Genomic DNA, 63567 nt, shown 5'->3' with positions numbered 1-63567 from the left:
ATGTAAAGTCGCCGTGAAAATCCAACGAAAGAAACGTTTGTTCCGTGACAGACTCAGAAGTTGTCCCCTTAATTTTCAAGGGAGATCGACTGACCATTTTAGCAGACTTTCAGCGTGAGTGGTTACGTGGAAGTCTTCAGTGAGGAGGCGCGTTTAATACCCGAAATGGTACATAGATTTCTATGAGCGCGGGCCGCTCATCGTACAAAATGCTGACAGTATTTAAGTGCCGGAATAAATCGACTTAAACACGTCTTGCGGTTCAGATTTTAAAGGCCCTTTCGCTGTGAACTTAAAATATTTGAATGTCAGCCTTAGCTCTTGGCGAACGGACGACCGTTCCCCATAATTAGACGGACGGCGATCTATGCGTACTATAGGCCTAGCTGGCATAGGCCTACTCCGTTACAGTGAAACACTGAAGAAACGAAAAGTCATCTGCTTTATTATTTCAGAGAACTGTGTCTTAATTTCTCACATGCGAAGTGAATTTGCGAACTTCGGTAAAGCAGTAATTTATCTGAAAGGCACACGTATGAACTGATACTTTACTGAGCTGATGTATGTACAGCATATATTTGTGCTGTAATGAACATTCACTGAACGTTCAGAGCATGCATTGAGATACACATTTAAGGCTCAGTGCAGTATCAGGATATTGTAATAAATTACCCCAATATGAACTTTTAGACAGTAATATCGATTTCTGAGCTGGACATTGAGGTTATGAATTCTGACTGACCACTGGCGAAATCGACTGATTAACAGAGGCAATTACTGTGTATCGGTTACGATTCCTGTTCTCTATTGCACACAACGGGATAGTGTACGGCAGTTCCTCCTCCACTAGTGTGCGACGGTTCCTGTTCCATTGTGCTATGGTCCCTGGTTCTTGTTCCAGCGTTACATGATTTGAATAGAAACTTCGTGCTGGATCTTTGTGTTTACTGGTTCCTGTTACATATTGCTTAGATCAAAGCCCGTGAAGGACACAAATACTGAACTCACGATAAGATTATAATATCTACAAGTACCATTTATATGAATTGGTAACTATCAGCATATTAACGTCGTCTAGTTTAACATTTAGAAATATCTGTGTACCGTAATTAACTACACTTTCATTGTATTTACAGAGACGATCTATCTGACACCCAGACTGACACCCAGACTGACACCCATAGTATGTAAAATATGTTTGACCCTGAGAGAGACGCTTTGAGTGGCCAGTTATTTTTAGGTGACAACGACGGGGTCGATCTTCGGGAGGTAAGTCACACCCGTGACCACTAGCTGACCACAAAATATACTGAATACCAACGGAGCGTTTATGAGCAAGATTTCAAGCGTGCTGTATTTGCGTGGAGAAATACTGCAACTATGCTGGAGAAGATTATTTCTGATAGCAAGGACCTTCTCAGCTTGCGTAATGAACGCGATAAGCTTGCCATCTCCGAAACGTTTGGGAAACTCGTCACAACGAACCCCTCTTTGGCCACAGACAGTTCTTTTGCTGTCAGATATTAGAAGATTGAAGAAGATAATCTCCAAATAACCAAACAAATAGGGGACAATATTAGCACAATCGAGTCTGAGAAAAATGAGATTACGTCACAAAGTAGTCGTAGAAGCAAGCAATCTGTCAGATCAACAGAGCGAGTAAGTGCAGCGGCCGAAGCAGCGGCCTTGAAGGTTTAGCTACAGTTTATTAAACATGAGAACATTGCGAGAATCGAATTGGAACAAAGAAAAATGGACTTTTGAAAAAACACAGACTATGAAGGAATTTGGGATGGCACAAGCAAAGGTCGACGCTATTGTTGAACTGGATACAGAGGAACAAAATGACGTTGACAGTGATTTACCGACAGCGTGCAAAACAGAAATTGTTCAAAGATACATTGAAACACAGAGAAAGGAAAAATCAGACACCACACTCTAACCTAAGGTTACGGCCGCCAAGTGCAAAACCGAAATGCGAAACAAATATTAAAACAGCTATGCCTAACACAGAAACACCTCCTAGGGATTCATTTCAGCTGACTTACTACGCAAACGAGTTCGTCCGCACGGGTTTACAACAGCCAGATCAGCACATACTTTCAAGGTATGAACAGCCGTACACTCAGCAGTCAACAGATCAAAATACCCAGCATGCCCCACACGTCATGGATAAGCCTTCGAGATCAGAACTGAACACAGCAACAAACGACTTACAGGGATTGAGTAACGTAGTGCGACTGCTTAGAGAACCTGTGAGCTCAAACAGATTGCCACCACCGGAGCCTGGAATCTTGTATCCTTCGTGGAAGGGAGGGTTCACTACTCTTGTCGGTCGTCGGGAAATACCAGAATGCGAACGAATTTATTACCTGAAGAAATATCTTGGAGGACAAGCAAAGGGAGCCGTTGAAGGTTATTCAATGCTTTTGTCGTACTCCGCATATACAGATGCACTCGAACTTTAAGTGCAGCGTTACGAAGATCCATTCGTCATCGCCAATGCTTTCCCAGACTTGACTCGTGGCCAAAGATTCCGCCCAGAGATCGCCCGGCACTACGAAAGCTATCGAACTTTTTGCGACAGTGCCAGATGGCAATAGCAACGATTTCCGGCGGTTACGTTCTGAATGACGAACGGGAAAGCAAAAAAATCCTGATGAAACTACCAGACATGCTTACTTTGCGATGGGCATGGACAGTTTGTGTCGCGAGAGGCGGCGTCAGTTCCCGCCTTTCGAAGAATTTGCGACCTTCGTAGCGAAGGGGGCTACGATTGCCTGTGACCCAGTGACATCTTTACAGATGTCTTTACAAGCAGGACTACTGAGCGGAAACGATCCACTGGACATAGGTCCTATGCGACAGAAACCACTTCAGCCTCTACAGCAAGTCCAAAGAAAACAGAGAAGACCTGCAAAATGTGTAAGAAATCAGATGACTTAGATGTTTGCGAGCAGTATCCTTTTCTGACCCTCAAAGATAGAAAAGACTTTGCGATGAAAAACGGACTGTGTTTTGCGCGCCTTCTGTATGTGCATAGATCCAAGGATTGTAAACACAGAAAAACCTGCGAAACATTGGGAAAACTTCATGCAACTTCCTGACATCTGGCGACTACCGAAAACCTAATAAAGAGTCTCAGAAAAAAACAGCAAAGACAGAAATCATTCACAATGCGTTGAGCCATCTGAGTGACGCTGGGAACAGCTATAAATGTTCAGTGATCCTTCCAGTCTGGCTCTCACATAGAGATAACCTGAGCCAGGATGTTCTTGTCTACGCCCTGCTAGATGCACAGTCACAAAAAATCCCGATGAAACTACCAAGCCTTTCTTCTGGACAACACTTGCGAAAATCAAAGTCAGGGGCCCTTGCAATTGTCTATGACAAGTAGTCTACCAAGTAGTCTCCTGCCGACCGATTGAAGGATTCCTCGTTGGAGGACACAATACTCCAACGAAAATCAGCCTACTAACCACGTACACCAGGGAACTGATGTCCTCAAATACATCACATATCAGAATCACACCAGAATCAGCTTGGATATGGCCCCACCTGGAGCAGATTGCGGACAAGCTCATGCCACTATGCGACGCTGAAGCTGGTCTTTTAATAGGTTACAATTGCTCACAGGCCCTGGGAGGTTTCCACCGAATAATAGAGCGCTTTCTCTGCGACGCTTGAATCATCTCAAACCACGCTTTTTCTGTCTCAAACTGATGGGTTTTTTTTAAATTTCGTATTAACGAAGAACACCAGACCTGCTTCGTTTCCTGTGGTGGGGTGAGCAGAGTATGGACAACGATCCTGTAGAATTTCGAATGAACGTTCACTTGTTTGGCGTAGCATCGTCCCCCGCATGTGCGAACTACGGGCTGACAATTAAGAAGCCTTTGGATCTGAGGCAGCTGAATTCATTAGGCAAGACTTCTACGTCGATGATGGGCTTAAATCTGTAAGGACAGTTGAAGAGGCTGTAAATCTGATTGAAAACAGTCAGCAAATATGCAAGAAAGTTGGTTTGAGACTGCACAAGTTTGTCTTAAACAACTGAGAAGTTATTGCAGCTATTCCGAGTGCGGATCGTGCTGAGGGAGTCCAAGATCTCGATCTGCTACAAGACAACCTGCCAACGGAGAGAGCACTGGGCATCGATTTGTGCATCGAATCAGACTCTTAATTTTCGAATAACCCTTCAAGATCATCCTTAGAAAAGAAGAGGTGTACTCTCGACGATAAGCTCAGCGTATGATCCCCTTGGATTCCTTGCTCCCGTCATACTTGTTAGAAAACGGATTGTGCAGCGTTTATGCAAGGACAACACCGGGTGAGACTCGCCAATGCCAGAGCTACTAAGAATAAAATGAGTGAAATGGAGTACCGAACTCATTGAACTGGAAAAACTGAACGTTCAACGATGCTACCAACCAGAAGCATTTGGAGAAGCCACAAAGGTAGACATCCACCACTTCTCGGACGCCACCACATCTGGTTATGGTCAATGCTCTTATCTACGCCTGGTCAACGACAACAACAAAGTTCATTTTTCTCTGCTGATGGGTAAGACACGTGTCACACCTCTGAAACCCGTCATAATACCCAGGCTAGAGCTCACTGCAGCGCTTATTTCGGTCAAATTCAGCACTCTCCTGAAACGAGAACTTGAATACCAGACGTTCACAGAGATATTCTGGACAGACAGCAAGATTGTACTCGGATACCTGTCAAACGACACCCGTAGATTCCTTGTCTTTGTTGTAAATAGAGTTCAACAAATCCGGAATCACACGACACGGACACAGTGGCAATATGTCAGCACTGAAACAAACCCAGCCGATGAGGCCTCAAGAGAAATCTTCGTACATGACTTTGTCACAAAGTCAAGGTGGGCGAAAGGCTGCATTCCTGTGGGAAGCAGAAATTCCGAAAGCCGAAGTAAACCAAGATGACCTGAAACTGAAAATTGATGACCCAGAAGTCAAGGAAGTTCAGGTTCACGCAGCAATCTCCAGCGATTGGATCAAGCCATGTTTACTGGAGAGATTATAAGACTCTGATTGGAAGAAGGCCAAGCGAGCTGTAGCTGGTTGTTTGCGCCTGAATTCGAATCTTTGAGCCAAAAAATTGAAATGCGACTACCCAAGAAGGAATACTTACCAACCAAGTTCAGTGAAGGACTTGTCAGAAGCCGAGACGTTGATCATCACGCTGGTTTAAGAATCAACCTTTGGAGAAGAGATTATCAGGCCATTAGGAAAAACAGACCCTGTTTCTAGATCCCTTCATCGATGATAGAGGTGTGTTGAGAGTTGGTGGGCGACTGCACAGAGGACAGTATCCAGATGAGTTGAAGCATCCTGCAATACTCCCGAAGAAACATCACCTCACAAGTCTCATCATTCGATACTTCCACAATCGAGTCCAGCACAAGGTTGAGACATGACAGCTAACACCATCAGATCAGGTGGGTTCTAGATCATTGCTTGTCACTCCGAAGTTTCTGATCTCTTCTTCCACTGCGTCAGACGCCGAAAACTACGTTCCCACTTGCAAGAACAAAGCATATCAGACTTACCTACCGAGGGAATCGAACCTGATCCTCCTTTTACAAATTGAGAGGGACGGAAAACAATGAAGCCATACGGCGTACTCTTTGCCTGCTTATCCGCTCGTGTCATCCGCACTGAGACAGCGCTCGCCTTGACAACGGTCTTGTTCATTAACGCTTTGCGATGGTACCTTGCCATTAAAGGACCGATACGACTCCTCCGTTCTGACCAAGGCACCCATTTTATTTCAGCATCCAAAGAATTGAAAAGGGCCTTGATGAGATAAATCATGACAGCATCAAACAGTTCCTCCTCTCCGAGAACTGCAACTACTTTGAGTTCAAAACGAATGTCCCCTCTGCGGGTCACATGGGTGGTGTCTGGGAGAGACAAATTCGAACCATGGCATGTCTTGGCGTCTCTTCTTGACCAAGCCGGTGAACAGTTAGACGACGAATGTTTAAGAACCTTCATGTGTGAAGTGACAGCTATAGTGAAAAATCGACCACTTACCACAGATAACCTGAACGACCCCGATCATCCCCAGCCTTTGACTCCCAACCATCGCCTCACGATGAAGACAAGGATCATCCTTCCTCTTCTTAGAAACTTCGTCCGAGAAGACCTGTACCGAAGGAAGCAGGAATATCTCCAAAGCATGCAAAGTATCACGCCGTAACATCCAAGTTGGATGTTACGACGTAACAACTTGACAAAGTCAAGGACATCAACCATCCTCGAAACCGGTGGCAGCTTGCTCCAGTTATAGAGGCATACTTCCTCGTCTTTTCCTGTTATATGGAAAGCATACGGCTTATAAAGCTTCAAACAGTGTTAAATAGTGTTAAATGGTTGTGTACCGTAATTATTGATTTTATTTATTTATTTATTTATTTGATTGGTGTTTTACGCCGTACTCAAGAATATTTCACTTCTACGACGGCGGCCAGCGTTATGGTGGGCGGAAACCCACGACCACCAGCAGGTTGCTGCCAGACCTTCCCACGTACGGCCGGAGAGGAAGCCAACATGAGCTGGACTTGAACTCACTGCGACGGCATTGGTGAGAGACTTCTGGGTCATTAGGGGCCTACGCTTCGCTAGCCATCCGCACGTTGCTTACAGACCGGAGAGGTAGCCAGCATGAGCTCACGGCGACCGCACTGAATTATTGATTTTGATATATCATTCCTGGTACAAATCCCAGGTTATATATATATATATATATATATATATATATATATATATATATATATCCTGGGATTTGTACCAGGAATGATATATACAATGTTGCCGAGGACTTTTCAAAAGACGTATTATCCCTCTCCTGCTTTTGAAGGTAAAAAAGGCACGGCTGGCGGTCTCATTCCAAAGGTTGCTAATACACTGTTTTTAGTCTGGTGTTACTGTTATAACTTACAAATATGACCAGTCTTTTGAGAAATACAGGACTTGCGCTTCTGTGTGCATTTGCAGTTATTGTTACTGTTGTTATTGTGAGAACAATCACTGTTTCTGTGCGGAATGACGATGTGATGGAATGCAAACCATACGACTCCGACTTCATCCAGGCTGACAGTGGGTTATTGGACAGGTTTCGAACGGCGTTACAGTTCCGTACAATAACCCAAGAAACTGGACACAGCAGTCACGAAGAGCTAACGAAGTTCAGGAAATTTGTAGAAGACGGTAATTTGCAATGATTAAAGTAATAGCAACTATAGCCGTAGTAGATTAATTAAATTAAATGTTGAAGTCTTATTTTCAACAATTTCTAATATTTACTGGTAGGCCTAAACATCAGACTAGTACTATACTATAGGCTAGCCTCGAACTTCTGAGTATTTAAAAGGCCTAATATTCAACTCGAAACGTCTGCCGAAGTTATGGTGGTGGATTTGATAGTCCAATCACTGACGTTATGTTTGGAAAAAATTTGCTCCATTTAAAAACCTGATGGAGTTGCTTTGGCAGTTTGTCATGGTGTTGAGACAAAACCTACCCAACCTATGCCTTCATGGCCTTCACTTGTTAGACGCTTAAATATTCCTCATACCTATTCGCCTGTTGATTTATCCCCACCACAATGTCGATTGGTTATTTCCTAGGTCATGTGGGCCCGATATTCCTTGATGATGCTAAAAGCGTACAGCATTACTGACAGCCTCGACGTATTTGACAAGTGGCTGAGCAGTTAACTGCATTAGGTTTTTAAATACCATCCTTGGTTGAACAAAATTTGTTCCAAACCTAATGTCAGAGCAATACTTGGACTATGAATTTCTGAGTCTAACATGATAAGCCTAATAAAGACTGTTGTATACGTCTGATTTATTAGCCTAGACCATGCCTTACTCATCATGTGGACTGTTTGTATATGAGGCAGTGAGTGTAAGTACTGGGTTTATATAGGCCTACATTACAGTCAGACCCCATTAGACCACTCCTATAGCATTCAGGTGCAAGGCTAAATAATGCTTGCTTACAAGGTGACTGCAAGGTATTAAGTCCAATCCTCATGTCCTTGCATCCTTCTGAATGCACAACTGTAGAGTGGAATATTTCTACATTTTAATACTATTCTTATTTGTTGTAATAACTGCATCATATAATGCCACATACTGGGGTGACAGCAGTTATTGAGTTTAAAGCCAAAGTTAGCGATAAAGCATTTTATGTCAAAGAGTTACATACCAGTAATAGAATATTACAAATAGTACAGAGACCTATATGCCTCATATACATTGAAGTTCCTGTTTCTGTTGCAGCATATCCACGGGTTCACTCCTCCCCACTGGTGAAGTATGAAGTGGTTGGTGGATACAGTCTCCTGTATACTATAGAAGGCAGTGATGAAACACTGCACCCATACATGCTTACAAATCATATAGATGTTGTTCCAGCTGACCCTGCCCAGTGGGAAGAGCCTCCGTTCTCTGGGAAACTGACAAATGGCTACATTTATGGCAGAGGAGCAATTGATGACAAGCATGGTGTTATGGTACTGTGTATAAGTCTTACAATTGTCTTGCTGAAATTGGTGTGGTGATGAAAACCAGACACTATGTTACTGCAAGCTGCCTTTAAAAAAGAGCTTAAATCAAACTTCTGATTAATATGTCTCGGGTTAAACATTTTTCATAAAGTTTTAAACAGGCCGGTTGAAATTGTATGGGTGAATAAATAAAGTAAGTAAATCAATTAAGTTATATATTTATTATATTTATTTCAGTCCCTAGTATCCAGATCAATAAATATCAGTATATTATGTTTCAGGGAATTTATGAGGCTGTAGAGTATTTGTTGTCAACTGGCTTCAGGCCCAGTAGAACTCTCTACATTGGATTTGGTCATGATGAAGAGGTAACATGTTAATACAAACATTATTTGACAGGTCAAAGACAGAAAGAATTGCCATTTAAAAGCTGAAATGATTCATATATAACAAAACACTATTAACAAATGTTAATGTGTTGTAATTCCTTGTAACTACAAATGTGTATGCACTGGTATATGCATATATACATATATGCACTGGTATATGGTATATAAGTCTAGCAGATGAAGTACAAAAAGTAACAAACAGTTTCTTATGGATTTGAACAAATGTGGTGTAATAATTGTCACAGAAATAAAATGTTGTGTTACTATTTCTCTGTGTCAAGCTGTAATCATCAGTGGCCTGATTAGCCTAGAGATAGTATGTTAAATTTGTAAAAACATTGTACTTACAAATGAAACACAGCATATGGCATGACCAATGTGTTGTAATGATATTACAAATTTATGACCATGTAACAATTGTACAGGGGCAAGGTAATCAAGGAGCCAAGGCTATTGGGGAGCTGTTAAAATCTCGAGGTGTTTCTGACCTAGTATTCCTGCTGGATGAAGGATTGACTGTGATAGACGGAGTCATACCGGGCATTGATGTCCCCTTGGGTTTGTAAGTGACAAGTTTATAAGTATTACCCCACATCAGACAAAATACTCCGCTTTTCCATAACGGTCACGTAGGGTAGAGATATGTACAGATAATGTGTCTGCTGAGTAGGTTATCTCCCTTTGTTGGGGTCCAACAATAGTCACATTGCTGAAGTCATTCACCTATACATCGGTCTTCTCCAATGAATGGATAGATCTTTGCAGGATAAATTCATAATATGGTGACTCAGTGATAGGATACACAAATATATGGTGTTAATAATTCCTATATTGGGCTCAGCTGACATCTTACCCAATATGAGGATTATTGACACCATATGTTTGCATATGCTATCACTGAGTAACCATGTAACTGATATAACGATGTGTCCTGACATTGTTATGCTACTAGCATGCCCCAACATTTACTTATTTGTTTATTGACTACATTTATAAGGCTATTACGAAGCAGAAATACCCCAAATAAAATGTTGATTTGAATTCGTAGATGACAATAATTATCACGGTGGGCTTGTAATTTTTTCTTTTATTTTTTTATTTTGACAATCTAACTTGAAAACAACATGTATGACGTAAGTTGAATTAAGGTAAAATTGTTATCACAACAGATGCTAATAATGTTATTTCTAACATCACTGTTTTTACTGTACAATGTACAATAATTTTTCATGTATATAGTGGCAGACAGTTTATGAGAGAGTAAATTTGATCTTGCTGATGCAAGTATTGATTACAAATTCAATACTTTATGACACAAGAATGACATGAAAGAGATGTAAATATTAAGCAATAAACAAAAACAAAACTTTACAATGTTTGCTCTCTGCATCTTTGTCTATGTAGAATTGGTTCCTCAGAAAAGGGACAGGTTATCCTGGAGCTGTCTACAGAGTCCCCAGGAGGTCATTCATCAATGCCTACCAAGGAAACCTGCATTGGCATTTTAGCCAGAGCTGTATCTAGGTGAGTTCAGGTGAGAAAAATGGAGGTCAGTCACCAATAATAACTTTAATCAGCAATCTTTATTTCAAGCTGAGGTTAATTCCACAAGCACTGTCATAAATGTAAATGGCACATGTGTGTAATGAATTTCAGACAGTGCTTTGAAGGCATCGGCCTTACTTGATGTAAACATATACAGCACATAATTATTTCCATCAAACATGCTTCTTTGCCAATGAACTGCTAGCTACATGTACTACTCTCAAGTTCTGCCAGCAACCTGCGGGTGTTTGTGGATTTCCCCCAGACTCTGCCGGGTTTCCTCCCAACATAATGCTGGCCCCGTCGTACAAGTGAAATATTCTTGAGCATGGTGAGAAAAAAAACAAACAAATAAATAAATGTACAACTCTTTTTTATATTATTATAACTTGTCAGCACCTTATAACTCGCATGCAGAAAAGATGATCGAGCATACAGGTTAACATCACAATGCTCAGTGGTCAATCACTAATTAATTCTAGATGACCAGGTGTATATGGTCTTTGTCCCTTGTAGTTTAAAGTGAATAAGGCTTATTGTATAATTGTGATTCTTAGCCTCTGGTGTCGTTGAAACAGACTTGAAGAAAATCCACATCCAAGTATGTTTGGTCGAGGTCCAGAAAAGGCAACCTTTGAGCACATTGCAAACAAGGTGAGAATATTGTCCCAATTTAACTTCCAACATCACATTTGGGTACTTTACTATGAGTTTAATAATTTCCTCATAGCACCTGAGGACAATATATACATGTAGGTTTACACCTCACCTGTCAGCCCATCTTGAATCAGTTTAAAAGCTATTGTCAAAGCGGTTTATCATATTGAATATAAATATGGTGTATGGCTTAACTATGACAAAATTACTGATCGTGTGAGAGTGTCGGCTGTTTTATCTATTATCAAACAATTTATGACCATTTTTGTTCTTTTACAGACTTTGACATACATGGAAGTATCATTCTGAAGGTCCAAACTGCTAGAACTTGTCTCCAATTAAATTGAAATAGCACTTGTGTTTTAAGGGTTATATGAATATTAAAAAAAAAATTAAATACAGATATACCAAGCATTAAACATGCTATGATGAAGAGAGGTTAATTGCATTGCCTGCCTTTGTAAAAGAAACAAGTGACTTCTGTTTTACATTTCAGATGAGCCTGCCTCATCAGGTGCTGATGACAAATTTGTGGCTTTTTGGCCCATTGGTGTCGTGGTAAGTTTTGCAAAGCTCTTCTTTCTTGAATTTCTTGAAGTTCTGATCTAAAGTTATTAGTTATGATTTCTGTAAGGAAGTGTAATTTGCAAAGAAATACTTTGGTAGGATTTTTATGAAAAGCTTATATAATGGCGAGCTTGCCACATATGCATCTTTACCATTGTCATTGCACTAGCCTTAGATCAGGGGTGAGCCACTAAAGTCACCCGAGAAGCATGCTACTTACATGGGTGCTTCTACAGACACGAGAGGTATGCCACAGGGGTGCTTTTAGAGGCTCAAGAAGTATACTACCAGGGTACTTCTCTAGGCACATGAGATGTAGGCCACAGCCCCTTTTTCTGCAGGTACATGAACAATATGCTACAGTGGTTCTTCTACAGGCATGCTGGAAGTATGCCCCACAGGAGTGTTCCTACAGGCATGTTAGAAGGGAGGCACAGGGGGGATCACCTTGTACAGGGGTACTCCCACTGTGCACTACCAGCTATATGGACCTTTCTGTTTAATACTGTGAGAGAACAGTTTAGTGAAAGTTTTGCTGTGTAGCCTTAACAGGAAAAGTGGGACAGTGTGGCCTGAGTAATTATCATCAGATCTGGTCATGAGCTCGATACAATAGTATGCAGTGATGTGGACGGTTGGTCACTTGTTCTGCAATTGTTTTAGGTTTTTATCACTCAAGCCCTCTACAAATGCAGTAGTGAGAACAGTGTCCTCCATTACAAAATTCAATGCTGGTGTCAAGGTAAGTGAAATTTCAGAAGAATTTCAGAAAATACATGTAGCAATCAATAAAATATGATCTTGAAATTCTGGTTTAATTTAGAATCCAGCTGAGAGTAAACTTGTAAGGTCCTAATTTGTGAATCTGAGACTAATTTGTTTCCCAAGTTTTCACCTAGCATTAATCCTCCAAAAAGCATTGTGAATCTAAAATGAAAGTGTTCTGTTGTTCATAGGGTGGTTACATGTAATATCGATATTTGCTTATATGATATTCAGGATAATGTTTTGGCGACAAAGGCCACTGCTGTGGTGAATCATCGTATCCATCCAGCTCAAACAGTACAGGAGGTAAGTGATCTCCAGGGAGTTCTTTAATATTACAGGCAGATCTGTCTGATGGTGATTCCACTGAGCAGAATGTCTGGGTTCAATTCATATGTTAGTCTTTAAAATTTGCATAATTTTCTTTTAATCAATAACAACTGCGAATTCAAAATAGCTTTGACATCATGCCGTCTTGTACTCTAGCCCATTGATAAAGGAATGGCCCACGTGAAAAGGTATATAGGATTTTAAACATTTGACCAACCAAATGGCATAGCTGACTTTTTAGAACTGCTTAGGAACATCTGGAAGTTCCATTTATCCATGATTGATTGCTGTGAGCTTTGCTATAATCTCATATGCATAGAAGCATTTAAATTAGCCACATTTCACTTCATTTACTAGCATAAATTCAGTGCTTTGACTCAAAATTACTACCGCAGAGTTTTTGTATTTTAACACAGGTGATTGACTATGATAGAAAAATAATCAATGACGACCGTGTTAAGATTCGAGTGAAGTACAGCTTGGAGCCTTTACCTATATCGCCTGTTGGTAATGAAGATTTTGGTTACCAAACGATCAAGAACAGTATTCGTCAGGTGTTTCCAGTGGCAGCTGTGGCCCCCTGTAAGTACCAAGTGCTAGGTTGTATACTTGTCACAGTGCCTTGACAACAGGTGGTTGTCTGGAATCTCACAGATTGTTTCTTCCACTGTTACAATGGTGACTACCTTCATGTGTGAGTTAGATGAGGGTTATACAGTTGTGCTAGAGCGTTACCTATTTCTGAATCAAGGTTTCAAGGTGATTAACCTCAATCCTGGCCTTGAAGTGTGCACAAGCCCGTTTTAGAAGATAAAAGGTTTATTTACATGGCTATTTAATTTGTATTAGTGCAGTAAGTTGTTAGGATATAGTTAGTTATTTCGAAGATGCAATGGTATGCATAGTTGATTAAGTACATTACAAAAAAAAAAAAACAGTATAATCTTGCAAATATGAAGGTAGGAACTGTGGGTATTTTGAAAGAGACAATAGCATGTGCAAAATTGACAAATATTGATGTGTATGTTGCCATTCACCTTGTGCTTTAAATTTAGTACTGTCCTACAAATATATTTTGATTTTCATATATATTTTGATTTTGACAAACTGTAACAAAATTCAAGTGTGCTAAGTACATCTGCCAGACATAGTCAAGAGTCTGAAAGAATGACATGATAGTTGTGCAAATCACACGCCTAGTATTCCCCAAAGGGGTTTGACAATCACACATCTGCTCAGAAGCAAAGGAGGCTTGACCCACACATCATTTTTGGAAAAGTTAAAGAAATGTGAAGTTTATGGAATATGAATCCTTGGTATTGTGAAATATGCATGTATATTTATACTGACATAATATTACAACCTAATCCTGAAATGTTTTGATGTCGCATTATTTTCAGCTGTGATGATAGGAAACACCGATACTCGTCACTACACTGATCTGACACCCAACATATACCGCTTCAGCCCCACCTACAACTATCCCGAGGATCTGCCACGTTTCCATGGAAATAACGAGCGTATTTCTATCAAAAACTATGAACAAGCTGTGAATTTTTACTACCATTTAATAAGAAATGCAGACAAAGCATCATTAAGTCCACAACATAAACATTCAGAAGAATTATAATGCATGTTTATATATATATATATATATATATATATATATGTGTGTGTAATATTAAAACACTTATATGTATGTGTATCTACATGGACAGTATTGTACATTTTACTTTTGTGTAAAATAAAATTAGCTGATAACATACATGAATATCATTCCAGGGATTGTTTACGTTTAATATTTTACTGATGTCATATACATATTATTGCAATCACGTAAAGTTCTGATTGTTTACATGTTCTGTTAAAGCAGCATATTAATTATTCAGTGTTAGGAATACAGTAAATATGGGTTAGTTACACTTGGCCTATAAATTGTAAAGGTCTGTGATTGTTTTACTGCTTCTCTGTACACATGACTAATACACACAATTCCCTTGACCCTTTTCACTTATAAAATACATTTTAAGCTCACTAGTACAAAGTATAGCCGTAACTTACTGTACATTCACATGTATGTCATACCCGAAACATCGGTTCCCAATAACGACGAAAGCAATGTTAAACAAAATGTTAGTAGTGGTATCTCAAAAAGGCATGTATTGACCTGAAGGTTTACATATATATAAGGCCAGAGGGATGTTTCATCCCTGATGCTCAGTGTGCATGTTGATTGCCTAATTCATGACTACAGTACTTTATGTGTTGAGCTGAAGTTTTACATTCATGTCTCTGCTACAGGTAGTTCTTTGGTAGCCTCCAAGTTTAATGCCAGCTTGCTCAGTTGAAGGGATCAAAACTCTGCGGAAGATGAGTGAATGATTGAATGGTTGAATGAATGAATGCTTGGGGTTTTATGTCATACTTAATTTTTCTGTCATATGACTACGCAGAGTCATATGATGTGTAGATATACTGTGTCTTCTTGTGGTAGGGTCCATGCCGCCAAAGTGCTGCTGTCACTGAGGTATCATGCCAGTGACACCAGACATGACACCCCGCCCAGTCACATTATATTGACACCAGGCCAACCAGTCCTGTGTCCTTGCTCTAACCTCACAGTGCTGAGTGCCAATCAAGGCAGCAAGTAGTATCATTTTCCTTATAAATATCATATAAATAGATATCATTTCATGTCCGAGCTATAACTCCAACTGTTTTTTACGTAGTTTTCATTTTTTGGGGATACTTACATACATACACAGATGACAATCTGTCAAGACTCGCATTTTGCCATTTCTGCGGTTGTCATGGTTACCCCTGTGTATACTATATATATACATGATTTTGTGTCTGTGCTATAACTCCAACAGTTTTCCAAACGGTTCTAATTTTTGGTGGATACATAAATACACAGATGATAGCCATTTTCCTTATATATATATTATATAAATAGATATGATTTTGTGTCTACACTGTAACTGTTTTCTGTGTAGAGGTTTAATTTTTGTTACCTACATACACAGATTATGATGTGTTGCGACTCACATTTGTTCATTTCTGCAGTTGTTATGGTTACCATATTGCCATTTTCCTAATATATACTATATAAATAGATATGATTTCGTGTAAGGCTATAACTCAAACAGTTTTCCCTGTAGAGTTTTAATTTTTGGTGGATACATACACAGATTACGATGTCACGACTCACATGTCCATTTTTGTTGTTGTCATGGTAACCAGATAGCCATTTTCCTTATATGTATACTATATAAATAGAAATGATTTCGTGTCCAGACTACAGCTCAAACAAACGCATGTGTTGGGGCGTATGTTGTGTTCACCTGAACTCTTGTTAGTCTTTTTTGTGATCTGACCCGGTTTGATCCTGGATCTCCCAACACTGAGGTGGAGCAATGTGTGTTGTATGAAAATAAATATTTTTTCTACTCAGAAGTTATTAATAACATGTATGTATTCTATTATAATTCTGAGGTGAATGAATTAAGATGCATATGTACAATGCAGGCTCATTGACATTTTGAATCAATTCATACAAATAATTCTTTTTTGTACATTTGCACCACATTTGGAATGTGGTTTAGTGCTGTTAATTTTAATTTGTGACATGATGAAATGTATAGGGATAAAGAAAATGATTTGAAACTTTTGTTTTTCAATTGTGTTCATTCCTTCATGTAAAATAATGAAAATTGTTTAAACATGAACAGTTTTAAATTGTGTGTGTCTTTCAAAGTTTATAAAGCTGTCACTCATCCATATCAATTACTATTAAATGTGGTCAAATGTTTTGGACGTTATTTCAGCCTAACATGTTATCTTCCTTATTTCTACATGTACCTAATGGAGTGGGCTATGGCCTAATAGTAAATGGTGCTTAATTTTTTTATCTGTAGGACACAGCTCAAAACCCAGTCTTGGGCAGAGAATTTGGTGGTACTCTCAGTATGGGGGGGGGGGGGGGGGGGTGCTTGGTGACTATAAATACCTAGACTGAATAAGAAAAGTCAAGGTTTATAGAAAATATGTTTATTCTTGTACACATTAACATAATATCCACTCATTTTCACATCAATTGACTGACATCATCAAACATTTATCTACATGTACAATGTATGTATGTTCATTGAATACTCTCAGTATATACATAAAGCTGTAGATTCTCTCTTGGAGAGAAATTGAAACGTAAATGGCAATTTGATAAGCACATCTCAAAAATATAACAGCAGGATGCATATACGGAAGACATTTCAGCACACATTTTGGGAAAAACACTGAATACAAGCGAGGCTAAACAAGTTAATGAAGACTTTGCATTATTTTCCAGAGGGAATGTAATATATTCTATAGCATTTCAAAATGAGCTTGCCTCACAGAGTTCAGTCACAACAAGCTTGCCTCGAAGAATTTACTCACAACAAGCTTGCCTCACAGAGTTCAGTCACAACAAGCTTGCCTCACAGAGTTCAGTCACCAGAAGCTTGCCTCACAGAGTTCAGTCACCAGAAGCTTGCCTCACAGAGTTCAGTCACCAGAAGCTTGCCTAACTGAGCTCAGTCATCATCCAGGTTGTCATACCCATCCTTCACATTATACAGGGGATTGTTAAACTTCTTCACCTCAGGGGACTCCAGAGCGACCAGATCTTCATCTTTATCAGAATGAATCCGGGCCAATGACAGACTGTTGTCTGAGCCCTGAAAAATTCACAAGAAATTGTAACATTACACACTGTCATTGTCGTTCGTCACAATTGTTCAGCCATATGACGAGGAGGAATCACAAGGTGTGGGTACATATACTGTGTCTTCTTGTGGCAGGCCGAATCCATGGTGCCAAAGTGCTGCCGCCACTGAGGTATCATGCCAAAGACACCAGATATTACACCCCAACCGGTCACTATACTGACACCAGGTCTACCAGTCTTGTTTTCTTGCTCTAACCTCTCTCTGCTGCGACCAACGCCAGCCAGCAACAAGTAGCATTTTAAAAATCTTGTGTTTGACCCGAGCTGGGTTTAATCCCAGGTCTCTCGACTTCGAGGCAGACACTGTAACCATTTTAGAACCTTAATTTATGAAATTCTTGTTATACAAGTGATTGGTTTTGAATTGAAGTGTAGAAAATATTTCTACTTGGAACAGTTATTATTTAAAATAAATCTTGGCCTTTGATGGTTGCAAGATTCAAGTGTAGCCTGGGATAAAAATATTATCTACCTTTCTAAACCTCTTCCTAAACTGCATGAAGCCAGTAGCTTTTCCCTTCCACAACCAGACTGCAAGTACAGCAATTGCCACAAGAGCCAGAACTCCGAACACTGCTCCAACCACAGGAGCCACAATGCTTGATTCCTTCTGCATGTGAAATGGCAAGAACATGTACATATAAGACAAGTCATTTCTTGCTAAAGTAACCCAAAATAACATACCAGTACATAAACTAATACTTGTCTTTTAATTCTGTAAATTTAACACCAGATTCTTAAACAGTGCTTGTTTGGCTTGCTCTGACCATCTACTCATCCAATGCTGGATGATGGACAATGTTTTATGAATGCAGAACACACATGTAGTTTCAGTAGGTATTTTAGAGAAATGCTCAATATACGCCAAAAATTGCATTAAATGTATAAAATGTTGATAAGCTGCTGTTGGCTATGTTATCAATGAATAACAGCTGAAGAAATATTTGTGATATCTTTGAAGGGAGATAACTGCACCGTTTATTTGATCAGATTAGACGAGACACTCATGAGGTTGGGAGAGATCTTTGCTAAATTTAACCTTTTATCAACTCCATATCCTCTTGCACTCCTTAGATGTACTACATCTTTATACTTACTAACTGACATTTAATAACAAGTACAGTTACCTGTTCCCTAGTCACCATGACAGTAACAAGTGGATTATCTGGGGATGTACCTGTTGTTTGTGTTGGCTGAAATATCACAACAATTATATTTAATGAAATTTAAATCACCTTGGAGTTTATGGTTTAATGGAAACTAAATGCGCTTTGAACCAGGTAATATGTATGTACATGTTTGCTCTCTAAACTTTCATACATGTGTACACCCATGGATGAAAAAAATATCAACACAGAATTTATAATAATAAAATACACAGAAAAAAAAAACATCAAAAATCCTGACAATGTAATAATAATGTCACATACCTCTGGGGTAGATGGTGCAGCAGGTGGGCCATTCATCCACAGGGGCTGGGCTATGATATGAACCAAGCCATTCGCTGTTTGTAGATTACGCTTCAAAATGGTTATCCCATTAACTGTGAACTGTGAAATATTAAATGGACTATTTTATACATAAACCTAAGCTGTGGCTTTCTCAACTTGGTTATTAATCTTTTTCAATAGGATATTTTTTCTAAATTCTTCTAAAATTTTTAGCTATTGTTAATCTGCATTAAAAGTGATCCCTCTCCTGCAAATAAGAACAGGAGATATGATGATAAAACTGACATTTGCATCATTTCAACCAACTCATTCGAGATCACTCGTCTTTCTACGTGATCCTACAGTGCCGAGACAAGGCTCGTGTATACATGGGCGCTATCAGTGCAGTGATTTCCCCCCAAATTTGGGGATAATTGTTGACAGAGGCATATCAATTATTTAATAAGTATTTTCAGATGCCTAGAGTCTAAATCTGTACCAATGGTATAAAAAATCAAGCAACTACCTGTCTTTGAACTAATCAAAAACATAAATAATAAAAATGAACTATTTGTTTACGTATTAGTTAATAAATATTAAGTTATTCAACATGGCGGCATCCTCGAAAGACGGCATGAAAAGTGAGTTTGAATAAGTAATCACATATGCCCAGGCAAGCGGTGGCTTTTCTGTAGAGTTAAGGGCAAAGCAGGTCACTGCTCTTCGTATGGCATATAAGCAAAAGATGTCATTGCTGTCTAACTGACTAGGTGTGGTAAAAGCCTTGTATATCAGCTTATGCCTTGGGTCATCCAGCGTCAAGAACACCGTGAAGACCGCACCATAACTATTCTTGTATCCCCTCTGAATTCTGTTATGCAAAATCAAGTGGTGAGTGTGTAAATATATTTAACTGCTATGGTTCAGCTTGAGTACGGATGGAGATCATAATAATACCCATGTACGCCTGTAAACAGCGCACTACTCAACGCTCCAGTACGTTCACGATCACATGCAGTTGTTTACATGAAGCGAAAGTAGTCATATCAGACCAGGTGACACAATGCCCGATCCTCACATTTGACATCGCTGTTGTAAAAGGGGTTACCTTTTTTGAAAGACCAAATTGGGTTTAATAGCTATGCATTTGCAGAACTTAGTAATCATAGCTTGCTAATTTCAGTTTGCTGCCTTAGAAATCTAAAAAAATAAGCCCCAGATTAAATCGGAGAGTAGATCATCCTCATATGAACCTGCACTATGATACTGATTATGAAATCCATGATAGTGTATGGAACTTTATTCTGCATTAGGATATGCTTTTCACTGCTTTTCACTGGACATCAACGGTCATCTAGCGGACGTGTATATTCTTGTATCTTGCACCAGATGTTATATTTCTCTGCTGACTAGGTCACTAGGTTGTGAAAACAATGGTCATATCACCAAACCTATTCGCCTTTACATCGATCATCTGGATTTTTTAATACAACGTTGTAAATAGATGATATTCTTCTAATACTTATCTACCTTTCCAACTGACAATGATATATTTATATTAAACTATGCAAAGACGTCCCGCATTAACCTTGTTTCCAAAATATACTGCTCAGAATTACAGAAGAAACAATGAAATTTGTGTCTCTACCTCAGAGTGTCGGCGAATGACAATCGTTTTACCGGCTAATGTTTCAAACATATTCCCATTGTCGTACCACCATTCCGGCTCAACCATAACACTTCTGTTCACAATGTGGTTTTCAAGATCGTTTGTTGTCAGCTGAAAAGATTCCAAGAAAGCAAAAGCCTATATAATTCTGTATCACTTGGAAAAGAAGACTATTTCCAAATACACAGGTATATGAAATAAATGGTTTTTTATAGGTACAAACATTTACCAAAATTAAGAAAAACATTTATCTTTTCTCTTGAAACATTACATGTCCCAAAGTCAAATGTATCTAAATCTAAAACTTGCAGGTTTTTGCATCTTGATGAAAGGAAGTAGTGATGGAATGAGAGACAAGGAGTACATGAAGTTTATCCTAAGTGCAGTTACTCCAACTTTCTCTACTATGCAACAGAAATATGCATATAAACAATCTACAGAATGGTACAGGGAAATTTCACAAATGTATTATATACAATCTGCAGAAGATACATATATATATTAATTATTATGCAGCTCCCTGAAGAGGCACGTTGATCCACCAATAAGCTTAGCATAATGCAAAAGCATAGATACTCCAAAAAAATGAGAAGCTGCATATCTGACATTCCAATATTTCCACAAAATTTTATTTGTCATCTTCAGGATATGTGTATATCTAAAATGAAGATATATTAGACTTAACTACTAATACTCATTTGAACAAATGGACCATGGAGTAGTAAACTACCACTAACAGGTGTCATTGTACATATTTAATAACTTATTGCTTACATTGTAGCCTTGTAGGCTGGAATCTGTTGGCAGGAAGACTGTTTTGTTCCCATCCATACCCTGTAACAGGCTGATGATATCTTGTCTCTGCGAGTACCAAGTCTTATCAACGAGTTCCTTGAACATGGTAAAGAGTAGAAGCCAGTAAGGTTGGCAGTACTTTTGTATAGCAGCAAAAAGGGATCTGTTGCTAAAAAGCTTACTAAGCATGTGTACACATGGTGAATGTTACCTACAGTTGACGCGTGGAATGATGTGCTATTTAAATGGTCTGTGAGACTTTCTCCGTGACATGTTCATACTAATTCTAAAAGCTGGCTGAATCAAGAAGCAATGTTAGAATTGTCAAAATTTCCAATTATTTTAAAATTGTGATAGCGTGCCAAAGGCTATATTCTGTATCTCAACAAATGACCATCAAAAATAAAGCAGGATGTAACATCAGTGCTCCACAGCTAGAAAATTTGAGAACTTTATAAAACAAAATATTACTCTTTCACAGAAAATACCTAAATAGGAAACAATGAAAAGTGACTGATCCACAATTCAACAGAGCTAATGGGTTAGAACAGTACCTTGTAGAATTCTCTTGTGATGGTCATTGATTTCACAGCTTCAAATAAACTTCTGTTTATGCAGAATGTTCCCGTTTGATTTCCTTGGTAATTATCTTCACATGAACACATCACTGTGTTGTTCAACATTCCTGTGGGAGGAAAATTAATTTGGTCATACTGTGTTATGACTGTGTCTCCATACAGCGGGCTGATCAAAATTCTTTATACAGGTAAATCACTGAAATGTTACATCAAAGACTCCAGACTTGATGCATGTCAGAGTATTATGACACCAAGTTGACTGTGCTGATTGCCAAAATGAGAAGCTATAAGTACTAAGACTAACAATCAGAAGTCTTATATGCATGACCCAACATTGGATAGAAATCATTTCAATTGCTCTGTAATAGCCGTGCTTTTCAAGGATACACTACCAGAGAAAAACACCTGAAGGAAGACCGCTTTATAATATAGAGGTTTCAACTTCTTTGGCATAAACAAGAAACTTTACTTAAATCTTAAGTCAGTACATCACAATCTACACTTTAAAAGTAACAATCTTGGTAATTTCTTGATAAGTAAGATGCATAAGAGGAGAGGTCAAGTACTAGTTCTTTCAGTCAGTATGCTCTGATTGGGTGGTGTGTTATGTCTGGTGGCTTGGCATTTGAGAAATGCAGCAAATATGAAAGTATATAGCCTATCTGTGTATTCCAAAACAATCACAGGAATCTGATTAATGTCTACAAGGCAAAAGGAGCTTCATTAAGCACCGCACGTGAAAACAATGAGCAGCGATATTGGATTCTGTAAGATATTTATAACATTAAATGCTTAATTGCCACGAGCTCTGACTTAATAATTTTAAATTGATAATTTTAAATGACAGTGATTTTTTTATTTATTTGATTTGTGTTTTATGTCTTACTCAAGAATATTTCACTTACAGGACGGCAGACAGCATTATGGTGGGAGGAAACCGGGCAGAGCCCAGGGGAAATCCACACCCTTAATGACAGTGATGCACTCTACACAAATTCAGCACTTTTCAATAAAACATAAGTAACCACCTCATTCAGATCGGAAAATTTCATAAACTACATTTTCTTCTCTAAAGTACTCACCTGTAATTTTTAAGTACGTGCAATACTTCTGTGGCAAACATGGACTACCTTCTATTTTGCATACATCTTTATCACAGTTATGCTTCCCATCACCTATATACCCTTCTGAGCACTCACATATGACTTCTTTATCCTGCAACAGGGCGATAACTGTAGTACTTGTGTGTACACGTCTATTCATACAGCACTACCACACTTTTATCCATGTCAAACACTGAGACATAGATCACTCGAGAACATGTCAAACTAACTGAAACTGGTGATAAGCATACAGGAACACAAGAGCGGACAACTTAAGTCACGACCCATTAAACGTGCTATAGCATTGTTGATTAATTCCATGAATGAATCTACCCAAAGAACACAGTGGAACACACTTTCTGTCAGAGTTACATTATCTTATTGCTATGGAAATGTGACTTATTATGCACAGAGTATAACTGTTTCGTTATTTGTATTTACCTGATATATGCACTTGGCATTTGGATGGCATCCTCCATTAGCATAAGCACATGGCTGGCGACAATCAGTACCATCTGTGCCTATATACCCTGGCTTGCACACACATATGATTGCCCCATCAATTTTACTACAGTCAGCTGCTGCATTGCATCCACCATTGTTGTAATCACAGGAAGTAGTGTCTAATGTAAGTAAACAGACCAAAGACTTTTTAAAGATAAATTTTCTACTGATAAATTACAAATGATTTCAGCAGTGTGATAATAAGGTAAGGGGTATTTTAGCTGATGACAGAATTGATGCAACTGTGACATATGAATGTGAACTCACCTGAAAATAACAGGTATTTATTAAACCTTCTGTACAGCTCTTGCTACAAGTATTCTCATAAATATTACCTATGCTGCAGTTGTGATATGTATCTTTTTTAAACATTATATAATGCATGCTGCATTTGTTAAATGTATCAAGTTAAACAGATGTTATCGATACTACATTTGTTATAGGACTTATTTAGGTCTATTATCTAAGTGACCTATGTTATCTAGTTCTCTGATTGATATTAAAGGATTTTTCACTTTTAAGATGGCTGTCATCACAGAAGGAAACCAAAGAGCCTGGGGTAAAGAATGACCTGTCAACAGGTACATGTATTTGACAAACCTCCTCACAAAGCCAGTCAAACTGGCTATTTGGTTTGGATTCAAACGTTAAACCTATCCATATTATGTCTATCGAGTTACACTGTGTATTTCAGTTCTGCAAATTTTTATATATTTTCATACCTGTTTATTTTCTTCACTACAAAGAAGGAACTGGATCAAAAAGTTAAACTTTACTGATCAAGGGTCCGAGAACAGTTATCAAATTTGGTAGTTGTTTTCTCAGAGAACTTGAATATTTTCTTGAATTGTAGTACCTTGTGATTTGTAGCCAAAGCATGCTATACAAAGCGCATGTTTGTCCATGCTCATGATGGTACATGTTATTTGTGTTACCTATACTGCAGTTGTTTCCCGTCCATCCATCTGCACAGCTCTGACATTCAACTCCAGAGAAACGCTCATTACACTGACACTCTCCAGAGCTGGAACAAACACCATGGTTATTACATGGTGTGTCAGCTCCACCGGGGCATTCTGCAGGGGAAGTAACTTCATTATACCAATGATGTATAACTTAAAAAGACATTTTTGGAAATTCTGTAATCTAATTTAGTTAATATGCTATTCATTTTCAAAACATTTTATTTGTAGATTTATTTTGATACTTATTGATTGATTTAAGTTTAAACGGTATATAAGTAAGGAAGTAAGGACTGAAGTCATAATCATGTTTAAAGGCTGTAGCAAGCCTGTCATGTAAATGTAAAGAAAATGGATGGTGCAAACCAGCCCTGTAAGTCTCATTTTGGAGGGGAGAGGGATGGTGGCTTTTTATGTCACCTGAAATATGACTCTCCCTTCAACACCCCCACCCACCTGTCGAACCCCTAACAAAAACAAACTCAAGGAACCGTTCTTAATATCCTCATTCACACATGCATATGTGAAATGTGTCTCAGGACTAGATGTGCCTCCTTCATGTGTATTTGTGTAACAGTAAAACAGTAGCATAATCACATAAATTTTTTCTGGATGTATTTTACATCATGATATGTATACACAGATACAGTACTTTAGCATAACTTCCAAAAAAAATTCTAGGCTTCTGATTGATCAATTCACCTTGCATAAGCTACTTCATTCAGGGAACAAATGAGGAGTACAGCTTTGGATACCTTTTTGTGTATGCATGTAACTATGGAATCATGGATGATTCGCTGGCCGATAGGTCTTTGTCAACAATGTACTAGTCAATAACTTTTCTTGCCTTTGCTTTTAAGGGTTCTAAAGGTTCAACACCTAACAACAGTAAGTGGAAAAACTTCTCATAACATATGTTTAGGACAATTAAATTGTACACCTGTGTTCAGTTCATCTCTTGAGGTACACCATAAAATCACAGCCTGCGATGGCTGAAGTAGCGGTATTAATTCAAGAAAAGTTATTCCAGGCTTAGTTATTCACAAATGCTTACATATGCTAACATTTTTGTCCCACACAAGGCATATGTACACCCTTCTTCAACTGAAAAGTGCCATATTGCCTGAGATTTGGTTTTTGCTATCTCTCTCTTTCTCTCAGTACAAAATCCACAGCAACCTTTTGATGATGCGATCACATCTTAACACACCATAAAACTTGATGTTACTAAACAAAACTTAATTTTGTCACCTTCACAATCAGGTCCATAATATCCAGAGCAGCATCCAGGTGTCTGAAACAGAATGAATTACACATTGAACAACTGCTTGTCTTGGAATCAACTATAATATGTATGGATCAATGAAATTCCTGCTTCAGTCATTAAAAATTTCAGCTACCTGTAGATGTGCATAATACTTCGGACATGGGCTTTTCCATATATGGACATGTAACTGGATTTGGCAGCTGAATTCTTGACTGTGAGGTCTCAGTATGATATGGCAAAGTGTATCGTTCTCTAAACAATGCTATTATTGCACACACAGGTGTTTTCTCATGCCAGATACTCACAAAGTTAACTGTGCACCAGGCCTGACAACCCAAGAACTTTGATTCCCCTCCCTGCACTACTGGTTCTGTATATGTACATCCCGTACGGAGGGAGAGGTTCTTAGCCTGTGTGTATCCAGTGGGACAAGTGGATGCTGCTATACCTATTTGGCAGGATACACACTTGCCCTACAATAATAACAATCATGGTCTAATGGACAGATTTAGTATTAAAAATGATAATATTACTAGCCATATCAACAAACATGTAAGCTACAGTTGTATTAAGAATTAAGAATTACATGCATATATGACAAAGTCCAAAAAGTTCATACTAAACACTGATTTCTTGTTGTTTCTTTAATACATGTCACTAGTTCAAAATTTTATACAAAAATTTACAGCTTGTTAGTTTTTACTTACATAAGTATTATTTTTCTTTTTAACATCACAATGGCGGACAGTGCTGCGTATTATTCCATCAATACCATGAATAACTCCCCCGTCTGTTGGCATGTCTGGGCGAGATATTAGCACATCATTCACATATATCTGTCGTTAAAAATAACACATTTATGAATGTAACATCAATGATTCACTGGGAACACTACACCATTATCATCAATCATTGTTGATTTTACCACAAGTTGGAAGTCTATGATGCCTCATTCTTTAAATCACACTTTTCACTGTTTTAAAACATATATATGTATATACAAAAACAGCATTACGAAACATTTTTTGCCCAATAAGGTACTCACGTAGAAACTACTAATACATACAGAATACTGCTCAATGAAGGCGGAATATCACAAATATTTTTCGAGTAAGAGGTGGAAATAATAATCCAAGAAACAAGGAAAATATGTATGACATTCAACCTTCACCGTGCAATATTCTATCTTTTATTTACACTTTGACAATATCTCGATTTTGTTTTAGCAATGTTTTTGGTTGTAAACATTCACAGAATTGTGCATATAGCGTGATGTCGTAAATGACTTGTTCTGTGACATTTTGTTTTCTGGAATGCTAAAGTTGACTGAATTTGTATTATGACATCAACCCACTGAGCTTGGTTTGGAATGTTATAGATAGATAGAGCTTTATTTCAGACTGAATTGTCCATATAAAAAAAAAAAAAAAAAAAAAAAAAGATAAACACACACACACAAAGAAAAAGAAAAAAAAAAAAAAAAAAAAAAAAATGATAAAAATGTTATGAAACAAAATGTCTACTTTTTGACTTCATGGCATCTGGGTGCAAAATATCATCATGTAATAACAAAAGTGATATCTAACTTAACAAAATATCACTTATCAGTGAAGGAAATCCTGACATTTTCACAGTTTTATAAATCATAAACAGTAAGAACTCACTTTTGCACCCCTTCGGGAAAACTGGAGCTGGTCATGACTGCCCAGAATTGTGTTCTCCCTCTGACCATCAGATATGGTTGTGGACATGACAAGTTTGGGAACAATAAACAAGGAAAGGAACTTGGCACTCTGTAAAGACCAGCAGGTAGAACAAAGGTTATGCAAAATCTGGGGTAACCTGCCCATTAGATTTGCCAGAAAATGCTAAGTTATGATCCTCTGATAAACAACTGATGTATTGCAACCCAAAGAGAAAATACATGTACAACTTTCGCCGTGCTGGCGTGCAAATCTCCTCGGCCATGGAGGCCTCCAACATATTTTAAGCTCTGTGAGAAGTTGTGATGGCTTCCAGCTTTTTTGATTTCTTTATATGATTGGTGTTTTACGCCGTACTCAAGAATATTTCACTTATACGACGGCGGCCAGTATTATGGTGGGTGGAAACCGGGCAGAGCCCGGGGGAAACCCACGACCATGCGCAGGTTATTGGCAGACCTTCCCACGTACGGCCGGAAAGGAAGCCAGTATAAACTGGACTTGAACTCAAAGCGACCGCATTGATGAGAGGCTTCTGGGTCACTTCCCTGCACTAGCGTGCTAACCGACTGAGCCAAGGAGGCCCCCACCCCAGCTTTTTTCTCTTTACGAAATACATATAGCAGTCAAATTTAAAACTAGATACATGTAAGAATGAAAACCTCTTGATCATGGGTGTAATGATATTCATATAATTTACCATCCTAAAGATTTTAAATACAATGAATAGGGTCACCATATTTTATGAAAACTTATCAAGCACTATACACTATTTAACAAACTACCCGAGGCTTCTGTGGTCCACTGATTAGTACACTAGCACCACACAATAATTTAGGAGCCTCTCACTGAAGCCACTGCTGTGATTTCAATCCAGCTTATGCTGGCTTCCTCTTCAGTCATACGTGGGAAGGCGTGCCCATTGTATACGTGAAATATTCTTAAGTACAGCGTTAAGCACGATTCAAATACATAAATGTATAAAGCAATATCAAACTACCATAAGAAAATATTGTGATTAATCCACAAGAGAACATGACAACACAATCACTCAAGCATGTATTACCATTGTAGTAATCCCATTGTGTTGCAGGAAAGCATTCATGGGAACAAACAAGGTATAGGTATCCATATCATCCACATCAGTGAACAGGTTTGCTTTCTGAAAACATACATGCCCACATGAGATGCCAACAGGAGGAAATATACTATAATATATAATATAACATAAAGTTTGAAAGCCTAATACTATTAAGTGAATTAATTAAGCCTACTGTTCATAATCTTACACAATAATAATTTTCCAATTCGAACCATTATCCTAAAAAATGGTAAAGCACTATCAAAGTATGAAAGCAGTGCCTTAAATTTCTCTTTAGATATCGCATTCACATAGCAGACGCACACAAGGAGGGATGGATGGAAAGATGGCAGCATTTCTAAGTACCCTGCCAAATTTAGAATTTAAGTCATCGGCATGATTTACCTATAGACTGCCACAGCATTTCATCTCAAGTTAATACGTGTCCATTATCAAATGGGAGGTATTTTCTCAGCCTAAAGGAATTTTACCCTATGGTAAGTGACCTTAAGTTTCGCGAGTTTCGTGAGTTACTGTTGCTTACTTTTACACGATCGGCAGCAAGATGACAGAAGAGAATGATTAGCCCCCCACCCATTTCATTACCCTGCATGGCAAATGGCACCTCTTGCTGCTAATCCTCACCATGTGTCAAGTCACTGAGAGTGAGGTGTGCAGGTCTCCTGAATAACAGGCCTACATTTACATCTCTAAATATATGCATGTATGAAATTGAAGAAAGTGCCAAGACAGGCAATGTATACTACAAACCTTTAAATTTCAAACACTGTCTGAAAGCATGGCCACGCTTATCAAGTAACGTACATGCACAATGTACACTGCGGACGAACCGATTAATCAGGTGGAAGTCGCCTCACAAAGTTATCGGGTGAACAGTTTTCTGCTGAAAGCTCTCACTATGCAACGAATATGTGTACAAATGTATTTCAGCTAAAAATCCATTTCATTGAGATATATCAGCTTCCCATGTCCATGTAATTATGTCAGTCTACATGCACGTTTTGTTTCATTAAAATCAGAACTGTCCTCCTATTGCAGGAGAGTTACCTTTCCCTGCTTTGAAATCGGGAACCCTCCGTAAACAACCACAATTAATTTGACCCCTTTTCAGTAGCACTGTGTGCGAGCCCGGCTGTCTGTGTTGTTGACATATTAGGAGTTCGCATAACACTGACTGGCTATATATCAAAATAAGGTGCCTGTTTTATAATTACCAGTATGCAAATATGCCCAGGTGCCACCAGCGACAGGTAAGATTGTTTTTTTGCCTTTCATCGGCAAAAATCATGCCATCAACCAGTATAACAGACTGATTGTAAGTTGTCGCTTTAAATGCAGTCTGAGTGATCATCTGCTGGTAACTGGCAAGTAAGGATTTGCAGGGTGCTAAGTTCTATTATAGCCCTGTACATGAAGAGCCCTGTATGCATATTAACAGATACTGTATTTGACATGCCACTCCACATGTGCAAAGTTACTAGGTGGTGACGCTCATCAATCTCCAGGGAGTTTTCTCCTTGATTCTCTTTCATCATAAAATGGCGATCATAAAACAATCAAAGTGTGCCTTTTCTGAAGTAAACCTTTATGTACTAAATTAATTATGATTCAAACCGAGGAAAACATGAGCTGTTGGTGGCAGAAGCATAGACTGACTGCTCAGTGAAGCATGAGCTTGTTTATTACATTCGGAGACTGTCCATATAATCCCCTGACCCGATGCTCTCCCACGGCACCCAGTCAGTAACAACCACAACCAACGTAATGAATCCTGGGATACATTTTATGAGTCCCAGGCCGAAACTTTAGGTCATTTACCATAAGCTGTGTTAGTGGTTTGTTCACTCCTGCTTTTGCAATGATGTTTTGAGAGCAAACAATTACCTATTCTGACTGAGACCATACATGCCTTAGTATTGGAAAAGCTATGGTGAAATTATAATCAGTTAGCAGTTTGACTTTGTAAAGATACTTATCTGAGGGTCAACTTTTGGAAAATTACCTTTAGATTGTCTGAAAACATGGAAAATTCTGGATGTGCCATGAAAAATTCCTCCAGTGACGGTTGATCTACACTTACAGGATAGGGCTCAAGAACCTGAAATACAAAAAAAAAAATTTAATTTATCTTATAAGGGAATACATGTACCAAGTTTTGAAATTATCTGACTGGAATGTTAAAATGATAAAAAACAAAAGAGTGAAAACTTGCAGGACTTGAAACTTACCTTATCAATGACATGAATGTATCCATTTATGGCTGGAATGTCCGCCTTTACAACTCTAGCATCATTCACAAACACTTCTTTCTGCAATTAAAAACACAAAAGAATTTGAAGCTGACATTTTTAATCGACACCATAAAATTATGAATATACCACTTTTTTGCTCCTTCACAACAACATAGGAGAAAATTAATTAAAAACTAAAATCAGACACAAACTTAATATGCACACATTATAAATTACAAAAACAACATGTATGTGGATGGTAATAGCTGACTTCCCAACTTAATCTTCACATCACACAATATCTGCCAAAACCCACGTTAGTATGCAAAACCCCTTACATTGTTTATCACAGATACATTTGCTGACATTCCATCAGCAAGTGTGTTGACTTTATTCAATAGCTTTGTCAGCTGTTTGAGCCGAGAGATTGTGTAGCTTCCAGACAACAAGTGATATCTACAAGACAAAAGAATAAATGATAATAAACAGCAATGTACATGCACATACATGCATAACCCTTCACCTATAAAAATTTTCTGAAAGCCTTATTAAACTACTGTACACTTTATTCTATTTGTTTATTTTTGTTTTTGTTGATAACTGTAACATTCAGAAACTCTCTCAAACCTTGTTAAATTTAAATTATCTTTGAAGGGCAGCCAAAATTTTTCCTCCACAATGTATCCATGCTAATAACAAAATGGGATTTCTGTTGTAAACAAATTTACACACTGCAGTGGAACGCCATGGCCACATCATTACAATGTATCTTGTTTTTCACACTAGGGACTCACATGCAGCATCAATGCATCAGAGAAATAAGTAAATCTTACCCTTGAAGGGTGAGAATATTTCCTTCATCATCCCAAAAATTTGACGGAGCCTTGGTTTTAAACCTCTTGATTGCCTCATTGTTGGGAGCAAACAGGGTGTAAGAGTTATTCAAATCTGCCACAATGTTGTCTTCTGGAGGAATAGCCTGTCAACAAAAAACATACATTAAAATGAATAACATAGAACCATACACAAACATTCTGACTCAGCATCTATACCTCACCAGTAGGCCTACACATCGGTAACTTGATCGTGTAAACAAGAAAGAAAAGTACTTTATCCAGATTTATTATGTATGGGAGGCCTTCATTGCTGATGTGGTTAGAGTGCCAGCACAGTGCAATGAACTACAAGCCTTTCACCGATGCGGTTGCTGTAAGTTCAAGTCCAGCTCATGCTGGCTTCCTCTGTGGATGTACGTGAGAAGGTCTGCCAACAACCTACATATGGTTGTGGGTTTCCTCTGGGCTATGCCTGGCTGGCTGTGAAATATTCTTGAGTATGGCATAAAACACCAATAAAACAAATAAACAAAATTACTTTTTATGAACATTAAATTTCCAGAATAAGGCAGACAGATGTGGAATAGTTCTTACTGGAATAATGATTTTCACATACACTTATCCTCAGCTCAGACTTACTGCAAAGAGTGCTGCCAATTGTGACAAATCTGGGTATTGTTTGATTTCTACGTTGATGGAGGAATAACAGTTCCTTCCGTCCCCACCATAATTTTCAGGACAGGTACAGTTTGCCTTGCCCATTCCCAGTGATGTACAAGTTGCCTGACAAAACATAACACAACAAGATGTTATATGCTGATAAACAACAGAAATTCTAACTGTTGCTACATATGTCTATTGTTTAGAGAGAACCTTTCTATGGAAAATAGCACAAACCTACAGTGATTCCTTTGTCCTCTAGAACATGTGACCAATGATCATCAAACTCATGTTGTACTTATTTTGAGAGATCAGTTGAGGAGAGTAAAGAAGGCAAAATTTCTTGGTCTGACACACAGCTGTGGCTTTTACAGGCAGGCTCATCAAAATGGTACATAAAAGACAATAAGGAACTTTTAATATAATCATAATGAGGCTACCCCTTTACAACTCTGTTTATTCCAAGGCTTATCCTATTAGACATGTTTGTTAATTATGCTTTTCTGGGAACCTACTCTATATATATAGCTAAACGGTGCCTTACTTGGCACCGAGGATGACTTAATTAAAGTCCAAATATTGAGATTGTCAAAATGAATTTCTTCAAAATTATTTTGTTTATTTACAACTCATTCTCTCATTCTCACAGGAATCTTATCATCTCAAAGTCACTGACACAGGGGGCCTCCGTGGCTCAGTCGGTTAGCGCGCTAGCGCAGCGTAATGACCCAGGAGCCTCTCACCAATGCGGTCGCTGTGAGCTCAAGACCAGCTCATGCTGCCTTCCTCTCCGGCCGTACGTGGGAAAGGTCTGTCAGCAACCTGCGGAATGGTCGTGGGTTTCCCCCGGGCTCTGCCCGGTTTCCACCCACCATAATGCTGGCCGCCGTCGTATAAGTGAAATATTCTTGAGTACGGCGTCAAAAAACCAATCAAAAAAATCACTGACACAGTAAGAGCATAATGGACCTCAAAATATGCACATACTTCAGCATGACATCCACCATTATTTGTACTGCATGGATCAGTTGAAGTGCAGAACGTCCCGTTGCCTTGGAAACCTTTATCACAGATACAAACATACTACAACAAAAACATAACAAGGCATTCAGAGGACACTGGTAGCTTGCCTGATTGAGCGTGAAGTGCGTTATAAGGTGATAGGTTCAAATACGGACCTTTAAACCAAAATAAGGTAGAATGAGATTATCATACACAGACATTATTCTCAGATATTCAAAGATATGTATATTATCCGTGTGAAATATAGTCTTCAGCTTGCCCATTTAGCCGTGTGCATGAAAAGCACTGTTAAGCTATGGGCCTGAATGGAGATAATTATGAAAATAAAAATAATTATCAGAATGTATTTATTATTAAACATGTAGATGTTTAGATGATTTAAAAGATATACACAAGTTTCCGGGAAATTGGAGCAATACAGGCATTGCATGGACAAAATCTGCATACATGAAAATCCATTATTGCACTGCTAATAATGACCAGTCATTGAACTTAAGCCTGCACAAGTTTATATGACAGGGGTGATAAGTTTCATGGAAATAGGTTTATAGCCTCTTTAGCAAAACAGGTAATCAAACAGGCAATTGCAATCACATAAACATCTACGAAGGAGCACGCTCAGTAGTGGAGGAAACCAGTGTGCCACCTTAAATACATGAGTGGAGGAAAATCTACAATTTCCTGTCAAAGGTCGGTTTGAACCTGCACCTTGTGATTTTTAGTGATTGGAATTAAGGCAAGCAATATGTTCCTTAAGCCACACCCCACTCCCTACAGATGTATACTAATTTACATGAACATTTTTTTAAGTCTTGAACTATTTATATTACACTTTCTAAAATGTATCTGTAAACGGTGGTCATATATCTACCTATATTATGGACTTATGCTAAATACTATCTAAGACTCACCTCTCCAGCTGCTACTGCTTTACAGGTGGCATTGTTGTGACAGGTGTAAGAGCTAACACACGGTGTTGAGCGGTAACAGTAATAGGTGCCGTCCCCTACCCAGCCCTGATCACATGTACACTGGTGCATCCCCGGGCCAGTCTTCTTACATGTTGCCTAGAGTGAGACCAGATGGTGCACATTATCATACAGCAAATTAGAAAACTTAAATCCCATGCATCATAACCAGAAATCTTTAACATAACAATTACTACTGGGATCAAGTCTACACACTCAATCTAATCACTTTATTCATGATGCAGTTTTATCAGGCTACATATTCACATGTGAGTCATACTGATGACTTTGGCAGTAACCTTCTTGTACTTGCTGAATTGCTGAATTGCAAATTTGTGCAGCCATCACATAGATGAGTTGAAAAAATGGATATATGGAATGGTATAACTATAATTAACATCAGCAACTTTGCAAACAGAAGCAAGTTACTCTTATACCTACCAACTTTACAAATAATTTCTCGCTTATACACATTTCTTAAGAAATTCTTGACATGATGAATGTTGGTTACCTTACATCAAGAACACATACTGTTGAAACATTTCCTCCTTTCTAACATACGTGGGAAGGTCTGCCAGCAACCTGCGGATGGTCGTGGGTTTCCGCCGGGCTCTGCCCGGTTTCCACCCACCATAATGCTGGCCGCCGTCGTATAAGTGAAATATTCTTGAGTACGGCGTAAAACACCAATCAAAAAAAAAAAAAAAAAAAAAAATCCTTTCTAACATAAGCCCACAGCCCTTTTTCTATGCAAAACTGATTTGATTTATTTATTTATTTGATTGGTGTTTTACGCTGTACTCAAGAATATTTCACTTATACGACAGCCGCCAGCATTATGGTGGGTGGAAACCAGGCAGAGCTCGGGGGAAACCCATGACCGCAGGTTGTTGGTAGACAACCAGGTCAATTTAGGAATGGATAATAAAAACCTAAACAACTAAAAATTACATTTGTGTTTCTTCTATGTATGATGTGTTTATTTATTTTCATCTTTGTCACAAATCTGCTGGAAACGCAACAAATGAAAAGAATTAACACTGAAAAAAGAGTTACCCTTAGTCATAGGATAGATGAATAATTTCCATTAAAGATTGAACTGTGTTCATTTGTAACCATGTCATCTCTATCTACAAAAGGGAGGTAACGTTACAGTGACGCTGTTGTCCGTACCTGTGGGTGACAACCTCCCCTGTCAGCACGCAGACATGGGTCTATCTCCTGACAACTCACTCCATTCCCCTCATACCCAGGTTTACACACACAACTACAATGGACAGTCACAAGAGCACATACTGGTAATGCTTAGAAAATATCTTCAAAAAATGTTTACATAGATGATTTGACATTCTGTGAACTCTGCACCAGGTTCTTTTCTAATAGAGAGGGTAAATAAAATGCAAAATATCAAATACATGTAACCATACAGTTAAAATACTTGTAAATTTACAAAAATAATGTTACTGTCCATTTATAAATTTTCAGATTTTTAAAAGCTGCTAAATACCTTAGCGATATGTTCTTTAATCCTGAGAATTTACTTTGAGAATATTAAAAAAGAAAATACAATGATTTCCACACTGTGATTTTTAAAATTTTTGAATGGACTCAAATAATTCCAAAATAACACATGTTTTTGTAAACATTTAAGCTAAGAAAATATCAAAAAAATGAAATAAATGAATGAAGTGTGAATAAAAACCTGGTTCTTGTGGAGTCCTTGACACAGACAGAATGGGCATGGCAAACGAGGGCATGTCTCAAACACACATTCTTTTTCATCTCACAGTTCTCTCCCCAATAACCATCGGCACAACTGCCCTCCTTACACTTTCCAGTTCCCTGAGGCCCATTGTCACAGTTACCATACAGACAGGTGCACTCTACAACAAACATCCCACACCACTGCAAGAATCATTCTTGGATAATATGATGTCTTATTTTTTGACCTAGAATGGATACACTATTATTCTGTAATGTGAAGGTATTTGTATGTAGTAGTGTGACAATACCAATAATAACCAATAACACTGCGACTCTTTTGTACATAACATAAAAATTATCTTTTAAGAGTGATTAATCAATCCCTGTTCAAGGTAATTACTCTTAAACTTCTTCAATCTATAATAAAGATAATATATTATCTAAGGATAAAAACATCGGCCCATTTCTACATCTAATTACTGTATTTGTGTGAATATATTACAATTTAGCTTTAATTTTCTTGCTAACTCCTGACAGCAGAATCCTGAAGCCATTTTATTGCCATCAAATGTTCCCTTCACGATATGAGATTAGCAACAGTCATGTTGCAGCAGAAAATGGAACACTTTAACATGGAAGACATTGTATTACAATCCATTTCTGAGGTAACAATGGCTGGAGGTCCTGCTTCAAACTAGAACCATCTCATGGGGGCTGTCTAAGTAGTGTAAATTATTGTACATGCACATGCTAGTTGCTTGAATTTTCTTTTAAATATCATGCCTGACCCACCACCCTCCTCCCCCATGCCCTTCCCCCACTATTCTAATGGTTGGTGTACCTACCCTGAGAACAATTGGTACCAAACATCTTCTTGTCTGAGCAAACTTGACAAGCCACTCCATCAAACCCCTTATCACAGATGCACTTGCCATCAAAACTGTATCCATCCATACACTGGAAGTAAACACTTACCAAAATATAGTATAAAACAGAAAAAATACACAAAGACCAAAAAAAAAAAAAAATACACAAATAAAAAAAGACCAAGAGAGGTAATACTAATACGACAGTAGGAATTTTTGCATTTAATACCAACACTGCTCAAATTTTAGGACTCATAGAGGAAATTTATCATTGCAAATGTCTATTTATGGAAAATTCCTATAATTTTTCCCACAATTACAGCTGTAAATTGCATATTTTGCTTGATTCTGATATTTTTATTGATCTTAAAAATGGTGTTTGGGGGTTTGTTTGGAAGGTATAATAAATTCCTACAAGAAAAAAATTCAGCAGAAAAAGTAAAATATTATCACATTTATTAGCCACACAAAGTGTTGTTTTTTTGTTTTTGGGTGTAACTTCAGCTCATTTACATGATCCACATATCTTTAATCTGCTACACATGATATTAAAGCCAAAGAAAAAGCTAATTAAAATGAAGTATATATATCAGATGAAAGACCATTAAACACTGAACAAGCAAGAAACAAAAAAATAGTTTGATTTATTTTTTAGAATTTTCCCAATTGAAAGTACTACAAGAAATCTACATTCCTCCATCACCTAGAATATGTTTTCATCCAATTCCCTCAATTATCTAAGCCTCTATTATGACACCTGTCACAAAATTTCAATCTGATTGCAGTCAATAAACATACTTACTCGACCATGTCCACTACAGATCTGCTTGAAGGCTCCGTGACAAGGCTTACATTCACGACCGTAAAAGTCTGGACAGCACTGTGGGGTCTAAATATTACACACATCATAGTTATTTAACTGTTGTTCTAAAATAAAAGCACCTTAAGCAGTTAACCATACTGCCAAAACTAATGTTAGCAAAATCATATTAAGGAGACATATGAATAAAAGACAATATCACATTTTTATGCATGGCAATAAAATGGATGGTTATCTGAATATTCAGATTTAAACAAAACTATTTAAATTTTTTATTTTTGTCTACATGTACATAATTATTCAGGAATTTGAGCCTTTAAGGTCAAATGAAAATTCCTGCTTTTCATACTGTCCCTGAAGCTGTATTAAAATTTGGCAGCAGGCTTTCAAGCCATGTTACCTAGGAAACCCAGTTTGATAGGCACTCACCACAAAAGTTCTGTTACACATCCTGGCACATCCAATCAAGGCAATGTATCTGGAACCAGCTTTCACCCAATAGTTACAGCCATATGCAGTCGCATTCTGTAATTGCAATGTTATCATCTTGTCAACCACAAAAAGTATGTCTTGTCTTCTACAAGTATATTATACACATGTACATATTCTTAAATTTTAACTTTAAAAATAGATTTTGTAGCAAGACTAGCGCTTGACTTACCTGTATGTGTCTTCAGCTTAATACATTAGGTACATACCTTAACATGAATTTCAACAAATATAGAAATTGTTATAATTTTTGCTATTTATGGTATTTAATAATGGAACAACCCTTTCATGTTATTATGCAGTGCATGTATGCAAAGCCAGAGTTCAATAACCACAATACTTTTTGATATCCATGTACCACCTTTAACAATTACCTTTAGCACAAATGTATATCATAATGCACAAGAGACTAAGCCATAAATTTTCTAATTTATTTTCTAATTTATGGTAGTAAATGCGCAACCACAGAAAATCGGAAGCCCTTGTGTTACTGTGCTTTAAATGTAAGCTGAACTTTACTCAAAACATGTAATAATTTAATGTCATTCCCCTTAATATTTACCTTAAAACAGGGGCCGGTTTCATGAAGCTTACCCCTTAGCTCTTTATATCTCTACAACATTCGTCGTCAGGGTATTTATGGGCAGACTAAGTGAGCTTCATGAAACCGGCCCCTAATCCCAATACACAAAAGATTCATAAATTTTGTAATTTATGGTAAATAATATGTGTACAGGACATCAACGATTGAATGTTTCCTTTGTGTTGTTGTGCTCTATATGTAAGTAAGCTCAATGCATGAAGTACTATTGGAGATTCTACCCTTAACATTTACTACAGTACTGCTGCGAAGGATATGTGGAAAGGGACTAAACGAAGACTATGTGGTTTTATAAAGGGAAATTACCCAGAGCTTTATTTTATGCATATTTTCTGCCAATAGTCATAAATTTACAAACATCACATTAAGGATAACTCATTGGGCAATTCAACACTCTACATTTTCTAACATTTTTCAGTTTGATAAGACCTTCGTTAATTATAGTAGAATCAAAGGTCGTTCATGGCATATTGGAACTTTCCAAGTGACCTTTCCACCAAATAATTTGCTTGTGTTTATTGCTATTTAGATCAAGCTCAATATCTTACATGTGGTTTCAATGCTGTTGCCTTTATGTCAAACAATTCCCTAATTATCACTAATGTTTGTGTTGGGTGCTTTACGTCTAAGTTAAAAAAAAACATATGATTTAGGGGGTAATTAGAAAGAGCCCCACTGTCCCACCAATGAATCACGCCAATGGCTGCACTCAAGACTAGTGTTTCTGTTGTCAGGTGAACTACATATATTTGCACATTGGCCATAAAAACTTTTATTCATGTAGTTCTCACCTGAAATAAATTTCAGCTAGCTCTAACTACTACAACTGAATTCTTACCATAGCTGCATCAGAAGATCCAGGACATTTCAGGACTCCTTCACAAGGACCACAAGATCCCTACAAATTATATACAGAACTCGAATAATTAAAAAAATAACTTCTTTTTTCCAAAAAAACACATGGCATATTAGGGATTGCCTTTGGGTATGATTCTGTGATTTTCTTGGATTACTTTTTTTATCTTTTTGTTTCCAACTATTTTAGATTTTTGAAACAGAATTATCATACAAGGGGTTTTGGAGATCAAATACGCAAAACAAAGGACCACAGAAAAGATAGAAATGTGTGTCTTTACATAAAGTGTATTTCGTGTGTGGAAATTCCAGATAAAATCTTTGTAAACATTCAGGAATACCTTAACTTAGCAAGTTGTTGTTGTTGTACATGATATATATGTACTTACAATTTACGTGCAAACTTTTACGTCCAAAACAATTATCATCACTAAACTAACTCTGCAAGCAATGGGAGTGGGGGGATATACAAATCGCCTGCTTATCAAGGAACTGTGAATAAAGCATTTAACATAACTTTCTCCTCAGTCTAGGTAAGACAAGACCAAAATGAAGCTGATTACCTTTACCTGTATCTAATTTAAGCTTCAATTATGGACTCCACCCAGGTACTTACCCGAATGATTCTGCTGATTGAATTGTCACACCTGTTTGGGATAACAGATTTAATTCCTTCAGGTAGGAGCACTGCCTCAATGTGATGGTAAACACCATTCTTTCCAGGAATGTTGGTCTGGGAAATACGGGCTACCCCATTCAACATTATCTTACCCTGTGGAATAAGATGATTTTAACTTCAAAGTTATATTTAAACAAAAAAGCTCACCCATGCTTACACTCAAATGACTGTTCTTTAGAAAGACGCATTACTTTTGCATCCAGTGCAGGTATAGACATACATGTTCAAATACATTACGTATCCTATGGATTGATTGCACTGCAAATGTCAATTAACTTCAGTGACAAGTAACATACATCATTCATAAACGTGGGCTGATCAAAATATCCTATAAACAACGCCCTACATGTAAATGAGGAAAATAAAGGTACTGCAAGCAGTCTGAAAGGTATGTACTTGAAACACTAAATTTATTGTTGATATGATAGTTCCAACAATGCTGAACAAGCACTTAGCTATGAAATAATCTACTGATTAACTGCAAATGGTTATACTATAAAGCATGGTCAATACCAGAAGAATTGCTATGCAGAGGAGAGTGACAGGGCCAAGGAATACTGATATGAATGACAGAGCTTGGCAGTGCAGACAGTGCTATAGAGAGTGGACTGACAGAGCCAAGGAATGGCAGCACGGCTGTGCACAAAGGAATGACAGCCAAAGAATGGCAGCATGGCTGTGCACAAGAGAATGACAGAGCCAAAGAATGGCAGCACGGCTGTGCACAACAGAATGACAGCCAAAGAATGGTAGCATGGCTGTGCACAAGAGAATGACAGAGCCAAAGAATGGCAGCACGGCTGTGCACAACAGAATGACAGAGCCAAAGAATGGCAGCACGGCTGTGCACAAAAGAATGACAGAGCCGAGGATTGGCAGTGCAGACAGTGCCATACAGAGTGGACTGACAGAGTCAAGGACACTGTTGTACAGTGGCCAGTGAAATGTCCAAGGAATGGCAGAGCAGACATTGCTATACAGAGTGGAGTACGAGGGCCAAGGAGTTGTAGTGAAGACACTGCTATACAGAGTGGAGTACCAGGGCCAAGGAATGGCTTGTTTTGTAAGGGAGTGACACAGTTAAAGAATGGCAGCACAGACATTGCTCTGAGGAGTGGCACAGCCAAGGAATGGAAAAACGGACACTGATATGCGGAGAAGAGTTACAGGGACAAGGAGAGCAACAGGGATAAGGAATTACAGCGCAGACATTACATTGAAGAGGACAGCAATGGGGCCAAAGAATTACAGCACAGACACTGCTCTGAAGAGGAGAATGGCAGGGTCAAAGACTAGCGGCACAAACATTGCATTCACTGCTTTGAGGTGAGTGACTTTATACCAATACTTTATGAAGTTGTGATAACCCTGGCTTGGACCTGAATGGATAAAGGGGTAGTATGTGCCATGTGGTGGTGTACTTTGACATCAAGTCTGTTAATTGTCTTCAGCATGGCATTTCAGTGAGGCAGCACCATAAACATGTCAGGATAGACATATGTCTGCCAGACAATAATGTCATGATAATACATAAATACTAGTGAAAGCAAAATTAAACCCTAAGCTGGTAAAGAAAGACAGCTTTTGGATGCAAGTGTATCTTGGCAGCTCTTGTCATCAGTTTGTTCCGTGTACTATTTATAGATTTACTGTATGTGATAATTATGATAGTTGTGTAGCTGTGTAACTTACCACTTCAGAAATTTCTACCGTTACAGATGATCCATCATAAGATTTCAACCTTTGCAAATTTATTAAGTCAGTTGCTCTTATCTGAAAGCAATTGAGAGATCCCATGCCAGCATTTTCATTTTGTACAAAAATCATCAACAAATTTATTAATTTACTTATTTGATTTGTGTTTTACACCTTATCTAAGAATATTTCACTCATACCACATTCGCCAGCATTATGGTGGGAGTAACAATGGGCAGAGCCTGGAGGAAATGATCACCAGTTTATTTATTTATTTATCTGATTGGTGTTTTACGCCGTACTGAAAAATATTTCACTTATACTACGGCAGCCAGCATTGTGGTGGGAGAAAACTTGGCAGAGCCCGGGGGAAACCCACGACCATCCGCAGGTTGCTGCAGACCTTCCCACTTAGGGCTCGAGAGGAACCCAGCATAAGCTGGAGTTCAACTAAAAGCGATCAAAATTATCACCAATAAACTTTAACTTGTCTCATTCTTGTGTACTAGCAAGTCACTTGTGGACGTCAGCTTTCTGACACAAATACTGTATAACAAAGTGAAATATATTAAAGTATTACATTTAAAAAAAATGTACTTAATTTTATACCTCTATGCACACATACATACTTTTAAAATGTCTACAATAATCCTATGTATATATGTAAATACTATTTCTTGAAAGTTTTAGGTGATAAATTTCAGAACAAGGAAAAGCAATGACGAGAAATTATAACATTACAGACATTTATTAATAATACTCAAACTTACCACACCAGGAAAAATGTGATTTTGCAGGAGAGAAACAAGCCTGTCCTTTCCCTGCCAAAAAAAGAAAATGTGTAAGTACATTAAACAATTTGTATACTCATTCCCATTACAAGTATTTACACATATGACAAGTAACAACAAATAGAAGAAATGTCATCTGTAAAATTAGAAATGTGTGGACAAAACCTTTAACAACTGAAAGTTTGTAGTCCTTGACAAGAAAAGTTTGTTACTTATGTCATGTGACAATTACATTGTTTCCTTTTCTTTTTAATGGTGCAATTCTGCACGGTCTTTTAAGTTCTCTACGTCCTTCTTCCAACCCTTTTATGTGACCTATGTCATACTGCCAACTCCCACATGTACTTCCATATGACATAACAGGCAAACCTACACTTTTTACCTTAGGTGATTGCAGGTAGTCTAATGAGCCTTCAGGTAAAGCACTCCACGCCGAATTACTAGGTGTAAAAATTGTCAGGTTAGCAGAATTAAACCAGCTCTCCATGCCTGCAGCCTAAAAAGTACAAGAAATTTGTGTCTGTAATATTTATTCGAGACATCAGACTACCCTATGAACTCACCATTATGTATACATCCACATGTACATGTATTAATTACTGGTTAACGAGAAACATAAATCTAGAGCACCACAAACTATTTAATAAATACAAGAGATATTACAAGGTAAAACATGCTGTTTTATTAACACGAAACTTAAATTTCAAAATCACCTACCCTGATCAGAGTTACAAATCTGTTGTGTCTGCCTTCAGAATTGATCAGATCGAATAATTCCACCTGAAAAAGATTGTAATGGTCAAAATCACACAATTGATATCACCTGTTCTCATACCACCAAAAAAAGTATTCACTTCAAATGTAATTGAATATTTTTCAACTATTTTATTGCCAATCAACACTATTGTCAAAACATGTTACTGGCATAATTTCCTATATGTGACAGGCTGATCGGCAAACCATATATTTGGAAATCTTCAAATCTTGTAAATGTAAATACTCACTGACTTATTTCCCATTTGATTGGGCTGGCTCGTGAGAAGAGAATTGATGATGTGAATAACCCCATTTGATGCAACAACATCAGACTTTAATATCCGAGCCTTTTCCCTGGTACCATGGAGTTTGAAACGAAAACCACTTCCCTGAAACAAAAGTCATGCACCATCGATCAAATATCAAACTTTACTATGAACTTTAAATGTTAATGTGGCTGCAGTATTAGGGGATTGGCCATCTAAGCCATTAATTACTTGGACTGATTACTGGAACTCATAAAAAAACATGAGGGTCTTAGGTATCTGACACAATCCAGTATGAATTTGATTTACCCTAGCCTGTAGCTCAGCAGAGCTTCCCTGCAGAGTGTAAAACACTGTGCTGTTAGCCATATCCTCCATCAGCAGTTGACCCACAATTACATGCTGGAACAGAATCTGTCTTGCCCTGTCTTTGTCTTTCAAGAAATCAGCCAACTGGTAAAAAAAATTAGAAAATAAAAAATAACACATAAATATCTAGATTATATTTATTTTTCTGATTCAAATGTTCACTTGTTAAATATTTCAGTTATGAACTTCAATTTTCTTTCCACTTTGTTGATGCATGGAGTTTGCTTAACATCTAATGTTCACATTCAATAGAACATGGAATCAAAACAGTTTGAAAGATGCTTTCCCCACTCAATATAAATACATTCCTCATTAAAGGTAATATTAAATATTTACACTGGTCATATAAACAATGATAAATGTCAACATGCACTCCTGCTTCACAGAAATTAAATGTATGTCCTAAAACAGAATTATAGCTGCCAAGTATAGTCTGCAGCATTACAGGTAAGTAAATACACATGTGCATGTCTACGCTGTAAATGTACAAAAAACATACTCCACTCCTCCTGATTGCTTTGAAGCCTTTGTCTGTGGGGACAAATATGGTCAGGGGGCCATGTTCTGTAAGGAGATCTCGGAACAGCGTCTTTAACACCTGAGTGGCAATATGCAGCGAATCTCCTGTTACCGGGTCTGAGAAATTGGCGTTCATCTTCTCCAAAACCTGCAATGATAAGACATTCAGGCTACATACTACACAGAATAATAATTATCATGAAAGTGTAGTCATGAAAATTCATTGCAATTTAATAAAGACAGTTTCACCTACTCAATTTTTCTAAATTAACAGATTTTAACCAAGTTCATCATGAATGAAACAAGAGGCACAATGGGTAATCTCAAAAGCTTACCTGTAAAAGGTTTCCGTAACATAATTTGCCATCCCCAATATATCCTGGATAGCAAATGCATCTAAAGCAAAAAGAATAAAAGATACATACATGTAAACCAAAACACACAACAATACTGTTTTTCTTACGGGATTCATCAGACTCAGTAATTAATTTACTCAGGTTATTTATGTCATTCTTGTTTTAATGTCCCACTCAAGAATACAATGATGACAGTCAGTTTTATGGATTGAGGATATTGGGGCGTTCGAAGAAAACCACCAACCTTTTCCAAGCCACAATGTACTGATAAACTATGACATAGATATGCCATGATTAATGGTGAAAGGAAGTAAGTATGACACACTTAATCTATTCACAGTCTTGCATTTTGAAGAATTCTTCAGAATAACCTGATGTCACATGACTGATGTCAGTACAAGGTGTTATGTAAAGTGACCAGCATGGTTAGTTTATATGCTTAATTCAATTTATAAAAGAAGCGGTAGATATTAAACACTAACAAAGCAATTGACTTTGACTTGAGAACAAACAGTTGGCAACAAAATATATTAGGTTAATACCCTGCTGGATATTACAATGTGAAACAAAAATCTATGCAGGGTTGTCATGGAAACCACTAAATTTAATCAAACTGACCCTGGCTTGAATAACAATCAAGTTTACACTTAAAGACTAGAAGTGAACTGACTATATACCAAATCTAAAATTCATCTACTCAAGATGTGCAGCATATGGCTACTGTTCTGAGCATGACCATTTTAGAGTTGGTTGCCATGGAAATGAGAATTTTAACTGAAATCCTCTAGTTCACCCTCAACTGAATAAATATCCTACCAAATTAAGTTATATATATTTCATGTTATATTTCAAGTGGTGTGGCTTTATTTGCAAGCTGGTCACATGACAACAAAATCTCTTACGCATTTTATGCCAGAAGGAAAAAAAATGAAATCTATTACAAATAAACATTTACTACTCACTCAAATCTCCCTGGCTCCACTGTCTTACAGTTTGCATTTTCATCACAGGGCTTAATGGTTTTAGTGCACATGTCTGTCAGAGAACACCCAAAACCTGCCCGGTACTTTTCATAGCCAAACATACAAACGCATTCATGCTGTAATGAAGTACATGAAGTCAAATCATATACAGAGGTGCCACTGTTTGTTCAAAATTGCACAGTATCAGACAGAATGCTAATTAGAGGTATCAGACGGAATTCATTTTCCTAAATCTTACATTAATTACAGACAACAAAATCAAGTAATTAGTACATATCGAATGTGAACCAATCCTAAACTCGTAGACTGTTTCATCTCACCAGCTATAGCCTTTTAAGGTAAAGCCTTGACTGCATGATTGAAAACTGTCTCTTGATTAAAGTTAGTAAACAATAAAAAAATTCAATTGTGAAGGACATGATCATCAAACAAGTGCTTTTCCTGAACCAACAGAGACTACAAATAATCACGAAAATAGAACCTTCTGACACCATTCTCAGCCCATTGCAACAATGTTTTCATTGGCATTTATTATCCTGTAAGTCAAAAATTTAACCTACGGTTCCTGTTACTTTAAAATTTGATCTGGGAAAGGATTGTTTGGCATGAATAAAGTGCCATCAACTTTCTGCTGCAAGATATTCATGTAGAACCTTTAAAAAGCATCACGGGCGGCCTCTGTGGCTCAGTTGGTTAGTGCAGCACAGCATAATGACCCAAGAGCCTCTCATCAATGCTGTCACTTTGAGTTCAAGTCAGCTTACACTCGCTTTCTCTCCGGCCGTACGTAGAAAGGCCTTCTAGCAACCTACGGATGGTTGTGGGTTTCCTCCAATCTGTGCCCGGTTTCCTCCCACCATAAGTGTAAGTGAAATATTCTTGAGTACGATGTTAAACACCAGTCAAATAAATAAATAGATAAATAAATAAATAAATAAATAAATTTAAGAAGCATCACAGTGAAAGACTTTAGAAGTTCAATATCATAGTACAATTAAAACATTAAAGAAAACACTGCACCATAATAAAATTCTGACATCACAGTCTTAATTTACCTTCTGCCTAACTCTGTTTAATTCCCATGAATGGCTATATTGTAAATACATGTACACGAAAGTATGACAAGTTATGTCATAATTAAATGCAACCATATTAAACCTATACATGTACATGCAGTGCCATTCAGTTGTTATCTGTTTATTTACCTCCCCTGGTCCACGATAAACACAGACAGAAGTGTTTGAGACACATCCACCCGAGTTCTCATGACACCTGTTGATAGGATTGCAGTACAAACCATCACCCTGATAACCCTTCTTACAGGTACAGCGGTGAAGGTTTGGTCCAGTTGACTCACAGTCAGCATTATCATCACACGGAGAAGACAGACAAGCATCGATAGCTGCATAGGACAAACAACACAGTATTCAGCATGGATCACCCTGGTGAATATCTTGGAATAGTGATTCAGTTTGATCTCAGTAAATTTTTGAGGAATATTTGCCCTCTATTGACAATGCAATTCAGAATTATATTTATAAAGTGCTCTATGTTTTGATTTTTGATATTCTCATAGCAGAAATGTATACTAATTAGCAACGTAACTAATTCTGGCATATGGCCAAATGTAGTCTTTTGTTAGTCTTCAGCTGCAACAACCTGTCCACTGTCGGTTGCTAAAATTTTTGACGTTCTATGTCATATAACATAGGCCATTCGCTGAATGAGTGTCCTGAGAGGAAGACGACATGGAACTGCCGCTATCATGAATTTAAGCTTGCTCCGTTAAATAAAGAACTGAACAATGGTACTGGGAACAAGAATACAATAATGTTAGCTTACCTACACAGCCCTGTGTCTCCACTTCCTCGTAGCCATCATCACAAACACAGGTTGCATTTCTGCCAATCATAACACACTTGGCATCATCAGCACAGGTCACATTGTCACAGCCTGGAATCTCTAGTTGTAAAGAAAAAAACGACAAAATCACATCCCAGATAACTGATTCATCAAACTGTCATTAACAATAATTTGCCAGATGTGAAAGAACCGTCTATAACACAAATTCAAATATAAGTACAACAACCAACCAGAAATCAAAAACCTGGTAGTTTTGAAAAACATATATGTTAACCTGTCTTGAAGAGTAAATCTTAATTCAGCAGCATTAATCACTCATTTTACCTTTATCACAAAGTTTTCCAGTGTAGCCAAAAAAGCATTCACATGAACCATCCCCTTCAGGTCCATTGTTGCAGGTCCCATTCACACATTTGCACTCTAAAACACAAAAATCCAGATTATGTCGGCAATTTGCTTTTATTAGTGGTGAATTTAATTAGAACAGTTTCACCATGGGCAGAGTCATTTAATAGTTTACAATACAGAATAACAAAATAAAAGCATTTAATTGTAACTTCCAAAAATGTGTCTTCTGCAATTATAATATGGCATACAGAAATATAGTTTATATTTTATACATTTCTCATTAAACTTATAGTTTTCTTTTTATGCATGATTTGTAAAAAATAAGCTTTGTCAAGCAAAAGTGTTCAAAAGTATTAACATACAATTCACAAATCTTTACTAATCTAATCCATGTTAGCTCTAAGACATGTTCTCTTAATTAAAAATGTCCCTAAGGCATGAATTTCTTGCCGAAACTTTCTTTTTGGACAAATGCCACAGCCTGCTCTATAATTTTCCAAACGTGAAATATTTGACTTACCCAGATCACAGTTTTCTCCATACATCTGATTATCTTTGCAAAATTCACAAGCTGTCCCATTAAAAGCATCCTGCAAAGGATCACAGAGGAATATCAGAATATTTACTTATTTCATTGGTGCTTTAAGCCATACTCAAGAATATTTCACTTATACAACGGCTGACAGCATTATGGTGGGAGGAATGTGAGAATAAAAACAGCCACTTAACACAGCTGATCACACGTAACATTGTGTACTCATCTGGTTTGTAATCACTGTTAATGTTTCTCAAGAATTGCTCAAGAATTTTTGACTTGATAACAGTCAGATTTATGGTAGCAGGAAACCAGACAGCCAAAAATCATCAATCTTTGTCAGGTCTGCCACAAACTTACGCAAATTAACGTTGCTGCCGAATCTACAAGAGCTTGAAGTGATCCCACGACATAGCTTTAACCATTTGAGCCGGCAAGGACTATTTATCCTGGTGATTAACGCCACAAAATCACATCATTTATTTATTTATTTAATTGATTGGAGTTTTACACCAGACTCAAGAATATTTCACAACAGCACAACAGCCATCATTATGGTGAAAGCAAACTGGGCAGAGCCAGCGCATGCAAAATCACAAATGCTACATGCAATAATTATTAATTATCAATCTGGCACACAAGCTGTTTACAAAAACTTAAAATATGCCACTGATATGAAGTTTACTTGGGACTGTGGAGAAAAAGACAAAATTTTATTTTTATTTTTTTGAAAAAGTTTTAATAATTAACAATCATACAGGCTTAATTATTGGCAACGAAAATATACACCACTGAGGGTCACAACGAAGAAACAATAATTATTAGTGACTCCACTGTAAGACCTGTGCTCCAACTAACATTATCCTACTGTCAATTCAACACTCTGAATTTCAAACTTGCTAACTAAAAGGCACACAGTTACAGAAACAGTTTATGACAAAGAAAGTTAAGGCTATTTGTTGTTTAAAATGAACTGTTATTGTATTGTATTTGTTTATTAAATAATGTTAAAATTTCTGCTGATGATTTGAATTTGTTAACTGATGTGATGATATTTATATCCATGCAGGCTATACTTGTATAAAATGCCAGTACTATTAGTGGCTGAGGTGATTAGCGTGTCAGTGTGGTACAATGACCCAGTAGTCGGTAAACAATGCAGTCGCTGGGAGTTCAGTTCCAACTCATGACCATGCTTCGGCCATACATTTCTGCTCATTTCCTCCCACCATGATTCTGGCCGCAGTCATATAAGTGAAATATTCTTCAGTACGGCAGAAAACACAAATGTAAAAAAGGAAATATGTATAAATTGTAGGGCATTACCAGACATGTGCACATTCCAGTTCCTTCATAACCATCATCACAGAGACCTCGTCCATAGCACTGGTTCTCCACTCCACCAACACATTCTAGAGAACAAAGGTAACCAGATTAAAAATTCAGGATGGTCACTCTGGGCATACATGCATGGTGACTGACAGATTGGCAGATGTCACAATTTCAACATCATCACATTTCTTACATGTAAATGAAATTGATTAAATTCTTGAATACCAGCTTTAATTATTCAGTGCTCATGGTGTCATTATAGAACCTAAAAGTTTGAATGCAAAAATACAATTAAATTGTAATTTCCACAGTCTTTTCCACAGAGTTCAGACCATAAGGTAACAAATGACTGGTATAATAGAACCTGAAATGAGCTCCAATTCTTAGATTGGTTATGGCCAACCTGAACAGGATGCAGTTTATAATATAAAATTTATACAGTTTATAAAGGTTGAGTATTCATAAAATAATTTCTTAATTTATCATAGATGTACATACCTAAATTAATATCAACGAATGAGTTATCATGGCCTTAAACTTTATCACCTGAGTTAGCTTTATAAATGGAAATATATAAAACAATTTTCACTGTTTTTGATTTTCTTTCTTGCTAGGACTGGATACATTAATTTGTAAATACATATACCTTCACACTGGCTTCCCCAGTATCCATTACAACAAGAGGCCACCTTGATCACCCTTTCACACTTGTGCCGACAACCTTTGAGGCGAACCCTGTGGGTGCCAATAGTCTGAACATAGGAGCAATCTTCACTGCCATGTCCCGTAGTGAGCTGGGTGGTGCCCTCGGGGCAGGTGATGTGAGTGTTTGCGAGGCAGGATCGACACGGTGTCTGGGTCTGTGATGTCAAAGTGTCATTACAGAATGCATCATCATCACACAAGACAAAAACAGCTCCTGAAACAGTCAGTGTGACATAGAGCCAAATATTACACATGACTGTTTGGTTGGCTACAAAGGGGAAAAAAAAAAACAGCTACCCAACAATGGATGGTTAGTTTCTACTCCAAAGACAGCATGTATATTCCCAAGGTATGATGACCACAGCTTATGATTTCATTTGGATGAAGCTGCTCTGATAATTCACCCGTCCACCAAATTCAGGTTCAATGTACATCTCAGTAGATCCATGGGATGTACCTCACGGCTTTATACTTCTCTCTTAGTCCAATGTCCTGGCTTGAAAACACAATGCTCTTGTGTTGAGTTCTATTGAGAATTCTTTAAGTAAGCTAGTACAGAGTCCAGAGTTATTGTTACAGCTAAGAGGGTGACATTAACCTAGAACAAGATGCTTATCTGCAGAAGAAGGGGTGGTTCTAACCAGTGTCAGGAAGTTAGGCTTATAGCCTTATCCTCACTCCCACCCGCCTCTAAACCACAGTTAAAACCGCCAGCAGCTTTAATGCTTGTCAAACATTTTCATAGTTCATTTTTTTCCTGATTCATTTATTATTTTTGTTATTTATCATGAATTTGCAATTTGAACTGTCACTTAATACATTTCCCTGGCACAGTGCCACACGTGTGAAACAATGGTAATTATCTGTATCGTCTTCATTATCTACCAACATCAATATCTCACACTTATAGGCCTACATGTGTATGTATGCCTCTTTCCATTGCCTAAAATCGTAGTCTTTTCAAAACTGTTTTCATACCAGGTACAGTATTTGGTACTGTTAAATTACAGTAAAAAGTGAATGAAGAAAAGAACACATATACTAATAAGCCTCACAAGTCAATGTACAATTACGTGTGTCCAAAAAAAGATGCTTTCAATTAAAGTATTAAATGCCAGTCAATCTCTTCTTCATTTAATTGTAGACTTTATTAGTGTGACATAGTATTATACGGTACCCTATATTGATTCACTTATCTGATTGTGTTTTGTACGGCGTACACAAGGTAATGAATGATACGCTACCCTATATAAATGGTGACAAATAATGAATATTCTCATCATAATCATGGTCTGGTTGGCATGAAAAAATTGGGTGTGTCATAAAAAGAATATGTAAGTCTCATATGTCCCGTTAAAAAGTATGGCTGCGTTTGGACTCAAATCTCATAAATCGTGATCAGGCCATCAACATGCTCTTGTCGGAATGTCTGTGTAGTGTTGTCAGCAGTCACATGGCCAGTGCGGGCAGTTAACGTCCATGCGAATGCGGATACGAATGGAAGTCTTTAATTGGACTTATAAAGCGGAAAGCCCAAGGAGTAATTCAATCCTACACCACTTTGGGCACCACTTCACGTGACTTCCTCTTCAAAGAGCTCGCCAACTTGCCAAAAACATGACATAGAGTTTAAGCTTTCCCGCTGGTACACACATAGTGGCATGCGCAAACGTGGAGGGAAATGTGCCGTTCACACTTCTTTGGCTGCATGAAAACATCACGTGATAATTAATTGATTTTTTGAAAGGAGAAGAAGAAGATAAATAGCCGTGTACATAAGTAAAAATCTGGCTACCAGGACTACGATAGTTTTACCAAGAAAATTCAGAAAAGTACGGTACCACAGACAAGGCTCTCCGAGTTCTTCCCAGAATTCTACGAAATCTATCCAGAGTTACGTCCCTTATCTGAGGTTTGCTTTCATTTCTTTTTGAAAAGCAGACGATTTACAACAAAATTATGGGTGAAGAAACCAAAGAGTTTACTTGTAGTAACTGCATGTTTTCTGTAAAATATAACTACTTTGGGACGAAGCCACCTTTCGCAAAAGCTGTTGTGTAGGTAACTTACTCCATAAATTACTTCTACTAGCAACAAAACGTACTCGTACTGCTGAACTCGACCCCGATAACAGCGACGTTGTTGTTGCAGTGCCCCGGCTTCACTCCAGCATTGGCACTGGCCGTTGTATAGGTGTGACTCGTCCCTTTCACATCCATAGAGTCCACGCAACCCTAACCCTGGGTCACTTGTAAGACCTTACCGGTACCTATAGCTGTGTGTTGTTTTCATGCCTTTAAATACTTTTTGTTAATTCAAACCTTGTCAAAATCTAGCTATTTTTTTTTTAAAATTCTATGTGATTTCCATGTGAAGTTCATGAACTTCTTCATTTGTACTTCCAGCAGAGAGTTCTGAAGTGTGCAGCTGCCACCATTTTTACTATCTGTGATGCTAATAATGATTCAGAAAGGAATTTTAATCTCTTTGATGTTTTTTGAAGTTTTAGGCAAGCTGGATCCTGCTCTTGCATGTATAATTGCTTGTCTGCAATGGGAAAAAGCCATAAAAGTCGACAAGCTAGCCTTGCAGAATCACTAGGGTTTGGGGAATTCGTAATAAGAAGCAAGTAAAATAATCAGAAAGTTCTATATTACACCTCATAGCTGTAATCTTGTTTAACTGTGCTGATGGCGTACAAATTCATTAGCTGTGGTTTCATTGAAGAGTTGCATGTAATAAAGTATGACAAGGTCAGGTATGGCATTGATATGCTTCACAGTCTAAGCATCAGATACGGGAAGCATGAAAGAATGACATTGCTGACACAGGTCAAAGTTAGACATGGCAAACCATCTCAACAACAAAGATGACTGTCTCTCAGCTGTACTGATTGGCCCTTTCCCTATCTTGTACATGATTTAAATTTTTGAGATACTGCAAATCTTCAATCTTACAATCATGTAAAGCACTCTATTTTCAGTAAACATTATGTAAGAAATTATTATGAAAACAGTGCTAAAATTATTTGTGTTGCATCACTAAAGAAGGAAACTTAATAAATCTGTGCAAAATTATTTCTCTACATCCCATAGTTCTCTCAGAATAAACCTTGGTTGCAGAGGCAGTTGAAAAGGCTGAAGAAATAGAGTACCTGTAAATATAAGAAAGAAAATATTTGAATTGGTGGATTTTTTACATCAGTTACACACACAGACAAAAGAAAGACTTATATATAGAGTACATGTCTAAGGTAGTGATGTGCTGCTCCCTGGTGGTGAGAACAGTTCAAGACTTGATATAAGGATAATACAGATATTGAAAATATAAGGGTACTTAACGGGACATCAGACTAATAAAAACTGTTAGTAGAATAGTTGAAAATCCTGAAACAAATTCTTAGTGTGACCAGCTAAAACCAAAATTGCATATGTATTAATATGTACATATTGTTAAAGATATGTATCGTTGAAACTAAGAATAGGCGGTAATAATTAATATACTGGAGCTAGAACTTACGATGTCTAAGGTGAATTTACATTAATGTATGTACATTTCGATGGATGTGATTAAAGAAAACCGTAGTCTGGCTGACAGAAATCAGTGATATAAGACTTAGAGTGATACAGTGATATAAAAAGAGAAACAGAATCACTGTATTTTAGGACGGATGGCAACTTATTCTATTCTATGGGACCTTTTGTCTTACAGACCTAGAAACTTATATTGGTTTTATGTAAATTAACTGACAAAGATCATGTGGTCACTGTGGTGTAATGTCGCAAGGATGATTTTCAATAAAATTTGAATTGAAATAAGAGGGGAGTAGATGGGGACTGTGCAGGCTGTTAAAAATTCAGTGGTTTATTTGAAATACATTAATAGATTCAATCAGCGATAGTGTATTTTATTGTATTGCATAAGCAATGATCACATTTGTTGGAAACATTAATCAGTCACCACATTTTTGAAGGCATATCAGGAGAGCGAGTTATGGGGCCATCTCCTTTAATAAGTCCCAACAAAATATAGGATGTGGCCTATTTTGACATACCAGTTTAACTAATAAAAGCCATATGACTGTTCACACATTGACATCTATGTTTATGGTTATATTCTCCAGTGGGTACATCAAACAACATGGTTTAATTGGATTTGATCAGTACAAGTTCTGACACTTTTCTGCTGTGTACCATGGGGAAACAGTTACACAGTATTGTACTATAGAATGAATCTGTATGTCACTTGCCATCCTCATGATATGTTATAGGCTGATGGAAGAAGCTTACGTGATGAAGGATCCATTTAGCACTGATTTTGGCCTCATTGTGATTGGCTCCAATTGCTCATTGTGCCTAAACCCTGTCTGTGGTTCTCAGGTAAAATTTTATATCATTATAATGAAAGAGTTTCATTTTCCTCCATTTGAGTTCATATGTTCACGTATGTTGTGTAACTTAGTAAGTACCAAGCCATGGAATGTATCTATATTTCCAGACAAGAACATGAACAATTGTCCGTTGTCATATAGACTTAAAATATTTTAATTTCCTCAGCCCTCAACCACCCTCAAGTAATAGTGTTATCACTCATGTTTGTTGCAGGTACCATGCAAAGTGGATGATGTTGCATGATTTTTGCCATGGATGTCAAGTGTTTTTCTATATATATACATTTTTTAAAATTATTTATCATATTTTCTTTGATAGGAACTTTAATGTAATTATACCAAAGCCCTAAGGTATTATACAGCTCTTACTATATGCATGTACATGTGGTTCTAAAGCTAAATACTTAGCATAGTGTGAAACATACGCATTAAAAGACCTATTACAGTCTCCTGTTTTTTCTTTTTTATAACAGGTAGCAGGTAATAGCAGGTAGCCAACAGCACCCCATATCTTTTCAAATTTAATTATTATGTCAGTATCAACACGCAAAATCAAAACGGAATTGTTATTTAGAAAGTGACATCATCTTAATTAAATTAATATGCAGATATTTGAATGTTGAATGGCTATTATTGTTAATATTGGCCTTTGATACATTTATTGAATAACATCTTGAGTTTGTCTCTGTTTGTAGGTTAATTAGATTACTGTACATAATATATGTAGATTAATAGTGAGATATAAAACAGATTCAAGCCAGAGTGGTCTCCCTTATGATGTATCATGCAGTTTTCTCTTATGTACCATGCATGTAGGCCTATATATATTATGTGTGAGACATTTTTAGTCAAGTCAGGAATATGAAAGAATATGAGACTATGTTTTGCAGTCTGAATTTCATATCTACAGATGCATTATATTATGCGCTGTGACGTTTTACTACAAAATCTATAACATTACTAGGAAGAGAAAAAATAGTGTTCGTAAAACATTCCTGTTACAGAGTGCATTTCTTACATTTAAGATGAACCTCTGTTTTTTCTGTTTTTGTAATTATTATGTTATGTTTATATGATAATGCATTTCATTTCTGCCTTACCTACACTATGCACCCTACATGAATTCATCAGTATTTCATGAATCATATGGCATGATAGTTTTTGGACTGAACCATTACCTTTTGTTATTTAGGTGACATAGCAGGTTTAACATCAGTTATTATTTTAGCGATTATATTTATTTATGGCAGGAATCATGCAGAGGTAGGGTTTATTGTTCACTATTTATACCTAGTCAATACAGGTGTGTGTGTTCAGGTAGTCCTCCCACCCATAATCTGTTTCAGTGCACTCAGTCTCAGTGCCAAGATAAACAGCCCACACAGGCAATGATCTGTCATGCTGCCACTTCCAATTTGCATCATCCACATACCTAACTGTTCAGTAGTGAATCAAGGTGTAAAGTGTCGCACTTAGATGGAGAGATAAACCATACTTTCTGTTCATTCATATAGCTTTGGTTCTTACTTGAGTATTTTATTTTACTTTCTCTAAACTTTTTTTTTTTTTAAATGCAATATATTTTTAATTGTGGGATATCCTCTGCTGGTTGGCCTTACCCTACTTCATGTTGGCCTTCCTTCTCATATTGATAACTGTCTATGGGCATTGAAGTTAATGGCAGAAAACCATCTGAAAAATTACTTGACATCATGAGGTAAGGGAAAAAAGTGTCCTGTTCAGTTTTTGTGATGGGTAAGAATTTGAAACATTTTTTTCCTGGCATTTTGGGACCTTGTCACTCTTTTGAAAAAAGCATGACATATTACTGATTTTTTATGTGACTATAACAATACTAAACAGGGTCATAGGAAAATGTTCTATATACTAGGTATCTACTTAATCTTTTAGTACCTGGCTAAATCTAGGATAAAATGTTTCTGTTATGCCACATATAAAGTTAGCTCAAGAAGTACATGTAGTTTACATGTATCTGTGCAATACAGTGTATTCTGAAAAAAGAATGTTTGAGTGTAAAATCTTGTGTGAAATCCTGGACTTTTTTATAGCCCTTTTGTGCTGCAGCATATAATAGGTTAGTAACTATCAACATTACAGTGTTAATCATTACTGCTTTTGGTGATCTATTTTTATAAATCCAACCTATAGTGTTAAAATTGGCTTTGAGGATTACCACATGGAATACCACTGTACATTTGAAATTAGTTACTAATAATGACTGAGAAGATAGACGATCAAGTCATTTTTCTCTCACTTTCTGTTTCTTGTAATTTATAGCACTGTATCTGTAGACAGTTTGCTTTGTACTTAATTTTCAGATTTTGCATTACCAGGTGGTGTGAGCATGTAGTCTTCTAATAAGCATGGGATGAGCAGATTTGCAAAGTTTTATCTTCTATTTAGATTCCTAAAACAATGAGTCTACTGATAAACTGTGCATTGCTGGCAAATGGAGTGAACCCTTGTGGAAGTATTGAGATGGCGATTAATACTAAAAAATGGAAATCACAATGATTATGCAAATGTCATGGTAATTTGTACCGGTGTGAATCATTTTATATTAATCATGGGATACTTGTAACACATGTATAAAACTAAATTCTAAACTGCCTGTGGGCGCATAGTTTTTAAAATTTGTGTGTGAGCTTCTAGCATGTATCCTATCTTTTTGTGTATGTGTAAATTCAGTGTGTGACAGCATAAACACAAGCTGCTTTTGTTCAGACAGCACAGATGTGTAAAATTTCTAGCTGTAAATTATATGCACCCCTATTAATGAATACTAGTGCGGTTTTTTTTTTTTTTTTGGTAAATTGAATCTGAATGTGTATTTTTTTTATTTACTATTCCTAGCTGCTATTTGTTAAAATTAATGAAGTGTAGGGGAAAAGCAGAGCATCATTATTTTTGATTCATTCACCTTAAGGCTCTTTTTAACACCTGGTCACCTGACTCTCACCTGTACTGCTAGTGATCTGATAACAAAAAAAAAATGAAAAGAGGTATAAATGTCTTTTTGTTCAAGTTTGTGAGTGGCATTTGCATTAATGGTGGGAAAGACAACAGTAAAATACAGGAGATGTACATTGCCAGTAATTATCATGTGATACTACTTGTAAATTAGGTATATTCATAAACCTGGATTTTTAACCACAGCACTCTGTTTATACATGTAATGAGATTCACCGCAGTATTGAAGGATACAGTGTCACTTGTCATATTTTTAGTTGTGACAAGTGGTGACACTCTGTTGGTTGAGCATTTGGTTGATCGATGTGTCAAAGATTTCACCATCATATTTTTTGAACATGGGCCATTCATTGAAGAAGGTCCCAACTGCATGGTGATACATCGTTTTTTGGGAAGATTTCGCCACTATTGCTAATTTGTGCTTTTATTTGTTTTTATCAAATATTATTTTTTATAAAAATTTTTTTTATCAAGTTTAGTGCCCTGGGGTGCATTCCACGAAGCAAATTTGTGTAGCCAATATTTGAAAGTTAAGTATTTTGTATAGTTTCAGGTTGAAGACATTCAAATTGGGATATGTTTTTGTCAGCATAACACTTAATTGTCAAAAGCTATCACTAAAGGTAAATGATTAGCATGGACATTGAAATAAATTAATAAAATTAGCATTCAAAGAACATTTCATACTTTGACTTTTCCAAACTGGCATGCTGGAATCTTACCCTGTATTTGTCTTACTTTCTTTGGAATTCAAAAACATGCATTAAAAAGCTCATTGTCTGAATAATTAGTATGCCATGTCTTCACGTTATCATAATATAACATAATCTATCACTCATATCCATCCATGTACCATTACTAATATTACAGTATACTGAAATCATTCAAATATTTTGTGGTTTACAGTGTGTATGAAGCTGATCTACATATATGTAGTGAAATGACATTATGCACATAACGCTTAAGTTCAATTTGTGTATTTTAATCAATTTCATTTTGCTCAATCTAATGTTGATAACTGAGAAGCCATTTACAACTCCATATCATAGAGGAAAAGAGGATAATATTAATACCACTCCATTCTAAACATGACCAAACAAAAAAATTGAATAAATAAAAAGCATGAAAGTTCTCTTCTTATATGATCTTTTTCAAGTATGATTTAAACGAACATAGAAAATACATATAATTTATTGTATTTAAAAGGGTATTAAAAGAAATATTTCAGTATCAAATATAGTTCATGACAAGTTTGCACACGAGTATTATTGTCACACGTGACCCCAAATCGCTGTATTGTGATGTGTTGTTAAGCTGTTGTCACATGTATGCCTATTGGACATGCACTCTACCATTATACAAAAGTACACACGATTCAAAGTCAGCCACCCAACAACTAGCTCTAGCTGGTCATCATTCCACTTATAACCATACCAATGGGATGTTTTTATCATACGATTGTTACCTTCTCTGCCTACACAGTTTTAGCAAAAAGGTTGCATTTTTTTTTGTTTGTTTTTTTTGCCACCCACAGCCTAGCTTACTCCCATTCTTTGCTATGGTTAAGATTTAAGAACGTCTGTATGTCAGTTTAACCTAGAGGCTTCTTTCCACCATCTGCTGTCTGTCTTTTATGCATGGATGAAAAACTGTCATACCCCTTGGCAACTTTTATGCAGATGGAAAATATTCCTCAAACGACAGTGAGCATAGAATTTTACAATAGCATATAACTTTGTCCTGAAAATATTTTGAAAGAATTATGCCTTTAAGAGGCTGCCTGTAAGCATGCTCGAAGGAAGAAAGTTACAAACTGTGTGGTCTAATTTCACAGTTGGGTTTCTTAATTGGTAAAGCAAGTCAATAGCAGCTATTGTGCTGGTGTAATTAGTGTATTGCACTATTGTAATATGTTCCTTGTACATGTAGGAATATCACCGTGCCCCTTTTCACTCAGCTCTACAGTTATGTATCTTGTTCTTGTATGTTAACATACCTTCCTGGTGTTCAGGAATATTTGAGTGCCTTGTGGTTTTGATATTAAACATTTCACAGTTCTTTAATTTCTTTTTCAGAGCTGTAGTGTGTTTTACACCAAAAGATTCTGCCTTGCATGTGCTGCTAATAAATTAGAAGAGTTCCCATCTCAGATTCAACAAGTAGGTTGATTGTTAGCTATGGCATGTCTTACTACTGATGTTACTACAAATAGCCTAATAATGTTTTTTATTTTTTTCATTGAATTTTTCTTACTATAAATAACCAGTGTAATTATTTTTTTGTCATGATGTCATTAAAAATAGTTGAAATAAAAATAATTTGTCTTTATAATACTGTAAATAGAGAACTTTTTTTTCTTTTTCATAAAATGGTTTAAGATGGAAATGTCTGCTTAATTCTCCGTAGTTCAACATTCCCATGTCAGTTTTGTTATTATATAAGTGTAATTCAAAGTTTATGATTACAGGAAGTGAGCAAGAACTTGCAACAGACCCCCAGTTGATGACAGGTTTATGACATGTTCCTATTAGATTTGGGGATGCAAGCTGAAGAGATTGTCTCAGGATGGTCTAAGATGGTCACAGTACAAATTTCCAGACAGTTGTTTCCAGCCACAGCAAGCTGTGGTACAACTGCAAGCCGACTGTGACTTGTACAGGCAGTATCTCCTAGGCTTGACATGCTATGGTACAGTATCATGCAGCTGTAGCAAACTGTTGTTCAGGCAGTACCACTGATCCATAACAAGCCATAGTTCATGTGGTACCACCGATCCATAACAAGCCATGGTTCATACAGGACCACCCATCAACAACAAGCCATTGTATGTGCAGTACCACCCATCCATGCCATGGTTCATGCAGTACCACCCATCAATAACAAGCCATGGTTCATACAGGACCACTCATCTATACTAAGCCATTGCATGTGCAGTACTACCCATCTATATCATGGTTCATGCAGTAACACCCATCAGTAACAAGCCATGGTTCATACAGGACCACCCATCAGCAACAAGCCATTGTATGTGCAGTACCACCCATCCATGCAGTACCACCCATCCATGCCATGGCTCATGCAGTACCACCCATCAATATTTCATACAGGACCACTCATCAATAACAAGCCATGGTAAATGCAGTACTACCCATCCATATCATGGTTCATGCAGTAACACCCATCAGTAACAAGCCACGGTTCATGCAATACCACCCATTCATAACAAGGCATGGGTCATAACATGATACGAGCAGTATGGCACATTATTAACACAGTACCACCCATCCATGCAGTACCACCCATCCATGCCATGGCTCATGCAGTACCACCCATCAATATTTCATACAGGACCACCCATCCATAACAAGCCATGGTATGGGCAGTACCACCCATCCATAACAAGCCATGGTATGGGCAGTGCCAACCATCCATAACAAGCCATGGTATGGGCAGTACCACCCATCCATAACAAGCCATGGTATGGGCAGTACCACCCATCCATAACAAGCCATGGTATGGGCAGTACCACCCATCCATAACAAGCCATGGTATGGGCAGTGCCACCCATCCATAACAAGCCATGGTATGGGCAGTACCACCCATCCATAACAAGCCATGGTATGGGCAGTGCCAACCATCCATAACAGGCCATGGTATGGGCAGTGCCACCCATCCATAACAAGCCATGGTATGGGCAGTACCACCCATCCATAACAAGCCATGGTATGGGCAGTGCCAACCATCCATAACAATCCATGGTTCGTGCAGTACTACGCATCAATAACAAGCCATTGTATGGGCAGTCTGCCCATCCATAACATGGCTCATGCAGTACCACCCATCCATAACTAGCCAAGGTTCATGCAGTACCACCCATGTATAACAAGCCATGTTATGGGCAGTGCCAACCATCCATAACAAGCCATGGTATGGGCAGTACCACCCATCCATAACAAGCCATGGTATGGGCAGTACCACCCATCCATAACATGGCTCATGCAGTGCCACCCATCCATAACTAGCCAAGGTTCATGCAGTACCACCCATGTATAACAAGCCATGGTATGAGCAGTACGACCCATCCATAACAAGCCATGGTTCATGCAGTACTACCCATCCATAACAAGCCATTGTATGGGCAGTACCGCCCATCCATAACATGGTTCATGCAGTAGGGACAGTGCTGCCCTTGCATAACAAGCCATGGTACAGGCGGTCTCACAAATACAACAAGCTATGGTACTACCAGTATCATCAAGCTTTTACCAGCTAGGTATTAAATGGTTAAAACTGTACCAACTAAATCACTTTCGACTTGTATGTAGTGTAATAGTCTAGATGCTCATGTAAGAGGAATGGTGTGGTTGTGGCATGGTTTGATACTGTGATAGCATTATGTCGGTACCTGTACTTAGGTATTTAGACCTTTCATGTTTTCATAAAATAAAGAATCCCAAGTGTCTTTCATTCAGGCACAAAGCAAGACTTTAAAATACTTGTTCTTAAGAGTTGATGATGTGACGTGAAGCATTTCATTGTGTACAAACGACTGAAGTCTTTGTTGTAAAACAAAGTTTTGTTTCAAGCAAATAAATGGAAAAGAATAACCCTATAACTTCACACCCCATCAAGGTGATAGTCTTTTGAAGAGGGCTGCATCAAAGGTGGCCTTGCAAAAAGTGAATATGTTTTATTGTCTTTCTGGCACAGCTTTAACTTGTAAACAGTGCTTGTGTCTGGAAGCCCTGGTGATAACAGAATGGCCATAAGGTCATAATGGGGTTGTGAAGAAAGCTTAAAAGGTGACTGCACATCAGTTAGATTTTGTATAAGAGACATGAATTGGCCCTTGTAGATTTGCGTAGATCATATCAAAGCAAGTGTTGTTTCCGGAAACCTCTGAAGCTACTTGCTGCTTTGTTTATGGGCAATAAAAGTTTTAATCCTCTCCCAAGAGAAACAAGATAAAATTAGCATAATGATGAGAGCTGGACAGTTTTATGACAGTCATGAGTAATGTTTTGGAATATGGTCTTAATCTCTGTAGTGAATTGTTTGTGTCAACAAATTGATAAAGGCAAGTGGTGTTAATGCCTTGTGCACCTGGCAATCAATCTTATTTCAGGTACTTTAAATAAATATTTATAACCCAGTCCATAGACTTCAAAAAGCGGACAGTCCATGGCTCTCATCATTTTGAACTTATGTAGATATTTCTTTCCGCACAGTGCATCTGATATGGAGTATATGCACTA

At 37.5% G+C, this 63567-nt stretch overlaps 3 protein-coding genes across 4 annotated transcripts; 2 read left to right on the top strand and 1 right to left on the bottom strand.

The window, feature by feature from the left end:
• The first annotated feature begins 6926 nt into the window (after positions 1-6926).
• On the top strand, positions 6927-14430 carry LOC135471705 (N-fatty-acyl-amino acid synthase/hydrolase PM20D1.2-like). Its single transcript, XM_064751024.1, has 11 exons — positions 6927-7241; positions 8321-8553; positions 8829-8915; positions 9362-9498; positions 10341-10460; positions 11060-11135; positions 11635-11696; positions 12369-12447; positions 12705-12776; positions 13217-13382; positions 14201-14430. The coding sequence occupies exons 1-11, from the start codon at positions 6977-6979 to the stop codon at positions 14428-14430; spliced, it is 1527 nt and encodes a 508-aa protein (XP_064607094.1). The 5' UTR covers positions 6927-6976.
• A 2451-nt stretch (positions 14431-16881) lies between these two features.
• LOC135469992 (stabilin-2-like) lies at positions 16882-51240 on the bottom strand. 2 transcript variants are annotated; one of them, XM_064748672.1, is made up of 44 exons: positions 50873-51240; positions 50221-50306; positions 48880-48949; positions 48336-48431; positions 47991-48110; positions 47354-47550; positions 46128-46264; positions 45145-45205; positions 44790-44957; positions 44231-44374; positions 43904-44044; positions 43617-43679; positions 43282-43395; positions 42879-42929; positions 42106-42186; positions 40351-40506; positions 39718-39777; positions 38219-38314; positions 37772-37858; positions 36949-37060; positions 36102-36282; positions 35573-35666; positions 34343-34498; positions 33396-33491; positions 32388-32531; positions 31746-31891; positions 31251-31368; positions 30910-30990; positions 30684-30779; positions 28646-28741; positions 27541-27669; positions 26584-26712; positions 26182-26349; positions 25861-25903; positions 24583-24723; positions 23585-23766; positions 23123-23255; positions 22017-22147; positions 21442-21558; positions 20647-20778; positions 18999-19118; positions 18696-18761; positions 18041-18178; positions 16882-17518 (listed from the first exon to the last, which is right to left on the bottom strand). In XM_064748672.1, the coding sequence occupies exons 1-44, from the start codon at positions 51183-51185 to the stop codon at positions 17375-17377; spliced, it is 5334 nt and encodes a 1777-aa protein (XP_064604742.1). In that variant the 5' UTR covers positions 51186-51240; the 3' UTR covers positions 16882-17374. The 2 variants fall into 2 exon arrangements, with proteins under 2 accessions (XP_064604742.1, XP_064604743.1); XM_064748673.1 differs by lacking the exons at positions 45145-45205; positions 46128-46264.
• Positions 51241-52879: 1639 nt separating this feature from the next.
• On the top strand, positions 52880-61583 carry LOC135471273 (cysteine-rich DPF motif domain-containing protein 1-like). Its single transcript, XM_064750437.1, has 4 exons — positions 52880-52988; positions 55202-55310; positions 60388-60471; positions 60780-61583. The coding sequence occupies exons 1-4, from the start codon at positions 52891-52893 to the stop codon at positions 60813-60815; spliced, it is 327 nt and encodes a 108-aa protein (XP_064606507.1). The 5' UTR covers positions 52880-52890; the 3' UTR covers positions 60816-61583.
• The last annotated feature ends 1984 nt before the right edge of the window (positions 61584-63567 follow it).

This window comes from Liolophura sinensis, chromosome 7 (assembly GCF_032854445.1).
Source record: "Liolophura sinensis isolate JHLJ2023 chromosome 7, CUHK_Ljap_v2, whole genome shotgun sequence".
NCBI classification, from domain to species: domain Eukaryota; kingdom Metazoa; phylum Mollusca; class Polyplacophora; order Chitonida; family Chitonidae; genus Liolophura; species Liolophura sinensis.
The sequence above is the reverse complement of the archived record's forward strand: the minus strand, read 5'-3'. Positions and strand labels throughout refer to the sequence as shown.

Coding starts and splice junctions, on each gene's coding strand:
- LOC135471705 (XM_064751024.1), top strand. CDS start 6,977: ATGACCAGTCTTTTGAGAAATACAGGACTTGCGCTTCTGTGTGCATTT. Junction 8,916..9,361: donor GATTTGGTCATGATGAAGAG/GTAACATGTTAA, acceptor ACAATTGTACAG/GGGCAAGGTAATCAAGGAGC. Junction 12,777..13,216: donor CAGCTCAAACAGTACAGGAG/GTAAGTGATCTC, acceptor ATTTTAACACAG/GTGATTGACTATGATAGAAA.
- LOC135469992 (XM_064748672.1), bottom strand. CDS start 51,185: ATGTGTAATATTTGGCTCTATGTCACACTGACTGTTTCAGGAGCTGTT. Junction 34,499..35,572: donor GGGGAGGTTGTCACCCACAG/GTACGGACAACA, acceptor GTCTCACTCTAG/GCAACATGTAAGAAGACTGG. Junction 33,492..34,342: donor AAGCAGTAGCAGCTGGAGAG/GTGAGTCTTAGA, acceptor TTTTTGTTGTAG/TATGTTTGTATCTGTGATAA.
- LOC135471273 (XM_064750437.1), top strand. CDS start 52,891: ATGGGTGAAGAAACCAAAGAGTTTACTTGTAGTAACTGCATGTTTTCT. Junction 52,989..55,201: donor CCTTTCGCAAAAGCTGTTGT/GTAGGTAACTTA, acceptor GATATGTTATAG/GCTGATGGAAGAAGCTTACG. Junction 55,311..60,387: donor ACCCTGTCTGTGGTTCTCAG/GTAAAATTTTAT, acceptor TTTCTTTTTCAG/AGCTGTAGTGTGTTTTACAC.